Source organism: Muscardinus avellanarius, assembly GCF_963383645.1.
Source record: "Muscardinus avellanarius genome assembly, chromosome: 2".
NCBI lineage: Eukaryota > Metazoa > Chordata > Mammalia > Rodentia > Gliridae > Muscardinus > Muscardinus avellanarius.
The window spans coordinates 30,297,199-30,368,936 of record NC_137787.1 but is presented as its reverse complement, the minus strand read 5'-3'; the positions used below and the strand labels follow the sequence as shown (position 1 = coordinate 30,368,936).

Sequence of the window (71,738 nt, the reverse complement as noted above, 5' to 3'; positions counted from 1 at the left end):
TGACTTGGTTTGGGAAGTCTGGAGTGATTCTAATTGGTTTGCCTCTGAATGTCACTTGGCCCTTTGTTTTTGTTGCCTTTAAGATTCTCTGCTTGGCTTCCACATTGGTCATTTTGACAATTGTGTGGCGTGGGGATCCTCTTCTCTGATCCTGTCTAAAGGGAGTTCTATAAGTTTCCTGGACCTGTGTATCGACCTCTTGCTCTATGTTTGGAAAATTTTCTGCTATTACTTCCTTGAAGAGATTGTTGATCCCTTTGGTTTCACCTTCTTTTCCCTCCTCTATTCCAATTATTCTTAGATTAGCTCTCTTAAAATGGGCCCATATTTCTTCAATGTCAGATTCCTGCTGTCGGATTTTTTTTCTAAATTAGAAACTATGTGTTCATTTTTTTGAATGATCATCTTCTAAGAGAGAGATTCTATTCTCCATGTGGTCTAATCGGTTGTTTGTACTTTGAATTGAGGCCGTTACTTCATTAATTGCATCCTCTATCTCTTTTTGGCTCTTTCTGAATTCTTTTTGAAACACCTCTATTATTTCTAGTTATTTTTCTGATTTGATCTTCTAGAAATCTCTGAATTTCTGTTTTATCAGGTTCTGATGTTGTGGGGTTGTGGGCATTCATCGCTCCATTGTTATTCCTCTTTCCCATGTTTTAGGAAGTTTGTGCCTTCTCTGGGTTCTTCCCTTGGGTCACTACGACTTCACTTAAGGTGCTCTGGATCTCGAGTCTGTGGTATCTCGGTCCCCACTACTCCTTTACTGGGTTGTATCGCAGAGTCTCAGACCCAGGGAGTCAATCGAGGCTGCTTTAGACCATGGGGAGGTGCCAGGTTGGGTGTTCTCCTATGGTGTGATATCTCTGCCACCGCCACTCCCCCACTGGGTCAAGTCCCTGGTAGTACAGTACTGGGATTTCTCCTCTCGGGGCCACAATTTGACTCACTGTTGTTGAGTGCGCCGATAGAGCTGTAGTGGACTTGGTGAATTCGCTGCTGCTGCTGCTGCTGCTGTTGGTGGCAATATGGTGCCGCTGTCATGCCCTCGGCCGTGAGGCTGGCATATTTCTTCTCTGTTTTTAAGCTCCACTCTGAGTTCTTGCAGGGTATGCTGAGCCCAGCCCCTGGGAGCTTTAGATGCTCCCTGCGCCGTGAAATCTGCCGAATTCCTCCCGGCTGATCCACAGCGGCTCACCTCGGCTTGCTGCCCCCCACTCCTCTCTGGAGCCTGGTGGGCTGTTTAGTGCATTGGTCTGGTGCCGTCCAGTGAATTTGCTGCTGCCACCGGCAGTAAGGTGCTGCTGCCGCGTCCTCGGGCGTGAGGCCGGCGTATCTCCTCTGTGGTTCTGAGCTCTGTTCTGAGTCCCCCTCCTCTCTGGGGCCTGGTGCTACAAGGAAAGATCATTTTTTTTTTAAAAACAGGTCTTACTAAACTGCTAACGGTGTGATAAATTGTTGGGGCTGGCCTTGAGCCTGCGATCCTCCCATCTCAGCCCCCAAATATTGGGATTATAAACATGTACCACCACACCTGGCTGAGGCCACTTCCTTTTTAAGAGTGGATCTGGGCAGAGGTCAAATTATACCTGAGTTTTTGTTATCCCTAATATCTGATTCTCATAGCCCTAATTTGAAAAGTGTGGCAGTTGGGCCTGGTGTGGTGGTATATACCATAATCCCAGTACTTGAGAGTCTGAGACAGGAGGATTGCAGGTTGGAGGCCAGCTTCAGCAATTTAGAGAGACCCTAAGCAACCTAGTGAGACCCTGTTTCAAAATAAAATATAAAATAGAGCTGAAAATGTAGCTCAGTGGTAGGATGGCCCTAGGTTTAATTCCCAGTTCCACAGGAAAGAAAGAAAACTAATTAGTTGACACTATTCCCACTGAGAAATGGAACCTATGCCTTCTCCCATTGAGTCTCACTGTGTTGAACAGTTTGGAAGTGATGCTAGGCGTGTTTTAGGCTTGGTTTTTGTTTGTTTTTGTTTTACTGTACCATGCATTGAACCCAGGGCATTCTAACTCTGATCTGCACCCCCAGCCCTACTTTATTTGAAGCAGGGTCTCACTAAATTGAGGAGGTCCTAAGTTGCTGACAGTGGTATCAAACCTGAGATCCTCCTGTCTCAGCCTTCCAAATACCGTTTGAAGAGACTGGTAGCTTCCATTTGCTGTTGCCTGGGGCACGGACTAGAGCACTGAGCTTCCGTGAATGAAGTCTGATATCAAGAGGCTGCCATTAAATAAGGAAGCTAAGCTAGCTACATGAAGAAACTAGAACGAGAGAAAGAGAGAGGGAGAGAGAGCGAGAGAGAAAGAGCGAGAGAGCGAGAGAGCGAGAGAGAGCGAGAGAGAGCGAGAGAGAGCGAGAGAGAGAGAGAGAGAGAGAAAGAGCGAGAGAGCGAGAGAGAGAGCGAGAGAGAGCGAGAGAGAGCGAGAGAGAGCGAGAGAGAGCGAGAGAGAGCGAGAGAGAGCGAGAGAGAGCGAGAGAGAGCGAGAGAGAGAGAGCGAGAGAGAGCGAGAGAGAGAGAGACTCCTAGTTGTTTTAGCATCCCAGAAATTTCAGAGCAGAAATTAGCTGTCCCTTATCCTGCTCCATCAGAGTAATAATAAAGCATTGTTTCAGGCTCTTAAATTATTATACAGAAATAGAAACTCAAACAGGAATCGGTACATGGGAGTAGGGTAGGGTGCTGCCATAACAAATGCTTAACCATGTGGCATCGGTTTGGGGACAGGAAGAAACAAAACTAGCCATGAAAAGCCTGCTGGTGAGGGTGGGAAAAAAATGGTGAAAGTATTTTTGGAGGCTGAGAAACAGGACCCATTTTATGCAGTAGCAGAAAGTATGGCGGGCAGCAGGGTGGAAATAGAAAAGGCACTTAATGACTGTGGGGCAGGCTGGGGAGATGTCCAAGCAGGACGTAGAAAGTACCACTGGCTTTTTCTAGTAGCCTACGGTAAAACATGAGACCAGAGAGATGCTTGAAAGAAGAAATTGTTGAAGATTTTGATAGAATTGGAAAGACACACAAAGAAGCCAGAATTTGCTGGGTTCTAAAATAAAACTTTTGCTCATCCCCAGTGTCTCCCATTAAGAGACAAGAAGTGGCTTCAGGGCTGAGGCACTGGCTGTGAGATGCTTTGTCAGAAAAATGTAAGTGCAGGCCTAGTAATACTTGTGATCTTAAGGATAGATCCCATGGACCAGCTCAGTAAACAATAGAAATTTCTAGAAGCTTAATAGTATTGTCCCATATCAACCTCAACGAAGCTCGGGTGTTTCCAGTATGTAAAGTGGGCAGTTATGGCTACTTCACAGAAATGCCATGAGTATCAAGTATAATAACACCTGCCCATTCTAACTTTACATGGAGCATCTATTCCACACCAGGTGTTTGCAATTCCTGATAGATATTACTTTGCAGGATTCTAGAACCAGAAACCAGCATTCTTATGGGGAGTTCTCAAAATTTTAAGTTACTCTGTATTTCCCCCATAACACCTTCCTTATGTTTTAAATCAACAACAACTGGCCAGTATCGTCAACCTTAAGCAAAAAAAAAGGTACTGGGGATTAAATACAGGGGTGTTCTACCTCTGAATTACACTACCAGTCCTCTAATTTTTTTTTCTTTTGTAATAAGGTCTCTTTAGGTTGCTAAGGGTCTCACTAAATTGCTGAGGCTGGCCTCTAACCTGCAATCCTCCTGCCTCAGCATCCTCAGTAGTGGGGTTACAATTATGTACCATTATATCTGGCTTTCAGTGAGTCATTTTTCTGTGATGGGACTACACTAAAAGTTTCTGAGGTTTTCTGAATAGCAAAAAACCAAACAAGCAAAAACAAAAATAGTGACAAAAATACATAAGTAAGGTAGATTATCATCATTATTATTGGCATATATATTTGAACATGATTATAACATTTTAATGATGTGTAAAATGATTTATACCTGATATAGGCATTTGAAAATAGAAAATATTAAAGGAAAGGAGCATAAATACCAAATAAAATAATTTAGGTAATTAAAAGGTGATAGCACAAGATTTTTTTCTGTGTGTGTGTGTGTGTGTGTGTGTGTGTGTGTGTGTGTGAGATATGCCCTGGCCCTATTTTTTATTGTTTATTTAATAAATATTCTTTATTTTTTAAACAGGGTCTCACTAAATTGCAAAGGCCTCACTAAGTAGCTGAGGCTGGCCACAAACCTGCAATCCTCCTGTCTCAGCCTCCCAAGTACTGGGATTACAAGCTTGTGCCACCACACCTGGCTAGCACAAACATTTAAAATTTAAATCTGTCTTAAAATGAAATTTAAAGAAACAGCTGCACTCCCATTCTCTTTGTAGCATTATTCACTATAGCCAAGAAATGAAAGCAGCCTAGCCGGGCGTGGTGGTGCAGGCCTGTAATCCCATGACTTGGGAGGTTGAGACAAGAAGATCACAGGTTTGAGACCAGCCTCAGCAACTTAGTGAGACTTTCAGCAACCTAATGAGATACTGCTTCAAAGCAAAAAATATAAATGAATGGGGATATAGCTCAGAGGTAGAATGTCCCTGGGTTCAATCCCCGGTACCACAAGAAATAAATAAATAAATAAATAAATAATAAACCTAAGTTTTCATCAACTGGTGGATGGATAAAGAGAATGTGATACATATACACAATGGGATACTATTCAGACAAGCTGTCATTTGTGACAACATGGGTAGAACTGGAGGTCATGTTAAATGAAATAAAGCAGGCACAGAAATACAGGTACCACATGATCTGACTCCTCTGTGAGATCTAAAAAGCTTGGTTCCATAGAACATAGAGTAGAACCACATGGCTACCAGCGTCTGGGGAAGAAGGGAGTAGAATGGTTGATTCGTGGGCACTAAGTAGCAGTTAGGTAGGAACAAGAAGTCATGGTGTCCTATTGGACAGCAAGGCAACTAGAGATAGCAGCAATTTTCTCTATGTTTTAAAAGGCTAGAAGAAAATATTTTGAAATATATAACATAAAGAAATGAAAAATGTTTTAAAAATTGTATATGTTTAACCTGATTTAAAAATCACACCATGTAAGCCAGGTGTGGTGGCGCACGCTTGTAATCCCAGCATTCAGGAGGCTGAGACCGGAGGATCACGGTTTGCCGACAGCCTCAGCTACTTAGTGGGGCCCACCACAACTTAGTGACACCCTGTTTCAAAATAAAGAATAAAAAACAGGGCAGGGGGTAGAGCTTGGAGGTAGAATGCCCGTGGGTTCCATCCCCAGACCTGCAAAAATAAAATAGAATAAAAGCAAAAAAAATAAAAATTTCACAATGTATTCATGCATGGAAACAGCATCTTACTTCATTAATATGTATAACTTATGTTTTTATGTAGATTTAAATTTAATTCTTTTGCGTGGTACTGGGGATAAAACACAGAGGCATTCTACCTTTGAGCTACACCCCCAGCCTGATTTTGTTTCTTATTTCGAAACATGGTCTTGCTAGATTGATTTTGGTGTCACTACTTGCTGAGGCTTTCCTTAAACCTGCACTCCTCCTGTCTCAGCCTCCCAAGTACAGGTGTTATAGAAGAGTGCTACCATGCCTGGCTAAATTCAAATTTTTTTTTTTTTTTTTTTGCAGTATGGGGGATTGAACCCAGGGACATTCTACCTCTGAGGTACACCCTCAGCCCTAATTTATCTATCTATCAATCACCTTTCTTTCTTTCTTTCTTTCTTTCTTTGTTTGTTTGTTTGTTTCTTTCTTTCTTTGTTTCTTCATTTTTTGTGGTACTGGGGTGGAACCCAGAGGCTTTTTTACCTCCAGGCTATACTCCAGACCTATTTTATACTTTATTTGGAAACAGGGTCTCACTAAATTGTTGAGAACCTCACTAAGTAGCTGAGGCTGGCTTTGAACCCGTGTGATCTTCCTATCTCAGCCTCCCCAGGGCTGAGATTACAAGTATATGCCACCACGCCCGGCCATTATTCCTTATTTTGAAACAGGGTCTCACTAAGTTGTGGAGGACCTCACTAAGTGGCTGAGGCTGGCTGCATACCTGCAATCCTACTGTTTCAGCCTCCCAACTACTGGGATTACAAGTGTGTGCCAACACACTCGGCTCCTAAATTTAATTTTTTTCAGTACCAGGCATTCTACCTCTGAGCTACACTCCCAGCCCTATTTTTTATTTTTTATTTATTTGTTTATTTATTTTGAAACAGGGTCACTAAGTTGCAGAGGGCCTCACTAGGTAGCTGAAGCTGGTGGTGAACCTGCGATCCTCCTGTCTCAGCCTCCCAAGCGTGCACCACACACTGGCTCTAAATTTAACTTTTTAAAAATGAGATTTCTCAGATCTTCACAATGGGGTCAATTTGTCAATGAATAATATTCTAATCTTTCTCATTTAATTAAAAAATAAGACTTCATCTTCTTTCCCAAAAAATTTAAGAACACATAAAGCATGAATTTGTATGGATTGTCTTGATCTTTGTTTTATGAAAAATATTTCAGATGTGAGATGTTTCTTTAATTTTGTCCTGATGTTGGCTGAATTATTAAGGGTATGTCTAGAAGCATCTTCAAGTTGGGTGTTAGGACACATAATACTTATTATAAATTCATCTCCTTTTAGCAATGATGAAATGTTATCTTCTGACTCTGACTTTGATTTTTCCTTTTTAAAGGCAAATTATCTTTGCTATTTCATATTTTAGATTAGTTTCTGACTTGTTAATAAAATAGTCCCCAGTAACCAATTCTCCTTTTCTCTTTCTTTTTTCTGCAGCACTGGGGATTGAACCTAGGACCTTGATCATGCTAAGCATGCATTCTACCACTGAGCCAAATCCCCAACCGCTGTATTTCTTCTGATAATGCATATTTTCCATCACAAATGTCTTTCCATTAATGATTTTGCTAATTGAGCTATTTCATTTTTGTTTGCCAAAGCAAAAATGTTGTCCACCTCATATAAACTACTAGCATTGCTTAAATATTTAATGAGAGATGCTACATTTTTATGCATTAAGCAATTAGATTGTAATTTCTTTTAAAAGCACACTGCTCAAAGCAGAATTCTGTTTTCAATGACTAGATTTGCATTATGATTACTTAATGCTGCAGCTACTAAACAGGCTTTAAGCAATTTAACGGCTGTAGCAATTTCATAATATTCCTTTTTCCATCAGAACTAGCTTTGGTGGTTATAAAATAAAATTTTTTTTTTTTTTTTTGGTGGTGGTACTGGGGTTCCTGGAAGCCCTTCTACCTCCGGGCTATGCTCCCAGACCTATTTTATACTTTTTATTAATTTGGAAACAGGGTCTCTTAAGCCAGCGCGGCTGGCTTTGAACCTGCGCGATCCTCCTGTCTCCGCCTCCCAAGCGCGGGGATTACAAGCGTGCACCACCACGCCCGGCTCAAAATAATTTTACAATAACTTAAGACATTTAAATTATTTTCTGTCATTTAATATGTGTGTGTCAGAGTGTTTTACAATTGAGATGACAAGCCATTTCTTTTTTTCTCATTTTGATTGCAAAAGGGAGTATCTCAGAGAAAATGTAAACAGTTTTACCATTTTTCTTATTTTGAAAATTGTCAGAAAAACAAAACAAAACATGATCTTATAGGTCACACTGAGGGGCTCCAGCTCTGTCATCTGGGTCTAGGGAATCGCTTTCATCCGTCTCATATCTAAAACCTGCTGTCTATTTGCCTCCTCTGCCAGTTGTTTCTGATGCTTCACCTTGCAGTAAAATAGCTTTGCTACCACAGGTGACAGAGTAGACCTGCCTTTTGTTTGTCTTTAGGCAGCATATACAATGACTAAGAAACAGGTGCCATCGTATAGCAGATCCACAGAACGTGGGTGCAGCAGATGTGACGGGCTTGTGTGCAGTTGGGGCACCAATAAATACAAAACAGCCGCACTGCATCAGCTCCTGGGAGGTGTGTAGAAGCCAAGAAGTGGACTTTTGTTTAGATAGATTTGCTTGATTAATGATGCCTTATTAACTTTTTAATCTTTTTCCTTTGAAGGTCATTAGACATTTGGTAGGGATCTGCATTATCTTGTTCGGCAGGGCCACGCAGCATCACTTATGTTTGTAAATTGTCACTTGAATTCTGAGGTTCTGCTGTGCTCTTCTAACAGTACCAAGGAAAGATGAAGCGAACTTTCAGCCTCCAGTTTCTTGACCCTGTTAGGAATCTCCACAAGTGCCTGTCTGTGATCGCCCTCTAGTGGAATAGACAAGCTCTGCCTTTAAAAGCTACCTGACTATCATTGCTATAATACATTCTTGTGCCAGAACCTACTCAATTCACCCTGTAGCCTCAGGCTTCTGGCGTCCTTTCCCTACCTCTTCAGCACCTCTGGTATACTGACTTGTGTGGCTATTTGACTGACATCTGTCTCCTCTCTCTTTACATGAGGAACTGCATGCGGCAGGGCTCTGTTTGTCTTCTAGTTGCCTGAAACCCTTCTTCCATAAATGTGTTAAGGGGCTGGATTCCAAGAGCCTTTTATACTACTTCACAGCAGCAGACTACAGTGGGTAGGAGAAACTATAGAAAATATAAGTTGAATATAAGTTGAAGAATGTGCTCTAAATTTTCTTAAAGCAATATATGCTACTCAATTTTTTTTTTTTGGGGGGGTACTGGGGATGGAACCCAGGGGCATTCTACCTCCAAGCTACACCCCCAGCCCTATTTTTTGTTCTTTATTTTTGAAACAGGGTCTCACTAAGTTGTGGAGGGTCTCACTAAGTAGCTCAGAATGGCTGGGAACCTGTGATTCTCCTGCCTCAGCCTCCCAAGTACTGGGATTACAAGCGTGGGCCACCATGCCCGGCTTGCTACTCAATTTTTTAAACTTCATTTTTTATTACAGTATTACAGATATACAGAAAAGTGTACACATTTTAGTGTATATACAGCTCAATTAATTTTCAAAAACTGATCAGATCCATGTAACCTGCACATAGATCAAGAAATAGAATGTCCCAGAAACCCAAATCACACTGTGCCAATTCTGTTCACTACCTTATCCCATTGAAACCACTATTGTGACTCCAGCAGTATTGATTCTTTTTGCGCGTTTTTATATCTTATAAAAACAGAATTATATAGCATATGCCCTTTGCATCTGTTTCTTGCCCAATCTTGCATGTGTGAGTCCCATTTGTGTTGTTGCATGTGTTACTTCTTGAAAGCCAATTCCAAAGGCCCCCAATTACATTTGTGCAAATATTACAAAAGGCTGCTTATATTATTTGAAATAATAATTAGCAGTGTCTCTTAAACTGAACACAATCTCGAATACACTTGATCAGCCAAAGAAGTGGGCTCAGGAAAGGAGAGTGAGGCTTTCTCAGGACCGCCCGGCTCCTCTCTTCAATTTCTTCTGTTCCAACCTACTTGGCAATTTGTCTTCTATTATTCCACATGCTTGGTATTCTCCCCGAATGTCCACTCCCACCTCTGGATGTCTTCTTCCTACTTTCCTTCCTGTCTTTTGACTTCCATGTGATTTCTTTATGAGAGGTTTCCTATTTCCTGCTTGGGGCTGGGGTTGGGAACGTGAAGTTGAGTGCGTTGAGGTCTGGGGGAAGGAGTTGAACAGTGATAAAAATGGAGAAAAGCACGGAAGCTGGGCATTCTTTTGCAATCTATTTCCTCCTTCACAAAAGCGAAACGTACAACAACACATTTCAATGTATTGGTGTTGATGACGATGTGCAGAAAAAGGTAATGATGCTCTTTGGTGAACCCTCAAGGTTATGCAACAGTAGAACAGGTGACTACTATGACAAAGATGAGGTCCACTCCACATATACCCAGTATGAGGCGGGTAGAAGCTTCCTTTTCTTTGGAGATATAGTTGTATTGGGGTAAGGAGAGCACTAGATTTATGGTTAGAGGAACTAGGACTGAGTGTTTACTTAGCTATTTGCCATTTCTGTGCTTTTAGGCAAATCAGCCACCTTCTGAGTTTCATCTGTTAAAATGAGGATGTAGTGCCCATGTTGTAGAAACATGTACCCATGTTTCTAGCAGCACAAGTCACAACAGCCAAACGATGGAAACAACCCAAGTGTCCATCAAAAGACAATAGATGAGTAGATAATGAAACTGCGGTACATACTCACAAAATAGAATTTTGGTTAGCCACGAAGAACAACAAAATTATGTCACCTACGGAAAAATGGAACAATTCAAATAAGGTTACATCCATACAAAAAAGGTTTCACTACTAATCTCACTAACGTGTGGGTGGGAGGAAGAAGAAGGAAGGACGAAGTGCTGGTACATGGAGAGAAACACACCAAGTGTGCATGTATGTTTGTATCACTTTGAATATTCCTATGATGTGTAATTACATTGCAATAAAAATATTAAAAAGTGAAAAAATGAGGAGGCAATATTTATCCCAAAGAGTTGTATAGAGGAGGATAAAACACAATTTTCCCTTTACCCTTACTGAGTTCTTAGCTCAGAAAATGAGTTTTGAGCTAGGATCTCCAGGATCAAAAGATAGATTAATAATAAAATAGCATATAAATTTATTTAATGTAAGTTTTACATGACACAAGAACTTTCAGAGGGAAATAATGACCAGGCTGGGTATGGTGGCTCATGCCTGTAATGCCAGCTATCTGGAAGGCTGAGGCAGGAGGATCACAGGTTCAAGACCAGCCAGGGAAACTTAGTGAGACACTATCTAAAAATAAAATATATATATAGCTGGGTGTGGTGGTGCATACTTGTAATCCCAGTACTTGGGAGGCTGAGATAGGAGAATTGCAGGTTCACAGGCAGCCTTAGCAACTTAGCAAGGTACTGTGTCTTATTGAAACCCTGTTTCAAAATAAAAACCAAAATAAGGCTGGGGGTATAGCTCAGAGGTAGAATGCCTCTGGGTTCTACTCCTAGTACTGCAAATAAATAAATACCCAAAGAAACAAACCGGAGTATTTTTAAATAGGAGTTTTGATGAAGAATGGAAAGTGCTGGAGAAATGATGGGTCAAAAAGAAGATGAGCTAGTGTCGTAAACTGGGGAAGCTTAGCTGTTTGTTCAGATTCTTCTCCATGACCTTTCATCTTTAGATAAGATGTTCCTTTCCTCTGGATAGAGGGAGACAGAGTATCTCTCACAAGACTTGCTTCAGGGGAAGGTCAGAAAACGCTGGCTAGTTTTCTGAACTGCTCCAGGGGAGAAGGTCATGGTGACCTTCCTGCTTTCGTCATTTTCTCAAAACATTCTTTCAGCTTAAAATGTTCAATATGCCAAGGTGCCATATTTGGGGGTAGTGTGTCTGATTCTCGTCAGTTGCCATGGGGACTGAGCTGGAGGCTGTGACCGTTATCCCAATGAATAGTGTTGGGCTCTCCATCCTGCTCTGAGCACTGCCATTTTCTAACTGGTCTGTGGTAATACCTTCCTAATGCTATTATTGCCTCTGCTCCCTCTGGTAGTGGATTTAAAGTTGTTGTTTTTTTTTATTGGTGCATTGTAATCATATATCACATTAGAACACAAGACTTGAGAGGATATACAAGCACACATCATCCAATTAGCCCTCATCCAGCCCCCTTCCCATTCCCTCCCCCTCCCTCGATCCCATGCTTGTTTGGTGATTAACTTTGATACATTTGTTTATGTACCTCCTGCGTTTTAAAGAGGCTCCATCCTCCCCTATTCCATACCCTCTGATTGGTCACCTTAGTTGCTTCACTATAGGGCCCTTTCTATAGCTCGACCTCTTCCTGTTGCCCCTTTCCTCCTAGTTATTGCTGATTAGGGGAAGCATAAGGTTTTTATTTTCTGCGGTATTTCTCTGTGCATGCCGCATTGCAAGTACCGATCCCACTCTTGACGGCCCCAGTAGTGGCCTGGCTACCCAGTGGACTGATCCAGACCTCGCTGGCTCAAGCAGCGGCCTTGCCTCATGGGAGGAGATTTAAAGTTTTGAAAAGAGTCTGGACTAGACATTTACAGGTGGGCTTCAACCCATGGAACTGTGGGATGCCACTGAATCTTGTATTTAGTTCTCCTGTAACACTTGTTATGTTGCTCTGAACTGATGAATTTGTCCCTATTTCTCTGGCTTCTGCCATCACCTGGACACATGCTATCGTTTGCATCTGGGATGTGTCCCATAGGACCCTGTGTTGAAAGCTTGGTCCTCAGCTTGGCATGATGGGGAGATGGTAGAAACTTTAAGAGGTGGGACCCAGTGAAAGGTCTTCAGGTCATTGAGGAATGCCCTTGAAGGGGACATTAGGACCTTGGCCCTTTTTTCTCTCTTTCTCTTTCTCCCCATTTCCTGGCCAGGAGATGAGTGGCTCTGCTACATCAGATACTTCTACCACAATGGCCTGCCTCTCCCCAACCAGAAGTTTTGTAAAGTCAATGGTTGAGCTCAATCACAGATTAGAACCTCCAAATCTATGACCCCCAGATATACCCCCCTTTTTTTTTTTTACTGAGTTGATTGTCTTAGGTACTTGTTATAGTGATGGAAAGCTGACTAACACACCATAGTTATTCCAAAATTGGGACCACACTATGAATATGGTTGTGATACTTAATTTATGTGTCGACCTGATTGGGTTAGGGGATACCCTGATAGCTGGTAAACCATCTCTGGATGTGGTTGTGGGGGTGATTCTGGAAGAAATTATCATTTTGACAAGTAGACTCAGTAAATAAATTGGCCCTTATCAATATGGGCAGGAGTTGGGTGTGGTGGCGCTTGCTTATAATCCCAGCATTTGGGAGGCTGAGACAGGAGAATAGCGGGTTGCAGCTCAGCAGCTTAGTGAGGCCCTTTGCAACTTAGTGAAAGACTTAACCATTCAGAAGAAAGGAATTTTCGTAGATTACTCTTGAGTTCAGCAAGTTTTTTTGGTCCTATTTTCTAGATCATTTATAGTAGAACAATCTTTTTCCTTTACACAGGAGTTCCATTCCAGGACTTCTCATCCTTACCATGGGAAATTCATTACCTGCCCCTAAATCCTTCTGGCATCTTTTTAAAAGAAGCATTCTAATTTGCAAAGAAGTCATGTTATGCTCATAAATACAATTGATGGGGCCCTGAATGAGAAATGAGAGGAGCTTTCAGTGGACCCCCCCCCAAGCATGTGTTCTTGGTGAACAGGAAGTCAGTAAATAGTTTGCCCACTTATTAGCAGGGGTGTTTGCCACATTGTGTGGTGTGAAACAAATTACCAAATTTTTCTGGACCTTATGATGGGCATCAGCAGGTGGTAGGCATCCTTCTTGGAATCCATTCTACCTTTTTCTTTTTTCCTTTAAGGAAGACCTCTTTATCATTTTTGTTCCACGTGACTTAGGTCTCACTGACTCTGTCCCCCAACTCCAGGGCTTACTCAGGCTTCATCTTTAGCCATTTGTAGTATCCTAATCTACTGACCGTGGTGACTGGCTCTGGAAATGGACATTAACTTTTAAGCTAGGACAGAGGTTCAATGACAAGACTTTGTGAGGACTCTCCATTGGGATTCTGAGATGCAGGATGCTGTAAGCCTGGAACTGTGGAGGACCACTAGATTAGTCAGAACTCTCCAGAAAAACAAACCAATAGACAGATAGATAAAGAGGGAATTTACCATGGCAATTGGCTCACATAGTCATGGAGATTGAGGAGTCCTGTGACAGGCTATCTGAAAACTACAGAACCAGAAAGTCTAGAAGCAGGATTTGCCCCAAGTCCAAAGGTGTAAGAATCAGGGATAGTGGTGGTGGTGCTGATAGTGTAAGTCCTGGAGGCTGAAGAACCCATAGTTCTGATGTCCCAGGACAGTCTCTGTGATTTGGATGGTGCCTGTGCACATTGTGTGAGGGAAAAATCTTACTGAGTTCACAGATCCAAGTGTCCATTCCTTCTGGAAGCACCCTCACAGGCATGTCCAGAAATCAGGTTTTACCAGCTCTCTGTGTATCCCTTAACTACCCACAATGAACCATCACAACCACTGTGTGAGAAGCAGTTGCTTGAGTGCAAAGGCAACACAGAGGAGAGCCCTGGGGAGGAAGGCAGAGGGCTACCGACACCAGCTACTCACTATCCCACAGCAGCCCTGCATCCAGCCATGCCTGGAGTGTTGAGATGATGGCGCAGCAACACATTCTCCCTCTGTTCAAGATTCTGTTGTGTAGGCCGGGAGTGGTGGCGCACGCTTGTAATCCGCACGCTTGGGAGGCAGAGACAGGAGGATTGCGCAGTTTCGAAGCCAGCCACTTGCTCTGGCTTAAGAGACCCTGTTTCCAAATAAAAATATAAAAATAGGTCTGGGAGTGTAGCCCGGAAGTAGAAGGGCTTCCAGGAACTCCAGTACCGCCAAAAAATAAAAAGAGAGTCTGTTGTGTAAACTAGTGTTTTGTTAAGATTTGGAGGTCTTTTTGTGTCACCCAGGCTGGTCTCAAACTCTGAAGCTCAAAGGATACTTCTGCTTCAGCCTCCCGAATACCTGGGAATACTGGTCTGTGCCACGGCACCAGGATTAAGGCAGTTTTAGTCACTTAAAACTGAAAAAGAGTCCTGTCCAATTCATTATAACGATGATCTCAGTTCCGAGACATCTGTATTCTGACCCCATGCAGGGTAATCTTATCTTTCCTTTATTGCTAAAAGCCAGAACTAGAAGCCAGGTACAGTTCAAGCATAAGAGCTGTTGCTAATTTTCTATTAAATGCCTTCTAAACAATGTGTTTGGGGGTATTAGGTGTAAAGCATCCAACACATCTCTTTAGCTAGGGAGATATCTGTTTATTTAGGCTTCTTCTTTAGCCTGTCAGCTTGCTTGCTTGCTTGCTTGCTTGCTTTTTCTTTCCTTCTTTCTTTCTTTTGCGGTACTAGGGATGGAACCCCGGGGCATACTACCTCCGAGTTACACCCCCAGCCCTATATTTTATTCTTTATTTTGAAACAGGGTCTCACTGATTACAAAGGGCCTCACCAAGTAACTGAGGATGGCTGTGAACCAGGATCCTCCTGTCTCAGCCTCCCAAAAGCTGGGATTACAAGTGTGCACCACCACACCTAGTTAGTTTCTCTCTTTCTTTCTTTCTTTCTTTCTTTCTTTCTTTCTTTCTTTCTTTCTTCCTTCCTTTCATGGCACTGGGCTTGTTATTTATTTATTTATTTATTTATTTATTTATTTATTTATTGGCACTGGAGATTGCCCCTGGGGACATTCTACCTCCAAGCTACACCCCAGCCCTGATTTACTTTTTGTTCTGAAATAGGTCTCATTAAGTTTCTGGGAGTCTCAGATCTGTGATTCTTCTCTCTCAGCATCCCACATACTGTGATTACAAGTGTGTGCCACCATGCCTGGCTCAGGATTATTTTTGATTATACATTTAGGTTAGGCTATTGAACATGTCTACAAAAATCCATTATTGAAAAAATAATCTGGAAAACAAATTTAAATGAAAAATTTATTGAACAACACTTCAAAGCAAGTGAGAGACAGGATATAGCTCATTTAAAATTGCAATTAGAGCCGGGCGTGGTGGCGCACGCTTGTAATCCCCGCGCTTGGGAGGCTGAGACAGGAGGATCGCACAGGTTCGAAGCCAGCCTCAGCTACTTAGTGAGGCTCTCAGCAACTTAGTGAGACCCTGTTTCCAAATAAAAATATAAAATAGGTCTGAGGGGACAGCCTGGAGGTAGAGAGCCTCTGGGTTCCACCCCCCAGTACCACCAAAAATAAATAAATAAATAAATAAATAAATAAATAAATAAATAAATAAATAAAATTGCAATTAGTGCTTGTTCTTGGGAGAAGGACCTGCTAAATTTGGCTCTATATTTTCTGGTTTGTTTCTGAAAAGGAGGATAGATAATGCCAGTTAAGTTTTTTTCCTTTCTTATTACAATGGGTATGAAAAGTATAGAGAAATAATGATTTTTAAAAAGTTGTAGTGATTATTTGTGGTGCTTTGAATCTAAATAAAAATTCAATTCTAATTTATGAAATAGAGAATAACACATTGGCTAGACAAAAATATGACACGCACTACACATTACAATGTGATATATAACGACAATAACAACAGAAGCTTCTGTATATTGCACACTTATTATATGCAAGTCCTATATTAAATGCTTGAAAGCATTATTTAATTTATATGTCATAGGAAACATGCCAACATCTTGTATAGTGCAAATCAAGAGGCTGTCTAACTTGCCTAGGGCCTTCTGGTTGGCTAGTGGAAAATCAGAACTCAAGCCCTGATCAAATTAACTTCAGAGATCAGTTACCAAACTACACTGTCTGTATTATAAATTCTTTTATTCCTAATTGTGCAGGAATTTAACTTAGTGATTTCTGCTTGACACATTTGTTGATTTAAAAAACAGTTAAACAACATTAAAAACCAGAGTGAGGGTGGGGAATTAGCATCTGAATGTAGTTTTAGATTTTCATAAAAAAAATGTGAAGGTCTAGCTGGGTGTGGTGGTGCACACCTGCAATCCCAGTACGTGGGAGGCTGCGTCAGGGGGACCACAGGTTTGAGGGCATCTCAGCAATGCAGTGAGAAGATCTGGCCACGTTGGCTCAGCATCTCCCCAGGATGAGAGGCAGGAGTTAGGTCCAACTTGCACTTTTGCTGGGCAAGTCCACCTGGAGTTGGTCCAGTTCTCTGTACACACTTCTGAAGGCTCTCTGTTTTCAGCATCTGTCAGTTCTTTGTCTTTATGGAAAGCCTGATCTACTTGCATCCAGCCTGATCAAAGCTTCCCATGGCCCCCTCTTACCTGAAACTATTTTGTGCCCTGTACCAACACACCTTTCTGTGCATAATTTAAAAGCCATCTCAGTGCCAACCCCTCAGGAGAGAGAAAACCCTTCTCTGGGATTCTCCTTACCTACCTAGGTAAGTAGGCATTTCCTCTTCTGTGACTCGTAACACTCATGTCCCTGGCTTCTGTGCAGTTAATTGCATTTTACCTTGCTGAGTTAATTGTGGATTTGGCTCCTCTGGCAGGCTCTGAGCTCCCCAAGAGGAAAGGCATTATTATTATTATTATTATTATTATTATTATTATTACTTTAGTGGTACTGGGTGTGTAACCCAGGGGCTTTTCTACCTCCAGGCTGTACTCCCAGACCTATTTTTATATGTTATTTGGAAACAGGGTCTCACTAAGTAGCTGAGGCTGGCTCTGAACCTGCGTGATCCTCCTGTCTCAGCCGCCCAAGCACTGGGATTACAAGTGTGCATGTGCAACCACCCCCAGCCAGGCCTTATCCTCTTTGCATTCCCAGAACCTGACATCATGATTGGCACAGAGTAAGCACTCAATTAAGTGTAGTTCCTCCCCCCTTCTCCTTAGTGGCAGTGACTTTGGCTTACCATAAATGTCTCTGTTAACTCAGCAGTGTTCAGACCCGAATGTGAGGACAATCATAGCATCTCTTCACCTGGGTCTCACCCACTATTGGGCCTGGCTGTCCTAATATGCTTAGTCCCTTCTGACTCAAGTCAACCATCTGCCAGTCATTCCTGTTTCCTGCAGATCCTGCTCTTCTAGTCATCAAAGTGATGAGAAGTCCAGGAGTAAAAATTCTAGGAATCTTGACTACTCAGGTGAGGGGGATTGTTATTGCCAACATATGGTATGCTCTGTGTATAATACTCTATGTATAATACTCTAGTACTCAAAGCATTAGAGGTAAACACTACCTCAAGTTGTCCTTTTGATGTTAAGACGCTTCTGCCCACCAGCCTGCCTGTCCCCGTAATGGGAATGGTATTTTGCTTCACTGGCTTCAACTTCTTGCCTGAATTCCCTCCTTGGACAGAGGCCCACTTTCCAGCAGCAGCGCACTTGGCATGAGTTCCTGGCACCTGGACAAGTTCCTGGTGTCAGTCTTCATTGCTCCTGCTATCCCTTTTATCAACTTGGTGTTAGGCTCACGACTAAAGTTTTGCTGCCATGTTTTGTTAGTCAGCTTTCCACTATTATAACAAAATACCTGAGATAATCACCTTATAAATAGGAAAGGTTTATTTTGGCTTCTAGTCTGGGAAATTTTAGTCTGTGGTGAGGCAGACCCATTGCCTTTGTGGCTGTAAACAGCACATGGGGTGGGGAGCCTATGAGCAGGGAGAGAAAGAGAGAAGGAGAGGGAGAGGGAGAGGGAGAGGGAGAGGGAGAGGGAGAGGGAGAGGGAGAGGGAGAGAGAGAGGGAGGGAGGGAGGGAGGGAGAGAGAGAGAGAGAGAGAGAGAGAGAGAGATCCTTAAAGGCAGGTCCCCAAAGACCAGACTTTCTTCCATGAAGTTCATCCTCTTAAAGGTCCCGCCACCTGCCAACAGCACCATGACTGGAGACCAAGCCTCAAACTGATGGGCTTTTGGGGACATTGACCCAAACCATAGCACACGCCTTACCCTGTCTTCTTCAACATGATGAGAACTAAGAACTTGCTGGCATTTGTGTTGTTCTCTGGGACTTAGCAATTAACATTGAAAATCTTTCTTGAGGAGAAAGGACTTCTCTGCTCCTCAATGACTCCATCAGCTAGCCCTGCCTTTCCTACCGGGAGCCCCCAGTGGGTCGCCAGAGTTGAGTTAGTTCTTTCCCTGGGCTCTTCGTAGTTTCTGCTTCTGGCTTTGATCTTTCCCCTTTCTTTACTTGTCATCTGTCTTACAGCTTCTGAGCATTACTGCGAGAAAGGCCATGTCCAGGAAATAATCTACACACCTCTCTGTGACTGGCCTCCTACTCTCTCTTCCTCCGTCCAAGGGTCTCCTAATCCATGCAATGTGCCACTGAAGTCAAAGTCTAGCTTCAAATTCTGGTTCTGCTCCTTCTATTTGTTTGTGCTGAATTACTCCTTTAACTTTTGAACTTAAATCTTTGTTAAATGCAGAAATGAGCTGGGCCTGGTGGCACTTACCTGTAATCCTAATACTTAGGAGGCTGAGATTGGAGGACCACAAGTTTGAGGCCAGCTGCAGCGACTTAGCAAGGCTCTCTGCAACTTAATAAGATCCTCTTTCTCTTTTTCTCCTCTTTCTCCTCCTCCTCCTCTTCCTCCTTCTCCTTCTTCTTCTTTTGTGTTTCTAAATAAAAACTAAAATAGAGCTGGGGATGTAACTTGGAGGTAGAATGCCCCTGGGTTCAGTTCCAAACAACACACACACACACACACACACACACACACACACACACACACACCACTAGTACCTAACTCTATGGCTGTTATGAAAAAATCAACAACTAAATGGATAGAAAGGGATTGGCACAATGCCTGGCACACTGGAAGCGGTTTGTAAATGTTGTCAATTATTATTATGAGCTGCAGAAAGCAGCGCAGTGGGAGCGGCAAGGCAGCCTCCCAGGGCCACCGTCCCTTCAGCAGCTCCTCGGCCCTCGCTCACGAGGCGTCGGTTCAATCACATGGTGCCAATACGCAGCTTTGCACATCCGGAAATAGATTCCAGATGCTTAAAGCATTTTAGTATTTTTCTGTGTAATGAAACCTCAGTGGAGAAACCATCTGAATAGTGTCTGTTAGGTTTTATCTCTAAAATGATCCTGATGTGTATTATGCCTCATGGGGAATTTTTTATTTTATTTTATTTTTTTAGCTAATAGATGTATTAACATTGCTAGCTCCGGCGAGGAGGTAGTATGGAAGAGGCTCCTTCCCTCTAATGTTACTGTGTTGTAAAGCTCCTTGTAGGGTCAATTCTTACATCATTTAGAGCACCGTTAAGTGAGCTCTTGTGTTGCTTCCCCTTCACCTATTTCTTTTCAAAAAATATTTCTGGTTCGTTATAAGTATGCATACCAGTGAGGATCACTGCGACACATTTACACATGCACACAACATAATTTAGCCAGTTTCATTCCGCAGTCTCTCTCCCCTTTCCCGCCCCCAGCCCTCACCCAGCCGTCTTCCTTACTCAGGCCCCTTCTATTTTCATGAGCTGTCCGCCAGCCCCCTCTTTTTCTTTCTAGCTTTCACATATGAGAGAAAACATAAGACCTTTGACTTCCTGAGTCTGGCTTATTTCACTTAATATAACGCTCTCAAGTTCCATCCATTTTCCTGCAAATGACACTTTTTCAGAACCATTTTCTTACTTTCTGGCACCATAGATGTCCCAGACTCATCTTGTATTTTTTTCTGCCAGCTCTGAAATGAAGCACTTCTCTGAGGAACCTTGCTTCCTTTCATTGGAGAATATTATTGAGAGATCAAGGGCTGGGTGCTTGGTGTATTCTTATTTTCTTGAATATTAATTGTGTTTGGACTCTCTCCGCAGAGCTCAAAATATATGTGTGTCTAATACCCATAGACACACGCTAACGGCTGTCTATCTGTCGGTGTGAACCATGGGTTTGGATTAAAACCTTGTATTTCAGCCCAACAACACTGTGTTCATTTGGCCCTTCTTTTTCTTATTTATTTGTTTAATGTTAATTTGTTTAATGTTAATTTATTTCTTTAACAATTTGTTTTCTTATTTATTTGTCTAATGTTTCTAATTTATTTGTTTAACTATTTGTTTTTTTCTTATTTATCTGTTTAATGTTTAATTTGTAGATTCAGAATTGGTAGCACGCACCCTCGTGAGAAACGTTTTTGTTACCTGGATAGCAGCATTTATGTGCAGTTCTTTTTGTCTTTAGCTGTACAGCATACAGGATGCTCCTTGCCGTCATTCTTTAGTTCTTTTCTTCCCCATTTCTTTCAGTGTTCCGTTACTCACTTGTAATCCACTTAGGTTCACCTGTCAGTCTTTGTGTTCCCATGTGTGTTCCTCCCTACAGCCTGGTTAATTTCAATGTCGCCTTATTTTCGAGTATGTGAAACATTGCTATGCTATGCTGCTAAAGGTCAGAGTTATATAAAAAGATACATGCAGCCAGGCACCGTGGTGGGCGCCCGTAATCCCAGCACTTGGGAGGCTGAGCCAGGAGAATTTCCAGATCAGGCTTGATCTCAGCAACTTAGTGAGACTCTGTTTCAAAATGGAAAACAAAATGGAGCTGGGGTATAGCTGGGTGGTAGGATGGAAACCCAAGTCTGGGCGCCATCTCTTAGCTGTCTGGTGAGGGCCTCTTGTGATGTGCGGTGTCACAGTGGAGGGAGCTTGTGCAGAGGAGGACACATGGCAGAACAGGAAACCAACGAGATTCAGGGGCCAGGCTCGCTCTTATAATGACTTACTCTGGAGGAGCTAGCCGGGTTGACGTAATGTAAGGGAACTATGTACATGTTTGGGATACTGGGGATTGAACCGCCACCTCTGAGACCTATTTTATTTTTTAAATTTTGAAACAGGGTCTTGCTAAATTGCTATGGTTTCACTAAGCTGAGACTGGCCTTGAACCTGCAGTGCTCTTGTGTCAGCCTCCAAATACCGGGTTTAGAGGTGGGTGCCACCACTCTTGGCTAGGAGGGGGGAGGGAACTTCATTAGTCCCTTCTGTGGTTGATGTTTCTATTGAGCTGGTCACCTTCCACTAGGCCCCATTTCTTTAAGTTCCCACCACCAGGGACCAAGTTTTCACAAATTCAAACCACATTCGAACCGTAGCAACAGATAACCAAAAATTTGGCTGTTATATTTAATAATCTCACAACTTAGAGAAAAGCACAATTGCTGGGCATGGTGGTGCACACTTGTCATCACAGTACTTGAGAGGCTGAGACAGGAGGATCGTGTTTAGTGGCCAGCCTCCACTACTTAGTGAGGTCCTGTTTCAAAGTAACAAAAAATAGGGCTGGGGTTGTAGCTCAGAGGTGGAATGCCCCTGGATTCCATCTCCAGTCACACACACACACACACACACACACACACACACACACACAAAGAGGAAGAGAGAGAAAAAGGAGAAATAGGATTATATTTTTATTTTATTATTATTTTTTTTTTGGTGGTACTGGGGTTCCTGGAAGCCCTTCTACCTCCGGGCTACACTCCCAGATCTATTTTTACATTTTTATTTGGAAACAGGGTCTCCTAAGCCAGCGCGCACGGCTGGCTTCGAACCTGCGCAATCCTCCTGTCTCTGCCTCCCAAGTGCGGGGATTACAAGCGTGCGCCACCACGCCCGGCAGAATAGGATTATATTTTACATGTTCGTCAAGCATTATTTTACTTTAAATATCAAGAAAATAGCCGGGCGTGGTGGCGCACGCTTGTAATCCCTGCACTTGGGAGGCAGAGACAGGAGGATCGCGCAGGTTCAAAGCCAGCCGTGCTGGCTTAAGAGACCCTGTTTCCAAATAAAAAAAATATAAAATAGATCTGGGAGTGTAGCCTGGAGGTAGAAGGGTTTCCAAGAACCCCAGAACCACCAAAAATAAATACATAAATAAATAAAATAAAGAAAAGAAGATAGGGCTGGGGGTGTAGCTCAGAGGTAGAGTGCTCCTGGCTTCCATCCCCAGTAACACACACACACACACACACACACACACACACACACACACGAAATAAATGAATTGAAATTTAGGTATTTACTGATAGTATAAGTAGTTAGCACTGTGAAGGAGAGTTCTTTGTACACAAAACCTTCCTACTTAAAAGGCCTTTAAAAAACTTTCAGAACACTAAATATATTATTTAAGAAACAAAGTATCCTACAAGGAGGTGTAGCCAATCTCTAGGTTCCATGTAAATTAACCTTTCCATTTGTAGTCCATTTGCATCAGATGGAACCTAACTGGTTCCTACTTCCCAAAGGTTGTTATTCCTAGAAAGGAATTATTTGTCTAGATTACTTTGATAATTATAACCATCTGTCCTGTCCTTATAAAACTCTACTAGGAGAAAACAATGGATCTATGAAATAAAATGTATATGGAATGGAAGATAATTATCTTTATTTACAGACATCAACAGCTTACCAAAGAAATGCCTGTGTCTGGGGCACCCAGATAATTTGGAGGCAGAGTTGTTCCCATCTTCCTAATTCAGGATTCTTCTCGTAAGAGTTACCAGTTACTTTGGGCCACCCCACTTCTCTCTATAACAGCGCCACCCCCACAGCCGTGCTCACAACCTCAAGGTCCCACCTCTCCAACACAGGGGCAGGCATGTGGCCAAGCCGTAGTCCTCAAGGGCGTTCTCGTGGCTCAGAAGTGGCATCCCACCTTAGCCAGGCCAACAGGAGTCTTTCTGAGAGAGCTGGACCAGATACTCGGGGAGAGAGAAACATAATCCTGGTGTTCCTGGGGACTATGGTGCAACTTGTTCCGGGATGAAGTCCACAGAGAGGAAAGCACATCGCTCAGAATCCTCGAGTGTATGTCACACTTGAGTAAATGCCTGTCACTCCAATCCTTGAGAGGACAGCAGCTGTGACTTTCTAGTTCTGTGAGTCAGTTCATCCTGCTCCAGTTTATACTCTTGAGTCAAGGATATGTCCCCTGCAACCACACCTAATACACCTCCCTAAAATCATAAAAATAAACTCCCACAAATAAGAAGAGCCCCCAGAGTTAAGCTCAATTTCTATCCACACCCAGACCCTCTCTATCATTGGTGAACATCTGGGCACCTCATTGAACACTTTTAACTCGAGTGGTTAAGTAGCTTCCTGATGTTTCACGAGGTCATGGTGGTTAGGGTCGGTGTTAGCTTTGTGTTTCTGTCACCAAACTACCTGACATAAACATCTTAACGGAGGAAAAGTTTTGATCATGGTTTCAGAGGTCTCTGTCCCTGGTTGACCGGCTCCTTCCTTCTGGTAAGCACCAGGTGGCGCTCTTATCCAGACTAAATAAAACCTTCAAGAAAGGGTAGCTAGCTACTTCAAAGAATTGGCACTAAGGAAATTTTTAGTCATTTAGTCTGTGTGGCTCAACAGGGTTCTGACTTTTCACTGGGGGCAAAAAATTAAAAAGGCAAAGAACAAGGAGGATAAAAAAGAAAAGAAGAAACGATAAAAGATAGGAGAGCTATAGAAATCAATAAAGCTGTAAGAATTTAATAAATTCATGATATATGAATGGAAACTGGCTTATTAACAATAAACTCCACTGATAGTGAATTTAAGCATACCTGGGTTCTGAATACTTCTTCATATTGTAAAAATCTTGTTCCTGTCTAGATAAATATTTCCTTGGTCCTCTGATTGCTCAGCTTGAGATGGGTCATGGCCCCTGTCACTAGCTCCCTTCTTGGCCATCTGCTGTGCCTGGATCTGCTACCAGGCCAGGCCCTGCCTTGGGGAAGGGCACCTTCCTGTGGATGACTGCTTTGCCATTTGTAAAGAAGCGGGGAGCCAGGCACAGTGGCCCACACCTATAATCACAGTACTTGGAAAGCTGAAATAGGGGGGTTGCAGGTTCGAGGCCAGCCTTAGCAACTGAGAAAGATCTTGGTTCAAAATTTTTTAAAAAAAAGGCCTGGGGTGTAGCTTGGAGGTAGAATTCCCAGTCCCATCCCCCAAAATCATAATCATAATCATAATAAGTAGGGAGTCCCATCTTGGCCCTGGAACCACATCTTGTTTTCCCCAATCTTTATCATTATTGTTTGGATATTTGGATACCTTAAAATATACATATCAGCCGGGCATGGTGGTGCACGCCTGTAATCCCAGAGCTTGAGAGGCTGAGACAGGAGGAGTGCACAGGTTCAAAGCCAGCCTCAGCTGCTGAGTGAGGCTCTCAGCAACTTAGTGAAACCCTGTTTCCAAATAAAGTATAAAATAGGTCTGGGAGTATAGCCCAGACCTATTGGCTCAGAATTAATATCCTTTTGGGACCTGTGCACCAGCATTTTGAAAAACTTTATGAGTGATTCTACTGTCCAGCTTGACTTGAGAAAATGATCTGGATTTGGGAGCTCCTAGCACTCTTTAGCTGAGGGCTTTTCAGCCTTGTCTGTACCCAAGGACCAGTCACCCGAGGAGCTTGCTGAAACGCAGACCGTTTCGGCCAGTTAGGGGTGCATCCTCAGACTCCGCGTTGTTAGCCAGCTTCCGGGCCACGTGCTGTGCGGCTGGTGGGCTGCCCTAACTTGACGGAGGGAGGTGGCTGTGTGTTTGTTTGTTGTTGCTGTGCTATTAAAGCATCAAAGTCTGAATCTCGCTCTTAGTAATTCTAAAGATGAGTGCATAGGTATGGTGGTATTTTTCATTATGGTTTTTAAAACTTCTTTAATGAATCAGTAGGTAGTATATTTTGATATAATGGGTAAAAAGTAAGTTAAAAGTGAGGTAAAACAGGAATTTTGTTCCATTTATCTAATTATATCAGCAGAGTCTTTTAAGAAGTCTTTAGCCGGGCATGGTGATGCACGCTTGTAATCCCAGCATTCGGGAGGCTGAGACCGGAGGATCGTGGTTGGAGGACAGCCTCAGCTACTTAGTGAGGCCCTCTGCAACACAGTGAGACCGTTTCAAAGTAAAGAATAAAAAATTGGGCAGGGGGTATAGCTCGGAGGTCAAATGCCTCAGGGTTCCATCCTCAGACCTGCAAAAAAGAAAAAAGTATATTTTTTAAGAATTAATTTTACTTTTTTTGTGTGTGTGAGGGGGGTACTGGGGATGGAACCCAGGGGCATTCTACCTCTGAACTACACCCCCAGCCTTATTTTATTCTTTTATAGGTTTCAAAGCAGGGTCTCAATAAGCTGTGGGGTGCCTAAGTTGCTGAGGCTGGCTGCAAACCTGTGATCCTCCTGTCTCAGCCTCTCTAGTACTGGGATTATAAGCATGAGCCACCACGCCCAGCTTAATTTTACTTTTTAAAAAAAGAATAAAAGATAAGTTTTTTATTTTGTTTAACCACTGATCTCTTGGTAATATGTGCTATTGCAGTTGGCCCGCCCTGACCCATACATTCTTCTTTGCCTTTTCATAAAGCCAGGGTGTCCCAGGGCCCTCTCCACCTCTCCACACTCCCTAGGGTGAACTATCCAAACAGGACTTTAAATGTCATCTCATTTGTTTTGTTTTTGTGGTAGTGGGGATTGAACCCAGCAGCATTCTACTGAAATGGGGTTTCTTGAGAAGAAACATGACGTTTCCTTAAGATGAAACGGGGTTTCTTGAGAAGAAACACGCGTTTCCTTACCAGATTCTTGTCTGCGTCGAGCGAAGAATGACACCCACAGACGACAGGAAGGGGAGCAAGAAGTTTATGTATGGGAAGCAGCAGGGAATAGGGAAAAGTAGCAGAACACCCCTAAGGGCTGTCGGGACTCTGGTGCCCAGCAGCTGCCTTCAGGACAATACTTTAGGGTAGCCCAAGCCAAATGCTTTCAGTTGCAAGCTGAAGTGCAGGTCACCCCTAGAGGACCTGGTCGGCCTTGATGTCCAGTGGAGGTCTTCAGGTCACTACCCGAGTGTAGCCCGGGCCAAGTGACTTCAATAGCACCCCACCTTCTCTCAAAGCCAACGCAACCTGCTAAAGAGAAAAGCTACTGGAATCACAGGTGTGGACCATCATGCCTGGCTAAATACCATCTCTTGCACATCTGTAACCCCAATACTTGGGAGGCTCTGACAGGAGAATCACAGGTTCTAGGCCAGCCTCAGCAACTTAGTGAGACCCTCAGCAACCTAACTAGACCCTTATTTTAAATTTTTTTTAAAGTTTGGGGTATAGCTTGGAGGTAGAATGCCCCTACACACACACACACACACACACACACACACACACACACACACACACACCTTGGTGGAGTGTGGGTATGGGAAGATGCCTGGGGGCGACATCAGTCTGGTGATTAAAAGATGGATCCTGGCTGATATGATCTCCATTATCTGATCAGTAGATAATGCTGGAAAGTCTACTTACTGAATTATAGATTTCTTAAAATATCATGCTTCTCTTTGCATAATCTACTTATTGTATAGGATAACCGTGCAGAAGGTAATCATTACATGTAAGTAAATTTATGGTAACTCTGAGATTTAAAGATTTACCAGAAATGGGAGAATCTGGCCTGATTGAGTGGCAGGCCTGGGAAAACATGTGGAACTTTAAATAGAAATTATACTTCCTTAGCCGGGCGTGGTGGCACACGCTTGTAATCCCTGAGCTTGGGAGGCTGAGACAGGAGGATCACACGAGTTCAAAGCCAGTCTCAGCTACTTAGTGAGGCTTTCAGCAACTTAATGAGACCCTGTTTCTAAATTATATATATATATATATATATATATATATATATATATATATATATGTGTGTGTGTGTGTGTGTGTGTGTGTGTGTGTGTGTATACTCCCAGGATATATATATATATATATATATATATATATATATATATATATGGCCTGGGAGTATAGCCTGGAGGTAGAAAGCCTCTGGGTTCCACCCCCAGTACCACCAAAAAAAAAAAAAAATTATACTTCCTTGTTCTTCTGTCTCCTTTCTACCCCCCCCCTTTGGTGGTACTGGGGTTCCTAGAAACCCTTCTACCTCCGGGCTATACTCCCAGACCTATTTTATATATATTTTTTTAAATTTGGAAACAGGGTCTCTTAAGCCAGAGATATGGTAGGATATGGTAGCTCTGTCATCTCTTAAGCCACACTTAAGTCTCTAAGCGTGGCTGGCTTCGAACCAACGTGATCCTCCTGTTTCTGCCTCCCAAGCGCGGGGATTACAAGTGTGCGCCACCACGCCCAGCATCCTTTCTACCTATTTTTAATGTCCTCTATACCACCTCCATTTGGCCTTAAGCATCTGACTACCTTCTCTCTTACTTCTCCCCTCTGCTCCCCTAAGACCCCAGGGGCTCAGTGTTTCCCCTGTGTGCCAGGTTTTCTTCCTTATGGAACGAAATTAGTCACATTTCCATCCCCTGTTGCTCATTTCCCCCAGTCCCCCTAACAGCAGTAATAGCAGACACCTGGTAAGCACCTGCTCCGCCAGACCCGGAGTGGATATGGTAGCTCTGTCATTTTGCCTCAAACCATATAAGGCAGCCCTCTCATCGCCCCTCCTACGCCACAGGTGTGCTCTGTGCAGAGCCCATAGGTCCTCAGCCCCGAGTGCTCAGGCCCCAACACCTACCAACACCTAAGGGCTCTGCTGAGATCCTCCATAATCCTGGATCCTCTGCCTGTGCCTCCTGCAGACTGCCCCTCCCAGTCAGGATGCTGAAGGGCTTGAGAGCTCTCCTTGGTGTGGCCAGATACAGGAGACTGGCGTGGGAGACAAAGGGTCCTCCCCTCAACGGGAGGGCTAACTGATGTGTGCTCCAGGGCTCTCCAGGAGGAGACTTCTTCTTGCTAACCCCCAGTCCCAGTACTTGGGAGGCAGAGACAGGAGGTTAAGGGCTGAGGACCCTTTCTGCTGGAGAGAGAGAAAAGAGAAGTGCTGGGGGTGAAGGGCCAGGGGTGAAGGGTGAAGGGAGAGAGTGTGTGAGTGTGAGAGTGTGTGAAAGTGTGTGAGTGTGTGAGTGTGTGAGTGTGTGTGAGTGTGTGTGTGTGTGTGTGTGTGTGTGTGTGTGTGTATAAGGGAGATATCCTTTTCTGCTTATTGTCACTTTCCAGTGCAAAGCTCAGTCTCTAAACAGAAGTGTTCATGCGTTGGGATGTGACTCCACATTACAAAAGTGTAGATTAAGAATTGTGGTTCTAAACAGGAAAAAAAAAAAAAAAGCCGTGGTTCTCAGAATTCATTGGAGTAACAACTAGGGGGTGGGGCCTGGGGTCTGCATCTTAAACAGTGTCCCAGGGGTTTCCAATGCAGGTGACCTTCAGTCCATTTGAAAAATATCTATTTAAAAGATCCCAGTAATAATAATAGGCAAGGAACACTAATGTTACAAATCTTTATTATACAGCAACTACTTTCTTTTTGGCACTATTTTAGAAGAATTAATATTATTAACTTATTTAATCCACATTTAAAAATGTAATTCATGTGGTGAAAAGCCTATGACCCTGCATTTTTACAAGTTAGGAAACTGAGGCGCAGAAATGCTAAGTGAGCTGCCCCACCCTCTCTAGCTGGTACGTGGATGGAGACCCAGGCCCCAGGGTTTGCGCTCTCCCTGCCACCCCATACCCCCTGTCCACCGGCACCTGTAAGAAAATCCACAGTATTTCTGGCTGTAGTTTTGCTGAGCCCGCCCAAGGAGCCCAAAAGAAACACAGGAGCCCATCATTGCATGGAACACACAGGAAATATTTTATTAGCTTCCAAATGAAGAAAAGGGTAGAATAAAAATATTTCAGTAGAAATCCATGACTCTGCGCAGGGAGCCCACTCTGGCGCTCATGGCGCCCCAATCGTGGTAGCGCCTGTACTCCCCCGGCCGCAGCAGGTACTGCCGCCCGCGGTAGTTGGGCATCTCATAGAGGACCCAGTAGCCCTCCATCACGTGGAAGGAGTGGAAGTCGCTGAAGTGGAAGCGGTCCTGGAGAGAGGAGCAGTCCTCGGAGAACTCCACCATCTGGCCGCGGTAGTCCTCCCGCTCGTAGATCCGGATCCTGTGGGAGCTGGACTGTGGGTCCAGAGAGCGACGTCAGAAACCCTCAGCTGGCTTTAGCCACCAGTCACGCCCCGGGGCATGGGCATGTCTGCACCTTTTCTAGACCGCAGGTGGCCCAAGTAAGGGAGCTGCCCTACCAGATCCGCGGTGCACGGGTGGGCGGGCTGCCCAAGGCGAACTCAAGAGGGCGCCACCCGCCGGCCCTTTGATGGGAAAGCTGCGCCCTGAGCTTCCCGGCACGCGACCTACCTGAGCTGCGCGGCTGGCCCTGCCAGGGCCTGTTTTAAGTGACTGTTTCTATGGTTTTTTTCTTTTGTTCTCTCTTTCACAGAGTTGTGGTGATCTGAGGCCCTCCTTGGATGGCATACAAAATAATTACATATTACAGTTTAAAAAAATGTCCCTGGCAAAGGGCGTCACTTGAGGAAGCTGGAGGGTGGGGAGTGGGGCTGCTTTTCCTGCCTGGGACGCGGGTGGCAGCGATTCGGGAAGAAAGCTCAGCCCAGGCAGCTCCCCTGCCCTTCCCCGGGGCCTCAGGCCCTGCTGCTCCCCACGCTGGAAAGCCAGAGCTCCTTAAGGATTGGGGTCCCCTCCCGGTCGACCTCATCTCCTGCCGCTCCAGCTCCTGAGCGAGGCCTGCGCAGCGTCCAGGGCAACACCTGCCGAGAGCGAGGCGGCCGGCGTCCTGCGCGGGTCCTCCGGCCCTGAGCGCCGCTCTGCTGTCCAGCTTCTGCTCGCCCTGCCCCGCGGGCACCTGTGCCTCAGCGTCCTCGGCACCGCAGCCTCAAACAGCTGGGTTTGCGGGGTGAGCAGCCGCCAGTGGGTACCTCCCGGGGGTCAGTGTGTGGTGGCTTGCGAAGGACTCGCGTGTGCAGAGTCCACCTACACTACAGCCTGGTACACACAGAACAGCACTGCAAGCCGTTCCTTCTGGTGTGACAGAACTAACGCCCAGAGCTTATGGCCTGTACTTAGAACAGTCAGGACTGGGAGCGAACCGGGTTTCTAGGCCTAAGCTGCATCCTGGGGTCTATCAGGTATTAAGCCCTGAGGGGTTTCAAACCTCAAAAGAGTGGCACACTTCCCAGATTAGAGAATACACTATGGCATTCCCAGTGCTGGGGGCTTCATTTGGATCACCGGGGCTCTGCAGGGGATCCTGGGATCTCCGTGGGTTCCTGGTTTTGCCTTGGGTAAGGCCAGAGGCTTTCCCTGCGCATAATAGTGAGTGCTCTGGGAGGGGCCGCAGGTGCTGGGGACCCACCTCCTTTCTCTCTCACCTCAGCTCTAAGCTGCTGCTCTGACCAGCCCCATTTCCAGGTGAAAGAGCAGAAGCCGCCTTTGGCAAGCAGCCACCGGGGCCCATTCACCCCCGGGGCGAAGATGCTCTGAACTCAGCCACGCACTGCTTATTCCCAGCAGCGGTGAATTTGACTTAGCTGAGTAAATCCAAACGTCCAGTCAAAAGCTTTGCGTCCTATACTTTGTCAGTGGAAGAAAACTTTGGAGCTGTTAATTCCCGAAGAGAGAATAGCGGTCAGACCCAGGGAGAAGGCGGCGGCCCTCTCCCCCGTACCCCGTGGCGCGGACCGCAGGCCGGGCCACCCCGCGACGCGGGCAGGAGGGACGCGAACCCGACTCACGTGCGGGATGAGGCGGCAGGAGCGCACCGCGTCGCTGAAGCCCATCCACTGCTGGTAGTCGGGGTAGTCCCCGCGCCGCAGGAAGTACTGGCAGCCCGCGTAGTTGGGCTGCTCGTAGAGCATCCAGCAGCCGCTGTCCACGCGCACCGAGTTGCAGCGGCTGAAGTAGGGCTGCAGGTTGGAGTGGTCGCTGCTGCACTCGTAGTGGCGGCCCTGGAAGCCGCGGTCCTCGTAGAAGATGATCTGCAAGGCAGGGGGGGGGGGCGCGGGCTGAGCGGCCAGGGCTTCCCGGGCCCCGGCGCCCCCCGCGCCCCTCCCCGGGCCTGGGCGCCGCGGGGCTCACCTTGCCCATGGCTGTGGAGGCGCCTGGCGCGGTGCAGTCGGTGTGTGGGGCGGCGCGCGGCGGGCCTATATAGCGGGAGGGCTGCTGTGTTGGCAGGAACCGCACAAAAGGGGCCCGCGGGAGCAGGGGCGCTGGCTGTCTCTTTTCTATGTAATGACCGTGGGGTGGGGAGAGGGGTCATTGTATGTGTTCTCTTAGACTCTCCAGAGCTTTCGAATTGATGACCTGGTGGTTCGCAGGGTCACTTGACGCCGCACGGGCGGTTAAATGAGGCCCATTTGCGAATTTGAAATTGAGCAAAGATGCTTAACGAGTTAACCATTGCAACGAAATGCCTGATTCCTGTTTAACTTTTCAAAATAATATCTTTTCGAGCAGCAAGGCAGCGTAGTGGGAGGTCAGAATGGGCTACAGCAGGAGCGTTAGAATTTTCTTCATATGAAAACGTGAAAGTGGGGAAGCCTACCTTCTCCTTAGGGCATTTATTTATTTATGTATTTATCTAATATTATTTTATTGGTGCATTGTAGTCAAACATCTTAATGGAATAAAAAATGTGTGGAGATATACATGCACACATCAGCCAATTAGCCTTACTCCAATCCCCTTCCCATTCCCTCCCCCTCCCTCATTCCCATGCTTGGTTTAGTGATTGATATGTTTAAGTACATCATGTGCTTTAAAGAGTTTCCCTCCCCCCCATCCCTTCAGATAGGTCACCTTAACTGCTCCTCTCTCAGGTCCCTTCTTCAACTAGAGTTCCTCCTATTGCCTATTTCTCCCTAGTTTTCGCATATTAGAGAAAGCATCTGATTTCTTATTTTTGTGATAGTTCCCTGTAAATGCCATAATTTTGTTCTCCTTTATGGCTGGGTAAAATTCCATTGTGTACATATCCCGTAGTTTTGTAATCCACTCATCTGTTGATGGACATCTTGGCTGGTTCCATAGTTTGGGAATGATGAATTGTGCATCTATGAACATAGATACTTATGCATTGGTTTGGTAGTTTGGTTTTCATTTTGGGGGTAGATACCCATAGGTGGTATTGCTGGGTCATATGGTAAGTTCGTTTTCACTCTTCTGAGGATATTCCATGCTGTTTTTCAAAGTGGTTGCATTGATTTGCAATCCCACTGAGGGGAATCCATCCACTTTAAATGCCCTAAGGAATTCCTTACTTAAGATGGATTCCCCTCAGAGAGAGCCTCCCTATGCACTTATGAGCAGGGAGATGAGGTAACTAATGCAAGGTAGGTGACCCAGGATGGAGGTTGGACCCAAGAAAACTCAGATTTCAGCCCTGACCTCCCCTCTGCCCTGGAGTCCTGTTTGGAACCAGAGGCATCTTTCCTGGCCTCAGCACAGGCAATGAAATCTCAGTTTCAGAATTTATGAGGTGACCCACTGGTGATTATTACACTGGTAATTTTATTCAACTAGTATTTTTGCTTATTAAGGACACATCTTACTTGGTTCTAGCAGCTGACAACTGCAAGTTAACTCCCAAATGTAACGCATTTCCCAGTACTTGGGAGGCTGAGACAGGAGGATCATAGGTTTGAAACCAGCAACTTAGTGAGATCCTGGTTTGAAACAAAAAAATTATAAAAGTCTGGGGGATGTAGGTCAGAGGTAGCATGCCCTCTGGTTCAATTCCCAGTACCTCCCCTGCAACATACTCTTAACACATTTCAAATTCCACGAGGCAAATGTCTCATGGCTCTCTAGTGAAGACTCTGCCTCTCGGGTCTGGAGTCTACCTTCCTATCCCCAAAGCCCCAGCAGCTCTGGATGTTCCACTCTCTTTAAAGCAGGTTTTTCTTAACCTTGGCACTGCTTTACCATGTGGGGCTGAACAATTCTGCGCGGTGGAGGGCTGTCCTGTGCATTGCAGGACATTTGGCGATGTCTTGACCTCTACCAGCTGGGCACCAATAATACCACTCTTGCAGTATTGATTACCCCAAATATCTCTAGACATTGTCAAATGTCCTTTGCAAAACAAAATCCCCTGGCCCTTGACCTTGAGAACCTGTGGTTTAGAAGAAGTGGTCCTCAGCTATATAGAACTTTATCTCACATTTCTTTTTTTTTTCTTTTTTTTTTTTTTTGGTGGTACTGGGGTTCCTGGAAGCCCTTCTACCTCTGGGCTACACTCCCAGACCTATTTTCTGTATTTTTGAAACAGGGTCTCTTAAACCAGCGCGGCTAGCCTCGATCCTCCTGCCTCTGCCTCCCAAGCGCAGGAATTACAAGCGTGCGCCACCACGCCCGGCTCACATTTCTTATGAGGGCCTCTTGCTACCTAAGAGTAATACTTAAAGAGTTTTCCCTGAACAAATTTCATTTGGTTCACCAAAGCTTAATAAGTCTAGTCACACCTTTTTCTTTTTTATATGCTTTTATTGGTACATTAGAGTCTGGCACCATAATGTAAATCATGTTGACATTGATGTACATGTACACAGCACTTGGTAGCCCCCCCTACCTCCCCATCTCTTCCCTTCCCCAAACGGAGAACTGAGATTGACATTGGTATTTTCACATTTGTACACATAGCTGATGGTAGTAATTCCATTAACGAACCTCACCATTCACTCCCCTCTTCTCTTAGACTGTCTCCCTGGCTCCACTGAGGTTTTGCCTCTATTATCTGGAGTTCCTCTGGCATCCCAAATTCTCCCTTGCTTGCGCACATTAGATAAAACACATGACCCTTCACTTTCTTCGGTTGCTAATCTCACTTAAATAATGTTCTCCAGGTCCTTCTATTTTCTTCCAAAGGACATACTACTTTTGTTCTTCTTTATTGCTGAGAAGAATTTCATTGTGTATATATTCCATAGTTTTGTAATCTATTCATTTGTTGATGGACACCTAAGTTGGATTCATATTGGCTATTGTGAATTGTGCTGCTATGAACATGTGTATTCATATATTACTGTAGCTCTCTGATTTCATTCCCTTTGGAAAGATACCCAGGTTGGTATAGCCAGGTCATATGGTAAATACAGTCCCAGTTGTCTGGGTGATGTAGGTCAGAGGTAGAATGCCCTCTGGTTCAATTCCCAGTACCTCCTCCCCACCACATACTCTTAACACATTTCAAATTCCAGGAGGCAAAAGCCTGGTTGCTCTCTAGTGAAGGCTCGGGCTCCCAGGTCTGGAGTCTTCCTTCCTATCCCCAAAGCCCCAGCGGCTCTGGATGTTCCTCTCTCTTTAAAGTTGGTTTTTCCAAATGGGGCTTTTCCATTTGGAAAACTGAAATTCCCAGGAATCTCCACACTGATTTCCATAGTGGTTGCACTAATTTGCAATCCCACCAACAGTGCAGAAGAGTTCCAATATACCCACATTCTCAGCCACATTTATTGCTTTTTGACTTCTTGATGATTACCATTCTTATTGGGGTTGCATCTCCCTGATTGCTGACGATGTTGAACTTTTTTTATGTATTTATTGGCCATTCATATTTCTTCTTTTGTGAAGTATCTATTCAATTCAATTGCCCATTTCTTGATTGGGTTATTTGGGTGTTTTTAAATACGTATGAAGTCTTTTAAGTTCTTTGTATATTCTAGATATTAATCCTCTATCAGAGGGGATTTTTTTTAAAAGAAATGTACCTTTAAGCTGAGCATGGTGGCTCATGCCTGTAATCCCTGTACTTGGGAGCTGAGAAAGGAGGATTGCAGGTTTGAGGACAGCCTTAGCAAGTAGTGTAAGACTGAAACCAACCTAGTGAGATTCTGTTTCCAAATAAGAAATAAAATGGGGGTATAGCTTGAAGGTAAAATGCCTCTGGGTTCAATTCCCTATACCATCCATATCTATCTATCTAACTATCTATACATACATACATACATATGTGTATATATATATATATATATATATATATATTTAATAAAATTCAGAAACTACAAAAAAGTTGAAAGTAAAAACATTTTAAATCTAGTCATATAGAAAAACAAGCACTGCTATTATATATTTAAAAAACTAGTTCTGGGAAGATAGCGACCGAGAAAAGCAGGGCTTAAGAGCCCCGCTAACAACCAATCTCCATTACCACAAAATCAGCGCCTTTCATAGCCAGAAAACACCATCACCAGAGAAACAAAAAAATCACCAGGCTCCAGAGAGAAAGTGGACTGAGAGCAGAGCTCAGAGCCACAGAGGAGATACACCGACCTCATGCCCGAGGACGCAGCAGCAGCGCCATACTGCCAGAGGCAGCGGCGAGTTCATCGGACGGCCACAGCAAGCCGAGGTGAGCCGCTGCGGAATAGCCAGGCGGGATCTTTCGGCGCAGGGAGCATCTAAAGCTCCCAGTGGCTGAGCTCAGCACACGCTGCAGGGACTCAGAGTGGAACTCAAAACCAGAGAAGAAAAAATACGCCAGCCTCATGGCCGAGGGTGTGGCAGCGGTGCCATATTGCCACCGGCGGCAGCAGCAGTGAATTCACCGAGTCCAGTACAGCTACATCTGCGTACTCAAGAACAGTGAGTCAAATTGCGGGCCACAGAGGAGAAATCCCAGTACTGTACTCCCTGGGACTTGACCCAGTGGGGGAGTGGCGGTGGCAGAGATATCACACCATAGGAGAACACCCAACCTGGCACCCCCCATAGTCTAAAGCAGCCTCTATCGACTCCCTGGGTCGGAGACTCTGTGATACAACCCAGTAAAGGAGTAGTGGGGTCAGAGATACTACAGACTCGAGATCCAGAGCACCTTAAGCAAAGTCATAGTGACCCAAGGGAAGAACCCAGAGAAGACACAAACTTCCAAAATCATGGGAAAGAGGAATAACACTGGAGCAATGAATGCCCACAACCCCACAACATCAGAACCCGATAAAACAGAAAATCAGAGATTTCTAGAAGATCAAATCAGGAAAATAACTGTAGAAATAATAGAGGTGCTTCGAAAAGAATTCAGAGAGAGCCAAAAAGAGATAAAGGATGCAATTAATGAAGTAAAGGCCTCAATTCAAAGCATGAACAACCGATTAGACCACATGGAGAACAGAATCTCGCTCTTAGAAGATGATCATTCCAAAAATGAACGCATAGTTTCTAATCTAGAAAAAAATATCCGACAGCAGGAATCTGACATTGAAGAAATATGGGCCCATTTTAAGAGAGCTAACCTAAGAATAATTGGAATAGAGGAGGGAAAAGAAAGTGAAACCAAAGGGATCAACAATCTCTTCAAGGAAGTAATAGCAGAAAATTTTCCAAACATAGAGCAAAAGGTTGATACACAGGTTCAGGAAACTTATAGAACTCCCTTTAGACAGGATCAGAGAAGAGGGTCCCCACGCCACACAATTGTCAAAATGACCAATGTGGAAGCCAAGCAGAGAATCTTAATGGCAACAAAAACAAAGGGCCAACTGACATTCAGAGGCAAACCAATTAGAATCACTCCAGACTTCCCAAACCAAGTCATGAGAGCCAGAAGGGCTTGGAGTAACATATTCCAAACTCTGAAAGAAAACAACTTCCAGCCAAAAATTTCCTACCCAGCAAAACTTTCTATCAAACTAGATGGAAAAATAAGAAGCTTCCATGACAAACAGAAACTGAAGGAATTTATGTCTTCAAAACCAGCGTTAGAGAAAATACTCAAAGAGATTAACTACAAAGAAGAAATAGGTAACACACACCAGAACCAGAGAAACAAGATTTTCCATCCAACAGACAACTAAGATTGGTTATCTGTGGAGATTCATTATTTATGTTAGTCTTTTACCTATCTCTAAATTGTATTGTTTGCCTTTATTGTTGCTAATTTTTAGGATTTCTAGTTGGAATAGTAATATACCTTCAGATATAGCATTTGAAAATATTTTATCCAATTCTATCAGTAACTTTTAACTCTGTTTACATTGTCTTTGGATATACAATATTTTTTTTATTTTTTAGGGAGTTTGTATACTCTTCTGTTGCCTGTGCCATTGAAATCATATCCAAGAAATCACTGCCAATTTCAATGTTGTGAGGTTTTATGACCCAGATTTTCTTCTAAAAGTTTATAGTCTTTAGATTTATATTTAGGTCTTTTATCTATTTTGAGTTAATACTTGTATATGGGATTAGGTAAGGGTCCAATTTTATTCTTTTCTATGTAAGTATTATTTTTCAACAATATTTAGTTAAAAGATTATTATTTCCACCACCAAATGTTCGTGGAAACCTTGTCAAAAATAACTTGACAATATAGGGAAGAAGTTAGCTCTAGGCTTTTATTTAACTCCAATGGTTTATATATCTGCCTTTAGAACAGTACTACACTGTTTCAATTATTGTAGCTTTATATGGTTTGAAATCAGAAAATATATATCTTCTAGCTTTGTTCTTTTTCAAGATCATTTTGGGTATCTAGAGACTATATTCCATATTAGGATAGATTTTTTTTCTGAAAAATAAATATATAAATATATGATAGTTTCACCTAAAAAAAATAGAAAAAAAATATGCTCTAGTAAGAAAGAAAGCAAAAAGAAATATTGAAATGTTTTCATGTAATTTTAATTTTTCAACATTATTTAGTTAAAAGATTATTATTTCCTCCACCAAATGTTCGTGGAAACCTTGTCAAATATAACTTGACAATATATGGAAGAATTTAGCTCTAGGCTTTTATTTAGCTCCAATAGTTTATATATCTGCCTTTAGAACAGTACTACACTGTTTCAATTATTGTAGCTTTATTTGGTTTGAAATCAGAAAATATACATCTCCTAACTTTGTTCTTTTTCGAGATCGTTTTGGGTATCTAGAATCCATATTCCATATTAGGATAGATTTTTTTCTGAAAAATAAATATATAAATATATGATAGTTTCACCTAAAAAAAAAGAAAAAAAGTATTCTCTGGTAAGAAAGAAAGCAAAAAGATATATTGAAATGTTATCTTTATGTTATCAAAAGCTTGGTATCAGACAAATGAAACTGTTATGTGAGATTATCATTTTTAATTTTGGATAAATTTCTATAATACTAGATGTCAACCACTAAGCCAAGCATGGGAAGGAGGGATGGGGAGGAAATGGGGTGGGGATCGGGTGGGGGTTGACTGGCGATGTGTGCATGTATGTCTACAAAAGTTTTCTTTGTATCCCACTATGATGTATGAATACAGTGCACCAATAAAAAATTAAAAAAAACTAATTTTCATTCCTTTGTTCTAATATTCTTGTCTCCAGGAATTTGTCAAAGACAAATAATTAAAGGAGCATATAAAGATTATACACAGTGGTATTTAATCAGAATATTGTTTATAGTAGAGAGAACTATGTACAAATAAAATGTCCATGATAGGGCATTAAATAAACAAAGTATGGAATAGAACATCTATTGGAAGGGATATTCTGCAACTACCAAAAATGATGTTCTCCAAAAATTTATTTAAGGATATGGAAAATATACATCATATGTTAAATTTTTAATATTTTTATTGATTCATTGTAATTATACATCATAGTGAGATTCAAAGTGACACACTGATACATGCACACATCACTCGGTTGCTTGGTGTATTTACCATATGTTAAGTTTTTTGAAAAAGGAAGTACTTAATACACTGAAAATTACAAAAGATTGCTGAAATAAAGACAATAAATAAAGAGAAGTCTGTGCCCATGGACTGGAACATTTAATATTGTTAAGATGTTAGAACTACCGAAAACAAGGTACAGAGTCAATGAAATCTCTATCAAAGTGCCAATGATATTTTATGTAGAAATAGGAAAATCCATCCTAAGATTCATATGGAATTTCAAGGGGCCCAAATAGCCAAAATATTTTTGAAAAAGAACAAATCTGGAGAACTCACTCTTCCTAATTTTAAAAGTTACCACAAAGGTGTGGTAATCAAAACAGTATGGTACTGGCATAAACCCAGGCATATAGACCAGTGGAATCGAGTAAGTCTTGCATGTGTTGCCAAGTGATTTTTTAACAAGAATGTCAAGATCACTGAGTGAGGAAAAGATGTTTATGCTTAGTGAAACAAGTCAGATAAAGGACAAATATGGTATGATACCATTTATTTAAGGTACCAGTATTGTCTGATGCTGAGAAACAGAAAGTATAGTGGCAGTTACCATGGGCTAGGGGATGGTGGTGATGGGGAGTTATTGTTTGATAGGTACAGAGTTCCAGTTTGGGATGAAGAAGTATTTCCAGAGATGGATAGTGGCGATGTCACATTTTAAATATCATGAACTAGTTAAAAAAATATATATATATACAACTAAAATTATATGAACCACAATGTTGACTGTGCTTATACTATGGTTATTTATATAGAGAGTGAGGTTAGGAACAATTTTTTATTGTTTTGATAATTTTTCTTTATATCTCAACATTGTTGAGGACAAAAATATTTTCCCTCAAAGTCAGAACAAAGAGCAATAGATGCATTGCTTTTAAACTACTGTTCAATTCTGTTGTATTTCAGTAAAATGTGTAGCCCCCAGGATGGAAAATGTACAAAAAATATAATTTTGATAAAATTACATTTATAAATTACTTTATAAAAAATTCACACCAAAGTAATCATTGAGCATAAGTGTCCGTAGTTTATTATTCCTGTACTATTTGATAAGTGATAATGTGTTTTATTATTATAACTATTATTTGAATGAATAGTTTGTATGCATCATTTTTTTCCATGTTTAAGATTTGTTTCTAGCTGGGCATGGTGGAGCATGCTTGTAATACCGGTACTTGGGAGGCTGAGACAGAAGGACAGCAGTTTCATGGCCAGCCTCAGTTACTTAGTGAGGCCTGCTGCAACTTAGTGAAATCCTGCTTCAAAACAAAAAATAAAAATTGGGCTGGGGATGTAGCTCTGAGGTAGAATGCCCCTGGGTTCAATTCCCAGTAGTGCAAAAAAAAAAAAAAAAAAAAAAAAAAAAAAAAGATTTAAAGATTTGTTTCTTAGGTCAGATTCCCAGAAATGGACATACTAGGTCAAAAGTTAGTTCAACTTGGTGTGGTGGCACACCCCTGTAATCCCAGGACTTGGGAGGCTGAGACAAGAGGATCATAGGTTTGCGGAGAGTTTTAGCAAGTAGTTAGATTCTCATCAACCTAATGAGATCCTGTTTCAAAATAAAAATGGGGTAGGGCTGGGGATACAGCTTGGAGGTAGAATGCTCCTGAGTTCAATTTCTAATACCAATAATTAATTAATTAATTAATCCACTCTTCTTCCTTTGCTGCTTTTGAGTCATTATTTATTACAGAGGACTAAAATGGTACAAAGGTTTGTAAGAGTAAGTACAATTTAAGTTGCCCTCACCATGGAGCGAATTCCAGGAATTATAAGAGAATTAAAAAGTGCCTAAAACAGTTTATATTCAATTTCTTATAGCCGCCTTACTTTATAATGTCAAATGACATAATAATATAGTTAATATCTTAGTTTTTCCCATTAGTATATTTTCTCCCTTAGGTTTCTTCTCTTTATTTCCCTTTATTCACTCCATTTCTTTATACCACTAAAGATTATACTCAAGTACCTGTTAACATTTAATAGTGAATTCTGGGAGTGTGTTCTCTGAGCATAATTGCGCTACAGGCTAGGATTGCTCTTGGAGTTTTTCAGCATCAGTGTTTCTTACAACCTCAGTTTCTTACAACTTCAGTTGTAGCTCATAGCTATGCCAGGGTACCAGGGATACCAGCTTCAGTATGATGCAGATGTTGTCTTGTCTGAGAGACAGATAAGACCTGGGGTCTTAATATTGTTGGGAGGCTGAAGGAACCATCTCTAAATCCTATGCTATCCTAGGATTTCCTGTCACCTGAGCTAATAGATTTATATATTGGTCATCTATTTGTCATGGAGTTGCTTTCAGTCTGACTCAGATCCTTTCTTTTTTTCTCCCCTCAGTACTGGGATTGAACCCAGGAACATTTTACCTTCGAGCTACACCCCCAGCCCTATTTTTTATTCTTTAATTTGAAACAGGGTCTCACTGAGTTGCGGAGGGCCTCACTAAGTAGCTGAGGCTGGCCACGAACCGTGATCCTCCTGTCTCAGCCTCCCAAGTGCTGGGATTACAAGTGTGCACCACCACACCCAGCTGACTCAGATCTTTTTTCACTGTGAGGTTAAAGGTACAGTTTAACTTGGCTTTGGAAGATGAGCAGCTTACCAGGAAACAGAGAGAGAGAGTAATTCAGGTAAAGGAAAGGTGTGAGTGAGGGCAAGGAGACGTTGGAGGCATTTGATGTGTGTGGCAGGCTGGAAGAAAAGGACTCCCAGGGTCAGATAACATGAGATAAGTGGGCAGGTTGGGGACAGATTCTTGAAGTCATTAAAATTTTTTCCCTCTTAGTAGTGGAGACACATCAGAGGTTTTTAATCAGGGAAATGACATGATAAGATCAGTTTCTGGGCATTTACATAGTCAGTCCTCCTTTCTAAAATCCTAACAATGAGAGCACAAGTTAAGACAGAACAGGACTGGAGATGTAGCTCAGTGGTAGACTGCTTGTCTAGCACACACGAGGCCCTGGGTTTGATCCCCAGCACCACAACTGGTGATGGGGATAAACTTACTTATAAGTAAGTAGGTAAAATGATCAAAAAGTAGGAGAAACCAAATGTAGAGAAAGAGTAAATGTAAGTGGATTCAGTACCCTACCTCCCCTCTCCTAACACATACATATTGTATATGTACAAGGATATATAAATATATGTAACTGCATATATGTGAATGTGTGCATGTATTTACAAAGAGAAAATGCCTTTGGGGATTATCCAATATTTCTAATTGAATTCCCAATTGGGTATTTGCAGTGAACTCACAGTAAGAATCTGTAAGATAGGGCTATCATTATTTTGACAAGAGCCTTCCTGATTCCATAGTGGAAAATCAGTGATTTTCTGAGCTGTGATTCTGGATTCTGATGCTACCTTTTTTTACTATGTGAAAACAGAATTGGACTTTAATTTATCATGCATAAAGTGAATTTTCTCAGTTAACTGATCCTGGGATCTAAGTTATGTTAAAATTGTATCAGGTTTTGACGACCTTGTTCTATAATTGCTACCTTTTCTCTCTCCTCTTCTTGCTCTCTTCCAATTTTTTTTTTTTTTAATTTTACAAATAGGGATCTCTTTGAGATTCTGAAAAGAGTTTTAAACAATCTTCAGGAAAGTTTACCTATTCTCTATTTTAGCTAGAAATATGTATTGAGCTGCAGATAACAGAGCATCCAGTTACGGCATCTCAAGATAAAAGTTGCTGCTGTTGGTTCAGAACCTCAGCCATACCAGGTCCGGCATCTCTGAAATTCTCCCGCCGTTTCTGTCACACGTGTCATCTCTTGGGTGTAAGATGACTGAGAGAAGAGACAATGGTGGCAACTCCCTTTTTTGGAGAAGATAGATGTGTTTCCAGAATCTCCTCTTCCTATCAGCATCCCTGATTCAGTGGCCAGATGAGTGTCACGGGGCCTCCTCAGCAGTAAGGGGAAGTCGAATAGATTTGTGAGTTCAGCTTTTGCTCCCAAATTTAGGACATTCAGGAATCTTCTGAAACCCTTTATGGTACTCAGGTTTAGAAACCTTGCTCTCAGACGTGAACTTTGGCTTGCAGAGCCTCACTCTTCAGAGAAAACGGAAAATTTCTAATAATCTGGATCGAAGTAACAAGTCGTCCAAGGGGCAAAGATGCAATGAAATTATGGAAGTATTTTCTAACCTGTAAAGTTCTCTTAATATGAAGGTGTATTTGTATTGTGAAAATTTCCTTTGTTACATGTGTATCACATATGTTGATTGCCACTAGATGTGTGTGTGTGTAAAATATAAGAGAGGTAAGAGAAAAAGAAAAAATGAAAAAAAAACACAGCATATTAGTGCCAGGAACACACAGAAAATATTTTATTAGTTTCCAGATTGAGAAATGTTGGAGAACATACTTCAATAGAAATCCATGACTCTGTGCAGGGAGCCCACTCTGGCGCTCATGGCGCCCCAGTCGTGGTAGCGCCTGTACTCCCCGGGCCGCAGCAGGTACTGCCGCCCGCGGTAGTTGGGCATCTCGTAGAGGACCCAGCAGCCCTCCATCACATTGAGGGAGTAGATCTCATTGAAGTGGAAGCGGTCCTGAAGCAAGGGGCAGTCCTCAGTGAACTCTACCATCTGGCCTCGGTAGTCTTCCCTCTCGTAGAGTCTGATCCTGTGAGAGCCAGCCTGGCAAGCCAGAAATGGAAAGAGAAGAGACCATGAAGTGACTGACACCTTAGTGCAGACCAGTGCCCTGAGGACAGGTTCCAGCCATTTTGAAATAGATGGCGTGGTGGCGTACGCTTGTAATCCCAGCGCTTGGGAGGCTGAGAGAGGAGGATCACACAGGTTCGAAGCCAGCCTCAGCTACTTAGTGAGGCTCTCAGCAACTTAGTGAGACCCTGTTTCCAAATAAATTATAAAAAATAGGTCTAGGAGTATAGTCTGGAGGTAGAAAAGCCCCTGGTTTCTACCCCCAGTACCACACACACACACACACACACACACACACACACACACACACACAGAAATAAAGGATAAAACAACAAATTAATTCTGAAATGTCTCATTACTGAGGGCAGAGATTTAGTACAGTTTTTAGGACAATGAACCAAGAAGAAAATCTTGCTCGTTAATATATGCTGATGTTACCCAGGATGAACCACTGTACTTAGAGAAAGGCAAACTTTTAACAGGTTATTATTATTCTTGGCCATTCTGAGGGAATGCTTATATATTAAAACAGAAAGAAATATATTTTAAATTTCAACATTTTAAATACATGAAAATATGAAGTGTCAAAAATCCTAGGTCTCAATAATTAATGCTCAGTGAATAATTTAATAATTGAGGAAAAATGGGGAAAGAAAAACCAGTATGTCCAAGGACTAATTTTTTCATACACTCTAGTGTTTTAAAACACACACTGAAATATATATGGCACATGTATAAAATAGCACTGCATTGCTTTCTGTTGAGAGAAAACACTTTTGTTTGTGTGGATAGAGGAGAACCGAAATGGGCATTTGGGGCACAGAAAGGGGGAAAGAGTGTTTTAAAAGAATTATTCCATATGTTTAGCAATTACTATATTACCAGGCACATAACTATTCTCCCATTCCATATTAGTGGTTTTTCTACAACTCAATTTTATTTATTTATTTATTTTTGCGGGTATAGAGATGGAACCCAGGGGCATTCGACCTCCGAGCTACACCCCCTGCCCTAGTTTTATTCTTTATTTTGAAACAGGGTCTCACTGAGTTGCAGAGGGCCTCACTAAGTACCTGAGGCTGTCCACGAACCACGATCCATCCTCCTGTCTCAGCCTCCTAAATGCTGGGATTACAAGGGTGCGCCACCACGCCCGGCTTCACTATAGCTTTAGTGGATCTTTCTAATTATTTTTCAAACGGTCTAAGTTATTCTGAATGATCATTCCTCCTTCGGATGTTTGTTTGACTTTCGTGGGAACTATCCAGTGAGTGTCTCGGGGCCTCGCGACTCACGTGCGGGATGAGGCGGCAGGAGCGCACCGCGTCGCTGAAGCCCATCCACTGCTGGTAGTCGGGGTAGTCCCCGCGCCGCAGGAAGTACTGGCAGCCCGCGTAGTTGGGCTGCTCGTAGAGCATCCAGCAGCCGCTGTCCACGCGCACCGAGTTGCAGCGGCTGAAGTAGGGCTGCAGGTTGGAGTGGTCGCTGCTGCACTCGTAGTGGCGGCCCTGGAAGCCGCGGTCCTCGTAGAAGATGATCTGCAAGGCAGGGGGGGGGGGGGCGCGGGCTGAGCGGCCAGGGCTTCCCGGGCCCCGGCGCCCCCCGCGCCCCTCCCCGGGCCTGGGCGCCGCGGGGCTCACCTTGCCCATGGCTGTGGAGGCGCCTGGCGCGGTGCAGTCGGTGTGTGGGGCGGCGCGCGGCGGGCCTATATAGCGGGAGGGCTGCTGTGTTGGCAGGAACCGCACAAAAGGGGCCCGCGGGAGCAGGGGCGCTTTCTCGTGCGCTCTTTTTTCTCTCTTCTGTCGTAGTCCACGAGGCTCATTGTGGGTGCTGGTCCCATTCGCTCTGGAGTATTCGTATTGCGATCACTGGCTGATGCTGTTGACATTTGTTGTTGTGTTTTTTTAAGACGGTAATTTGCTACATTGTCTAATAATAGAAGTAAAGCCTCAGCCACTTCATAGATAGTCTACACTTTTTATAGGTTGGGGAAAACAAAAAGGTGTTCCAAGTTGGGGGGCAAGAGATACTCTTAATATGAAGAATATAAATTAATCTGTAAGAACTGCCATGATATTAATGTGCGTCAGTCTTGAATATTGACAGATAACAGAAAGGAAATAGATTTCATTTGAAGTTGAAAATGTCAAGTTAGTTGTCTGGGAGTACTTTGGGATTAAAGAATATAAGAACGTGGATTGTTTTCCCAAGGGAGTCAACAGAATTTCAAACTTTTGGTAATAGTAAAGTGCCCCCCCCACCCCAAACAGGGATCTTCAATGTTAGTCTGATTTTGTTGTAGTTGTTTCTGAAAATAGACTGACCAGTAGACCTCTTATTTTAGGTAATTGTGGTTCTGTGATTCAAAAGGGAAAATGGTTTTAGAACTAGAAGGAAATATCTGTTTAAAGAAATTAAAACGAATATATCTAACATACAAAACAGAAAACCTCTTAGCTGATTATAAAATAAACAAATTCCTAAGAAACACTTTCTGTAGGGTCTAGGATAGTCCTGTGTTCTCTGGTGAACAAGAGAGTAAACAGAGCCTTTGACTCAGAGAAAATTAATTGTCTGAGCACAAAGAGGGGCTCTGGTTGGAATGGTACAGGGAGAGGAAGGAGTAAATGTCTAGAAGAGGGTCTCTAGGAAGACCATAGAAAGCATTTAGTGGCCTGGAAAACAGTTTGATGGACTGGAAAGCGCACTGGCGTGGAAGGCGACCTATGTATCCCTCCTTTTTCATGTTCAAAGAATTAATCACAGCCCTGTGTCGACCCGGGAAAGTACTTTGTCTTGTTTTTGAGTCACAAATCTTTTTAAGTTGTTATTTATGAATTAAACCCCAACTATGTACAATACGGTGATTTTGATCCTTGTTTCCTGATTTCTTGTTATCCACTCTATACAAGCATATATTGAAAGTTACTTGTGTTTAGGGACTGGAAAATAAGTAGCCAGAATACAACACATAAAAATCATCTTTATAATTAAAGATTTTGAATAAGCTGGACATTGTGGTATGTGCCTATAATCCCAGTACTTGGGAGACTAGACAAGAGGATTGGGGGTTCAAGGCCAGCCTCAGCAACCTAGCAAAGCTCTGTTTCAAAATAAAAGAAATCAATGGGGCTGAGAATGTAGCTAAGAGGTAGAATGCCCCTGGGTTCAAATTCCAGTTGCGTAAATAAATAAATATTTAAAACAACATTAATTTTTCAGAGTTGTATCTATAGGGTGTGTGTTGGGGGGATGAGAACAACAAAATATGAGAAAGAACTAGAATTCAGAGTTTCAGAAAGTCTGGGCAGGATGACTCAGGGGAAACCTCAAAGGCCACATTGGGGACCCCTGTGGGGACCATTGCCTCTACTGATATAGATTATAACAAAACTTAGGGTGCATGCAGAGGACCCAACAAGGGATTTGGGCTTTTTTTTTTTTCATTGACCAAGAAGAGAGAAGGCTTTATTTCAGCTGAGATTGAAGAAGCAAGGATATCCCCTCCCCCCAACTTTTCATAGAGCTGAAAAACTAAAGGCTTGGGCAAAACTGTGGCTTGATTTACATGCTCTACATAAAGCTCTGGGAGTGACAAATGTGTAGGATTTTTATTTTATTTTATTTTATTTTTGTGGTACTAGGGATACAACCCAAGGGCATTCTACCTCGGAGCTGTACTTCCAACCCCATTTTTTAGTCTTTATTTTGAAACAGGGTCTCACCAAGTTGCAAAGGGCCTCAATAAGTAGCTGAGGCTGTCCGTGAACCCGAATCCTCTTGTCTCAGCCTCCTAAATGTTGGGATTACAAGTGTGCGCCACCATGCCCAGCTTCAAACATGTAGGATTTAAACCCTAAGATGTATCTACTGTGCTAGGTGGACACAAGTAGGCTCTGAGAGTTCTTACAAAAGTTGCAGAGAACTCCACACATGTTGTCTAGAATGGCGTATGAGGTCTGTGATTGGAGGGGCAACGAATGATGACAAACAGGCCCTGAGCCCTAGTCCAGGACTAGCCCTTTGCCACCCTGAAAATATTTAGGTAGTTTCAAACTAGAGTCAATAATTTGTGTGGTTTGTGAAAATGCCAGTGTACAAAGCAGAGTAGAGAGAATGCCACTTTTCTCATTTTTTTAGGGATCAAGTTATTTTATGAATCTAAGTCTCATCCCACAGGAATGGAGAGAAAGCTTATTAGTCATTGGCAGGGTTTCCTTCTCACTTCCTCAGGCTCCATCTCGAGGTTGTAGGTGTATGTGAAACTGAAGCATTTTGTGGGGGAGAGAGGGAGTGCAGAGAATTTCTGCCCAGGGCTGGCAGCTCTTCCCAGCTTTCACAACAGCTTGGAAATGAGCACTGGCCGCCCTGAGGGCTGTGGGTCTGGAGATGTGTTTTGTTTGGTTGCTGTAGTGTGAGGCCAGTTTTTGTGATGCTTTGGATTGTCTCACAGTGGACCATAATCCCCATCCCTCCTGCTGTCTCAGTGCCAGCTCTTTCACTTGTTTGCATCATCTCCCTGGCACCTGAAGGTGTTGACTTGCAACTCTGAACAAGAGTTTTTGTGTTCTGCTGAGTTTTGACAGGTTTTTATCAACTGAGAAAACCATACCTTCAAGTGGAAGTTTCCAAATATTCTTTCTTGGCCTGAGCATACTTTTTCAGGAATTTTCACCCTTTTGGAAATGTCTTTTCTTTCATCAAATGACATAAGAATAGATGCTTTTAGTTTTTAAAAAATTTAAAATTTGTTTTTAGGTTTTAAAAGTCTTTACTTGGTGAAATAAAAATTAACCATTTGATAAACAGAATGTGAAACATACAGTGATCCCTTGGATGGGGGGTCTGCTTGGTATAATCCTTCCGAATTTTTTCTTTCTGAGTGTTTTATTTTATTTTTAATTTTTATATGTTTATTGATGCATTGTATTCTCATATCATAACGTAGCTCATAGTGATAGAGACGTGTATGCACACACATGCCCCTTGATGATCTTTCCCCCGGCTCTCTCCCTTTTCCCCCATTCCCCATACAAGATATGGAGATTGGCATCCATATTCTCACATATGTACATAATGTCAATTGAAGTGGTTCCTTCATTAATTCTCCCTCTCCTCCCCACTCCCCACCTCCCCTTGACCACCTCCCTGGCCATTATTTGAAGTCCTTTTGGTACTGATTACTCCATAGCTTCTGGTCATGAGAGAAAATATATGACCTTTCACTCTCTGTGACTGGCTAATCCCACTTAACATAATGTTCTCCAGGTCTATCCATTTTCCTGCAAATGGCATAATTTTGTTCTCTATTGCTGAGTAGGATTCCATTGTGTGCCTATCCCATGTTTTTGTAATCCATTTATCTGTTGATGGACACCTAGGTTGATTTCATAATTTGGTTATTATAAATTGTGCTGCTAGCCGGGCGTGATGGTGCATGTTTGTTATCCCAGTAATTGGGAGGTTGAGACAGGAGGATTGTAAGTTACTTAGTCAGGCTCTCCACAACTTAGTGAGACCCTGTTTCAAAATAAAGAATAAAAAATAGTGCTGGCTGAACATTCACATAAAGGAGACATTTAGAACTCCAATAAAGCTAGATCAAAGAAGAACTACTCCATATCACATAACAGTCAAAATAATTAACATAGAGGTCAAAGACAGAATCTTAAATGCATCAAGAGCAAAAGGACAGGAGACATTTAAATGCAAACACTAAGAATTACTCCAGACTTCTCACCACAGGTTATGAGAGTCAGGTGGGCCTGGTATGATATACTCCAAATCCTGAAAGGAAACAATTTCCAACCAAGAATAGCAAATATTTCTTTTGAAATTGATGGAGAAATGAAAACTTTCCAAGATAAACAGACACTAAAAGAATTTATGACTAACAAACCAGCACTAAAGAAAATACTTAAAGAAACTGAACACAAAAAGGAAACTATTTGTAATATTAAGTCACAGACTACAGCACAATAATTCTGGTAGACTGCAATAAACTTCTCATGCTACTAGATCCTCTAAAATTTGGGAAATTCTCTAAAATTATTTCTCTGAAGAGGTTTTCAATCCCCTTTGTTTCTGTTTCTTGACCTTCTTCAATGTCTATGATCCTTAGATTTGGTCTTTTTATGTAATTCCAGAGTTCTTGAATATTCCGGTTTTGTTGTTATATTGACTTTTCTATACTGTTAACTCTTGGGTAAACCTTAAATAAGCTGTCTTCTAAGAGTGAGATTCTATTTTCCATGTTGTCTAGTTTGCCAGTTTGTTTTCTATTGACTTTATTTCATCTACTGTTTCTTTTATTTTGCTCAGGGCCTCTTTTTGATTATTGTTTAGGGATTCAACCTCGTTATTAATATGTTCTTTTATATTCTGCACACTTTGTCTAATTTTATTTCCAAAGTCTTTGATCATACCAATAAATAAAGTTTTGAATTCTTCTGGTGTTTCATGAACCTCCGCAAAACAAACAAACAAACAAAAACAAAAACAAAAAAAAAACAGGGCTGGCTGAGGCTGTAGCTTAGAGGTAGAATGCTCTTGGGCTCAATCCCCAGTACTGAAAAATAAATAAATAAACAAACAAACAAATAAATAGTGCTGCTATAAATGTGGATATGTATATATTACTATAATATCCTGATTTCAGTTCCTTTTTAAAGAAACCCAGGAGTGGTATAGCTGGATCATATGTTGGATCCATTCCCAGTTTTTTGATGAATCCCCACACTGATCTCCATAGTGGCTAAACTAATTTGCAATCCCACCAACAGTGTAGAAGAGTTCCTATTTCCCTGCATCCTCGCCAGCATTTATTGTTGTTCTACCTTTTTTTTTAAATTGTCATTCTGATTGGGGTTATATGGAATCTCAATGTAGTTTTAATTTGCATCTCCCTGATTACTAATGATATTGAATATTTTTTCATATATTTATTTGCCATATGTATTTCTTTTTGTGTGAAGTGTCTATGTAGTCCAATTGCCCATTTCTTGATTGAGTTATTTTTAGTGTAAAGTCTTTTAAGTTCTTTGTATATTCTAGGTATTAGTCCTCTATCAGAGTAGCCAACAAAGATTTTCTCCCATTCTGTAGGCTCTTTGTTTAAACTCTTGATGGTTTCCTTTGATGAATAGAAACTGTTTATATTAATGCCATCCCATTTATTAATTCTTGTTTTAATTTCCTGAGGTTTGGGGAAGTCTTATTGAGGAAGTATCTACCTGTGCCTATATGTTGGAGTGTTGGATCTATGCCCTCGTCTAATGCTTCCAAATTCTATTCTAGAATTATTTCAGAAATTATTCCTCATTGAACTCTCCAAGTTAGGACCAATGTAGAGTTAAGGACATTAGACAAACTTTAGCTGGGTTCTGTTCTTACATTTGACTAGTTGTGAGAACCTGGTATGTTATTTAGTCTAAGGAAATAGCTTTTGTTTTTTTCTTAAGTATTATAACTCATAGGCTTATTTGTCCAAGATAGAAGCTGCCTATATGATTGAGCTAAATTTTTTATCTTCAAGATAATATTCTTCACTAACACATCTTCTACTATAAAATTGTTATCCTTTTCTTTGTCACATGGGATTTCACTTCAAATAAAGCAGTATTATCCAAGCATCTTTATCCTTGTCTGTCATCATTATTGTTAACTATCCTTAATCTTCACTTCTCTCAGAACCCTTCACTAAAGATGTGTAATTCATCAAAAAAGGCACAAACTAACTAAAAAGGATGGGAACCTGGTTCCCCACCATGTATTGTTTGGAATTCTAAAGAAGAAAAATGTGGAAAATGTTTAGATTATTTTAGGTTTTGTTGTAGTTGTTCCTTAAAAGATTTATATGAGTCTTATATGACATTAACATAAGAAGCAGGCAGTTTTGGATTATCATTAAAATGCAGCCCCAAAGAATGGGGGCACAGTGGGAGACTCAATTTGCCTGGATCCCAAGACCAGTGGGCTAGAAAAGGGAATCAGGTCAGTAAGGTAGGAGATTAAGATGTGGCTGGAGGAGGGGAAAAAAGGTAGGAGGGTCAATTGGAGGTGGTAGTGGGAGAAACCCTGTGAATAGCTCCCTCTTGGCCTCCTGCTCCCCAAATACAGGGCTCAAGGCAAGAAATCCCTGCTCCTGCACCACACCCTTTCCACTGTCACCTGACTGTCACTGGGACTCTATTCACTGGGGATGCTGTTCCAAAGAAGAAGGAGGAGGAGAAGGAGGAGGAGGAGGAGGAGGAGGAGGAAGAGGAGGAGGAAGAGGAGGAGCAGGAGGAGAAACAGTATTGTAGAAAGATAATGAATATAAGGAAGTGTTAAACATCTATGTATGTCAGGCCAAGAAGACACTACCCCTCCCAAAATGTTAAGGAATAAAATCACAAAACAGGAGAAATATGCAAATAAGTTATTTATTTTCCCAACAAGTTTGTCATGAGATTATTTTAAACTGCTTGAAGTATTCAATAAATTAAAATTATTATTAGTATTATTTAGTACTTGGTGAGTATGTGAATTAAAAAGTGATTAGATCCTACTAGTTAATATTTAATGTTATTTCTATTTGGGGACAATGCCCTTTGTTTGTTTATTTTGGTGGGTTTTTATTTGTATGTGTGTGTGGTACTGGGAATGGAACCCAGGGGCATTCTACCTCAGGGGTTATACTCTGGGGCATTCTACCTCAAGGGCTATGCCCTCAGACCTATTTTATATTGTATTGGAAAAGGGTCTTACCAAGTTGCTGAGAGCCTCACTAAGCTGCTAAGGCTGGCTTTAAACCTCTGATTCTCCAGTCTCTGCCTCCCAAGTACTAGGATTACAAGTGTGTGCCACCATGCCCAGCAGTTTTGGTGGGTTTTCATTCCCAGTGGTACATATACCAAGCCCATAGTAAGTGCTCGATAAAAAGATCCTATCTCAGAGAAGTTAGGATCCCTCATAGCTAATAATTGATAGTTTATTAATATAAAAATATGTGTACTATGAGCAAGCAATCTCACTTCTAGGTCTCTACTCTTTTGAAATTGTGACATGTGAAGATAAGAGTACATGTCCAATGATATTGTTTGTAGCACTGAATATAAAAGCAACATTGGAAAAGCCCAGTCATCAAGGGAGATAAGGTGCAATAATGTAGGGGCCTCTAAACAATGGGTGTCACTTGTCTGTGAAGCAGAATGAGGTTCTGACCTAGTAGATGTCCAATATATATATATATATTTTTTTTCTTCTTTTTTTGTGGTGATGATACTGGGGATGGAACTCATGGGCCTTCTACCTCCAGGCTACACTTCCAGACCTATTTTATATTTTATTTGGAAACAGTGTCTCTTAAGCCTGCTGAAGCTAGCTTCAAATCTGCGTGATCCTCTTGTCTCAGCCTCCCAAGTGCAGGGATTACAAGCATGCGCCACCACACCCGGCCACATTATATTTTATTTTATTTGCAGGTCTGGGAATGGAACCCAGGGGCATTCGACCTCTGAGCTACACCCTTTGCCCTATTCTTTATTCTTTGTTTACTTATTTTTATTTATTTATGTTTTGGTGGTACTGGGGTTCCTGGAAGCCCTTCTACCTATGGGCTACACTCCCAGACACCTATTTTATACTTTTTTATTTGGAAACAGGGTCTCTTAAGCCAGCATGGCTGGCTTTGAACCTGCACGATCCTCCTGTCTCTGCCTCCCAAGCAAGGAGATTACAAGCGTGCGTCACCATGCCTGGTTTTATTCTTTATTTTGAAACAGGGCCTCACTAAGTTGCGGAGAGCCTCACTAAGTAGCTGCAGCTTTCCTTGAGCTGCGATCCTCCGGTCTCAGCCTCCTGAATGTTGGGATTACAAGTGTGTGCTACCATGCCTGGGTTATATTGTATTTTTAAAGTAAGTTGCAAGCCAGGCGTGGTGGCGCATGCTTGTAATTCCAGTACTACATGGGAGGCTGAGACAGGAGGATAGGATTGCAGGTTTGAGGCCAGCCTCAGCAATGTATCAAGACTCTCAGCAATCTAGGGAATCCCTGTTTCAAAATAAAAAAATAAGGTGGGCTGGGGATGTGGCTTGGAGGTAGAATACCCCTGGGTTCAATCCCCAGTAAAACATACACACACACACACACACACACACACACACACACACACACATACACACACACACACACATACACACACACACACACACACACACAGAATTGCAGACTAATTATGTACAGCACAATCCCTTTTTTGAGAATTTAACCCAGGGGTGCTTTATTACTGAGCTATATCTCCAGCCCTTTTTATTTTTTATTTTGAAACAGGGTCTTGTTAAATTGACAAGACTGGCCTCAAATACTGGGATTCCAGGCATGCACCACTGTGCCCCACTTTTATTTTTTATTTTGAGACAGATCTCATTGAATTGCCTAGGCCGACTTTGAACTTTCGATCCTCCAGCCTCAGCCTCATCAGTGGCTAGAATTTTAGGTGTAGGACACTGTGCCTGGCCTGATTCCGCTGTTGTAAAGAAAGAAGTGTGTTTCATGAAGTAGGTATATAAACAAGGGAGGAATTCCAGAAAGGTGTTCACCAAGTATAAACAGAATCCTTCTGCTTCTTTCTTTTTAGAATCTTTAAAATAGAAAGCTTACAGGCAGCTTTTACTTTGGAGGGAAAATTTCAAGTTAAGAACAAGTTAATTCTGTCCTGATAGATTTTTTTAAATTGCTTGTGTCTTCTTTTTTCTTTCTTTGGAAAACTTTGTGGAGTTTTGCTTGTAACAACCAGATAGTAGTTTAATTAAAGGGCTCTAGAAAGTATGGCTTTCTTCATTGTGCCTTAAATTTGAGGCTATTTTTGGAATTAAAGGGCTCTTATGTTTGTTGTATATCATATCAAGCAAGGCTATTTAAAATATTTATGTGTATCTCTCATGCATCCTCACTAGCTGGGTACCAGATAGAGCCACGTGTTTCTACATGTCTGGGCTGCAGTACTAGCTACCACTCACACCCACCATGGAAGCTGTTTGAGAGAAAGGTGGAGGCCTTTCTGCACAGGCATGCCAGTGATTGGTGGCAGCCCCCGGACTTAGTTTTATAATACAGTGTTTGGAAGTAAACAAAATGATAGTTCCTTATATAGTCGAGTAGGCTCTTTGCCAAGTAAGACTTGCCCTCACTACTCATCTGATTTTGCCATTTGTGTCCTTCAATGGCTTTTGGGGTCAGAAGGAAACTTCTAGAATACTGTTCTTCAAGGCCTCAGCCGAATGCTTCCCTTCCCAGTGACCCCACCTCTCCTGTGTCTCTGGCTTTGACTGTCCTTTTCTTTCTCAGACAGGCTCATCTTCCTTCTGTTCCAACTTCTGAGACTTGTTCAAACTCACTTTACCTTAAAGTATAGACCCCTTCCTTCCTCCCTTCACTTTTCTTTCTTTCTTTTTCATTTTTCATTCCTGAAGATTGAACTCAAGGACATTCTGCCACTGAACTGCATCCCCACACTTTTTTTATTTTATTCTGAGACAAGTTTCTGATAAATTTCCCTGGCTGGCCTTCAATTTACAATCTTCCTTCTTCAGCCTTTCGAGTAGCTGGGATGACAGGCACTGGACCCCTTTCATCTCTTAACCTTTATGGAAAACATTTACCCATGGATTAACTTGCACACAAAGAAAGAAACACAGAAGTCAGCAGTTGCCAACAATACAGACTAAATACTTTATTAGGTTCCAAAATGAGAAAATGGTAGTGTTAACCTATTTTAGTATAAATCCACCACCCTCCTCAAAGAGCCTGCCTTGGCATCCACGGCCCCCCAGTCGTTGTACCGCCTGTATTCTTGGGGCCTCAGCAGATACTGGCGTCCCTGGTAGTTGGGCATCTCATAGAGGACCCAGCTGCCCTCGAGCACGTGGAAGGAGCGGATCTCACTGAGGTGGAAGCGGTCCTGGATGCAGGAGCAGTCCTCGCTCAGCTCCATCATGAGGCCCTTGTGGTCTTCTCTCTCGTACAGCCGCATCCTATGGGAGCCTGTCTGCTCCGTCCACAAAAAGGAAGATGGGGAAAAGCAAGTGAGCCCCTTCCAGAATCCATCTCATCAAACAACAGGTGAACTTGGGAGGCTGGAGCATGAGATCATTAAAGTAAAATCGGAGACTCAGAGATTGCTGCTGCAAGCGCTGTGCATGGACCTGTCTTCTGCTAACATTTAACAAATACTTGTATGCCCATTTCCTATGTTCTACTACAACATAGAATTTTAAAAAGGCCCAAACATCAAGGACTCAAATATCTTGATTCCTAATTCTCTGTGTTAACTCAAGCCTATATTTTAGGGAAAAATGTAAACTAGTTTGACTAGTATTCTTTTGTTTGTTTTTATGTGCTTTTTATTATTGGTGTATTATAGTTTCACGTCATAATGTGGTTCAGACTGATAGGGCCATAGTATTCTTTTTTTTTTTTTTTTGAAGTACTGGGGATGGAACCCAGGGGCATTATACCTCTGAGCTACACCCCAACCCTATTTTTTATTTTTTATTCTGAAACAGGGTCTCAGTAATTTGCAAAGCGTCTCACTAAGTAGCTGAGGCTGTCCATGAACCGTGATCCTCTTGTCTCAGCCTCCCAAATGCTAGGATTACAAGTGTGTACCACCACGCCCGGCTCATAGTATTCTTTTAATAAGAGTATTATCTCCCAAATTTATATGTATATAAATTTACCAATAAAGTAAGATTTAAAATATCTTGTCACTTGGAACCAGATTGCAGCTGATTTTCCAAATTAAGAAAAGTCACCTGTTCCAAAGTTCCATACTACCTTTGAGCAGCCTGCATTAACAGTTTAGTTTACATTGTTTCCTGGTACAGAGTGGAGACTATTTGACTCAGTCATTAGGAATTTCTTTAGTATAACTGATAATAAGCTTGTTGGAAACACTACCTTCTCATGCCCAACCAGCTCTCCATTTGAAACTCTTACTTCTTTATCCCATTATGGTATTACATTTGTTACAGCAACTCTTGTGTGTGTGTGTGTGTGTGTGTGTGTGTGTGTGGTACTGGGGATGGAACCCAGGGGCCTTCTACCTCCGAGTTACACCTCCAGACCTATTTTATATTTTATTTGGAAACAGGGTCTCACTAAGTTGCTGAGAGCCTCACAAACTGCTGAGGCTGGCTTTGAACCTGTGGGATCCTCCTGTACTCCCAAGTACTGGGATTACAAATGTGTGCCACCACGCCCGGCTTTACAAGCAACTTCGGATGGACCGAAAGATAGCAAAAATTAAAACAACAACAACTGACACTTCTTCTAAGTGGGTTCTTTCAGAGAATCTGCTGTTTTCATGCCTGTATCTATCTGGGCAAATCTATCTAAAGCCCATTTAACTGGTAGGTACTTTTAAAAGAAAAACAAACCTCCTTCGCTCACACCCACATCCAGTGAGGGCCTTTGGGCAGCAGGATCTGGAATCAAGAGCTCACCTGGGGGATGAGGCGGCAGGAGCGGATGGAGTCACTAAAGCCCAACCACTGCTGGTAGTCGGGGTAGTCCCCGCGCCGCAGGAAGTACTGGTAGCCCTGGTAGTTGGGGCGCTCATACAGCATCCAGCAGCCGCTGTCCACGCGCACGGAGTTGCAGCGGCTGAAGTAAGTCTGCAGGTTGGGGCAGTCGCTGCTGCACTCGTAGCAGCGGCCCTGGAAGCCGCGGTCCTCGTAGAAGGTGATCTGCAGAGGAAGAAGAATTCTCAGTGAAACCACCTGCTCCCACAGGCCTCACCGGTTCCCCCTTTCTGTCTAACTCGCGTCCTGCTCACCTTCCCCATGGCTGGTTGTCACGGACGGTGCTGTTCAGTGTGATGCGGCCGGCCGGCGGCAGCGGGTCTATATAGCAGGAGGGCTGCTGCGTTGGCAAGAACTACACAAAAGGGGCCCAGGAGGGTGAGCAGGGGATTTTATGGCTCGCTTTTACGTGCTGCATTCAGTGGCAGTGATTGCACAGTTGTCCCCGTTCTCTGGTATATTCTAACGCTGTTCTGTATGTGTTGCTTTGTGTTGATTTTCTTTGGGTTCTAAGTGTTTTCTAAATTTATCGGCATGTCAGTCTGAACTTTTGACCTGAAATTCATGTCTCCACACTATGATTCCCTTATACCTCATGAATCTATGAGTCTCTTGGGATAAAAAGCCGTGCCCTTACAGAGTGTCTCCAGACTTCTAGGAGGCCTTGATTCTGAGAACGAATACTACAAACACCGACTCATTTCTCTGTATTATAGATAAAAGTCTATATATTTTTTTTTGGGGGGGGGGAGTACTAGGGATTAAACTCAGGGGCATTCTGCCTCCAGGCTACATTTCCAGGCCTTTCTTTTTTTTTTTTTAACAAGGTTAACAAGGTCTCACTAAATTGCTGAGAGCCTCACTAAGCTGCAGAGGCTGACTTTGAACCTGTCTCGGCCTCCCAAGTAGCTGGATTATAGGCATTATAGGCATGTGCCACCGTGCCTGGGAGGACAGGTCTATCTCAGTTCTTTTTTTTTAATTTTAATTTTTCTTTCTTTTTATGATTTTCCAGTCGAGGGCAGGACACAAATCTAGATCTGATCTTGTCTAGTTATGAACTGATTCTATGCTTTAAGACATAACTATTAACGTCCCCTTTGGGGGGTGTACTGTATGCAACCTGAAATCAGCCTCTGGTAGTGAACCTGTGATAAGAACCCGGGCAAATTGTGTCAGTGGTCACAAGGCCCAAGGCTAAGAAGTGCTTTAGTTTGTGGGTCGCTTCCTTTTTTCCAAGGGTGGGGGAGGCCGTACTACCTCCTGGGCAAGAGTGTGCACTTTAGACTCAGGCTCTCTGAATCCAGGCCCACTGAGCAGGACTGGGCAAATCACAGGCCTCTCAGAGCAGGAGTTACCTAGTGGGAGATGGCATGATGCCAAGCAAGGAAGAGAGGAAGCAAAAGAGAGGGGGCAGCCTCTGACATTCAGAAGCAGGCCTGGCTCTCCCAGAGAGGAGGTGTATTCCCCTGTTAGGTATAAACAATCTCGTGAAATACAAACTTCAGACAAGGTTACTCTGAGTCCATGATAAAATGAGACAAAACAAGGCCACTTCACTGTTTTGGGTAAGCACAGTCAAAAACAGTCAGCATGCCGCCCACAAAATGTGACTCCTCCTCCCCTGTCAAAATAATTCACTGTTCCTCCTTTATCAGTGATGGCTTTATCCTCTCTCTAACCTCCTTCTCCTATGAGTAAGATCTAATGAGATAAACAATCATAAAAACCAAACCTGCTTTCTGACGACATCTTAAAGACTGAACCCTCACTTCTTAGACCCTTCCTCAAACCACACAACCCAAGTCTAAATCTTAGACTAGGTTCTTTCAAACGTCCTTCAACGGAAAACATTCCAGGCTTTCCTGTAGCATGTACTCTCCCTGTATATAAGTTATAAACCCAATGTGTGTAAAGACAGGCATGTTCCCAGTGGTTTTAGCTGAAGGACATTGGCATGAAAAAATAGGACCGTGTATGTCATGGGTTTGGCACATACTTGGCACAAATGAGCCCAAGTAATACTAATGACATTGAAACTAGTAATAGAGCGATGTCTTTTAAGGACGACTTCAGCCCGTTTCTTTCTCAAAGATATTTAAATCTTCCCAAAGACTCCTGAGAAACTCCTTCCTTCCTTCCTTCCTTCCTTCCTTCTTTCCTTCCTTCCTTTCTCCTTCCTTCCTTCCTTTCCCTCCCTCCCTCCCTCTCCTTCCTTCCCCTCCCTTCCTTCTTTCCTTCCTTCCTTCCTTCTTCTTTTATTTTGTGGTACTGGGGGTGAAACCCAGGGGCTTTTCTACCTCCAGGCTACACTCCCAGACCTAATTTATACTTTATTTGGAAACAGGGTCTCACTAAATTGCTGAGAGCCTCACTAAGTAGCTGCGGCTGGCTTCAAACCTGTGCGATCCGCCTGTCTCAGCCTCCCAAGTGCTGGGATTACAAGCATGTGCCACTATGCCCCAAATAGCTTTCTTACAAAGCTATTTTGTGGTTAAAAGAAAAGTTAGGCTTGGAAGAGACTTTAGAAATCCTCTAGTGAGCCAGGCGTTGTGGCGTACACCTGTAATCCCAGCATTTGGGAGGCTGAAATAGGAGGATCATGATCCAGGGACAGCCTCAGCTAATTAATGAGGTCCTTTGCAACTCAGTGAGACCCTGTTTCAAAAATAAAGAATAAAAAGTAGGGCTGGGGGTGTAGCTCAGAGGTAGAATGACCCTGGGTTCCATCCCCAGTAACAACACACACACACACACACACACACACACACACACACACAAGAAATCCTCTAGTGGTTTTCAACCTCTTGGATACACAAGAATCACCTTTTTTAAAAAAAGAATGCAAATTACCACTCCAACTCTCTCCCAAGGTTTTACATTCTTAGGACAGGAGGACCCCTGGAATCTGTATATATTTTTAACCAGCACCAAATGGTTCTTGGACCAAATTTTGAAAAACACTTTGATTTATTTCTTCTATTTTTCTGCTTAAAAATTGTTTTAAACATCCTTAGGTAAGCTTTATTAGTAACTCTACTAAGATTCTCTTTAAACCTATAGAAAGAAACACTCTCTGCTTTGTAGTAGTCTTCCTTGCTCTATAAAGCTTTGAGAACCAAAGCAGAAACACCAGGCACTAAAATGGCAGCACTGGTAAGACAGGCAAAGTGATAAAGAGGTCAGAAAATGCACATTATGGAATTATAGTCTAATCTCAGAATGGCTTAATCTTGACTTTCCCAGCTCTTTTCAGATCTTTTCCGTGCCTCCCTCTGCTGCCTTACGTAGGGGTCTCATCATATCTCAGTCCCCTTGTCCAGCCGTCCTCCACACTGCCCTCTGCCAGGATGCTGGAGAGGTGAGAACGGAAACACTTCAAGTCCTGTGCTCATCTGCCTGGGACACTCCTCTGACTCCCGCCCCACTGACGACCAGCTGCCGAGGCCTTCGCATGGCAGCCAGGCCCAGCCCTGTCCAGCCACACTGAGCCACGTGTCATTTCCCAAATACATGAGGTTATTTTCACGTTGCTCTTGTTTATCCAACATAATGATCTTTATCACTAAGACACCAATTCTCTATTATTCACCCAGAAAAAAATTTACCCTTTCTTTGAGGCTCAGCTCAAACATCAATTCCACTGTAAAGATTTCTAGAACCTTCCTAATCTTCTGGGTTGAATTTATTATTGTCCTTTTAGAGCCTCAAGCATCATGTTTATACCACTGTAATGGTCACTTATCTAATTATTTTGTTTAGATATCAGTCCCTAAGAATAGATACAGGAAACCCTATGAGAGCAGGGGCTATTCCATCTTTATAATTTGTCTTCTCACTAATTAACAAAACAGATTGGCACCCAGTTTACTCAGTAAGTGCCTGGGGGATGTTATGAATGTTATTCTCTAGTCTGAAATGTATTGTAATAGCCTCTGGGGCCTATTCAGATGCTCAGCACACACAGGCATATACACTCATATCAAAGTTCAGCATTTGTAGCTGTCAATGTGTAGAATGAAACAAACACCCTACGCTTCATCTATTTAATGGGCTTTATAGCAGTAGAGATGAGTAAGCAGATGGGAGAAAGCAGGAATGTTTTGTCGTTCTCTAAACACTTGACTCAGTAGTAATTTTCCCTGTCTAATTTTTATGTCTTCTGAAATGACAGTGTTCCAGTAGCACCAGAAATTTCCACTGCTTGCTGGTGTCTGAGGTCCGGCTAGCAGTTGATTGTATAATCCTCTTGTCTGCTTCTTTAGCAACTAATGTGGCATCTGTATTATATGCATGCGTGGTTACATGGACAAAGGTTGTTTGGTGGTGACCATGTAGATCAAAATTTACCAAACAAGAGACTGGGCAAGAGACCAGACTCTGTTTCTCCTTCTCAACTTATTTTCCTCCGCTGCGGTACTAGGGGTGGAACCCAGGGGCATTCTCTCTCAGAGCTACATCCCTAGCCCTATTTTTTATTCTTTATTTTGAAACAAGGTCTCACTGAGTTGCAAAGGGCCTCACTAAGTAGCTGAGGCTGCCTGCAAATTGTGATCCTCCTGTCTCAGCCTCCCAAATACTGGGATTACAAGCGTGTGCCACCACACTGGCTCTCAACTTATCTTTGACGACCATAAACCAAGTGACAAGAAAATAGGAGTAATCATTGACCTACCTCTGTTTGACTCCCATATTTTTTTGAACACATTGGCAATACATTTCTTCTTGTTTAAGCAATAAGTGGTTATAACTGTCACTTTAACTTCAACAAAGTTCACAAAGAAGAAACTTTGAATTCCCAAGGTCTGGAGGAAAGAGAAAATAACACATACTAATTCCAAGACATAAGCCCTGGTAGCAGGGCAGGAAAATTGGAGAAAGAGCTCATTATAGGAACTCTTTGGGGGCATAACTGAACACAGCAGTTCTTGGTACTCCTTTGTACAATAGATTATACTCCAGTTTCATTGTTCTGTGGGCCTTTAATAGTATTGAATAGGCATGAAAACATTGCAAGTTCAAAGAGAGAAAAAAGAAGAAAAGGAAGAAAAAGATTTAAGTCTGGATGTAGTGTTACAAATAAGGATATACAGAAAATACTAGTGTGTGTAGGGTATCTATAGAGTGTAGAGAATATAAATTGACAGTGAAATTTTGTCAGATTGTTGGTTCATCTTAGTGGTACAGAGGTGAGTGGGATCCTGTGGAGGTCTCTCTTCTCATTCTACTCTCTGAGATCCCAGCATGTGCTAGAGAGAGAGGAAGGAGGGGAGAAAAATAGAATTAAGAGTTAGTTTGGGTGTAATCTTTTCTCATCACTCACCACGGGTGACTTTCTCTTTATATTGGGATTGGGGGGCACTTCTCTCTTTGCCTGGACCCCAGGGATCAAAGCAAATAATTTTAAAGAATAATGACTTGTTCAAAGAAATCCAGGGACTTTAATTTTGTGTATGTATAGCTCAGGCATTTCAAGATAATTTCCATTCCTAAAGTTTGTGATTTTATGTCTTCTGAGCAAAAAGTATGACATTTAATACCCCAAGCTTTTGGTTTTTAAATTCATGTTTGATATATTATTATTGGCAAACAGAGGACTCTGATTAACCTTTTTAGGAAACTAACACTGCTGTTGAGAGTTTAAAGCTTCTTTAGAAAAAAAGTAAGTGTGTGTGTGTATGTGTGTGTGTGTGTGTGTTACAAGGTATAGAATCCAGAGTCTTGCACATGCCAGGCCAGCCCTCTACCACTGAGTTATATTTCCAACCCCAAATTGAATTCATTTCCAGGGAAGGAAACTTCATATGTAATATATATATATATATATATATATATATATATATATATATATATATATATATATATATTAGACTGACCATGTATCTAAGTTTTCCCAGAACAATTCTGGCTTGTGCTTCTTGTCCCAGTGTGATTATTAATAGGACATTCTTTCACTCTCAGCAATGACTTAATCAAGCAACAGATAACATGCTTATAAGCCAATTCATTAGAATCTCAAAGGATCAGATATCTCCAATAAATTTTGATCTGATGCCATCTATTTCCTTAGTGAAGGTCTCAAGAAACAGCCCTAATCACCTTATTTGATTCCTGCAGGGTGTTTCTGAGGAAGTTGTTTACTCAATGCCCACTTTACTAGGACCCACAAGAAAACTGTCTTTTAGGTGTTAGTTTGGGGGATGGTTAGGCTTGTCTTGATCATTAATATATTTGTCTCCTAGACTCTGTGAGTCATAGAACTGGTTTTGTTTCATTCTCTGCCTTGGCTACTGGATCAATATCTGGATACATCTACTCCTAGCATTGCATCTTTTAGCGCTCAACCTGGGTTTGAACTTCACTCTTGGTTCCATCTTATCTCTCTTACTCTTGTTTATCCTCTGACCCAATTTCCTCATTCACTTTTTTTTTTGTATGTGTGTGTGTGTAGCACTGGAGATTTATTCCAGAAGCATTCTGCTTCTGAGCTACATACTTAGCCCTGTTTTATTTATTTTTTATTTTGAAACAGGCTCTCACTAAGTTGCTAAGACTGGCAATAAACCTGAAGTTCTTCTATCTCAGCCTCCCAAGTACAAGGATCATAGGTGTGTGCCACCATGCTCTGTATCCACTTATTTTAAAAACTTATTATATCATAAGTTATACTAGCAGCTTTTATCCATTTTGAAAAGCCAAGGGAAGACAAATATGTAGTCACACAGACTTCTCTAGAAAATTTAGATCGCTTATTTTTCATTTAGGAATATTTTCTGTGTAGAAGTCATGTAGTACATTGCTTCCTATTAAGATGATGTGAGACTTTGTTTCTTCCTAAACATGTGGTTTTGGTAAATGACCTTAAATCGAATTGGAAATCTCATAGAGGAACAAGGGGAAGGTAAGACTGACATGTTTGCTTTTAAAGCTATGGTAACAATCTAGGTGCTAAGAACTGCACCCCTCATCAGCTAAATGGGAGCCATGGGGACATGTACGTGTACACACTCACAGGTTGCACAGAACTTAAGGTGTTTCTATAAGAATTAATTCATCCTTGTAGCTGCAAACTAGCTTTGTGGGACAATCACAGATTTAGCCCAATATTTTAATTTTCTTTAATCCTACATGTTTTAGTCATTAGAAGAGTACTGAAAATAGTGAATTATATGTGTATCATTGTATATCCTTTACATTTTTTTTATAAGAAGTTGCTTCCCTTCTTAAATACATGCCTGTTTGGCCTACTTGATTGTTTAGTAATGTTTAATAGATTGCAAGAAAGACAGGACTCTATTAGTGCCAGAATCATAAGCTACATACTTTATTGAATTCTAAAGAAGAAAAATGAAGAATGAATACTTTTTAGTAAAAATCCATGACTCGTCTGAAAGAACCCACTTTGGCATTTGCAGCCCCCCAGTCAAGATATCTCCTGTACTCCCCTGGCCTCAGCAGATACTGCCGTCCCCTGTAGCTAGGCATCTCGTAGAGGACCCAGCAGCCCTCCAGCACGTTCAGGGAGTGGATTTCACTGAAGTGGAAGCGGTCCTGAAGAGACAGGCAATCATCTGTGATCTCTGACATTTGTCCTCTGAAGTCATCTCTCTCGTAGATCCTCATTCTGTAAGTGCCGGAGTGCTGGGATAGTAGACAGAAAAGGAAAAGTCAATGAATAAATATCAAGAGAAACGAAACCTGCATCTTCCTGGCCACAACCACCCAGAAATTCTCAGAATCCAAGTTTGTTTCCAGAACAACTATGTCGGGGAATCGAGTTGCCTTCCCACTCCCACGGCCTGCTGCTAATCCAGTGATTCATGGGCATAGGGAGGAAGAGAGTTCAGCAGCTCTTCAAAGTCTATCTACCAGGCTCCATCCTTGGGAGTTAAAATTTGTGCAAAATAAAATGTATCACATCATTTTAGTGTCTGCTGTCTCAGCCCTTCTCAAAGGGGAGAAGTGAGAATCATTAGAAACATATCATTTGCTAAATTGCTCTCGTTAAAAAGGTATTACTATTTCCTGGACAAAAAAAAAAAGGTAACATCATTTAGCCAATTTCTATAAGGTTATCAGAATGATTTTCTTATATGCAGTGGAGCAGAGGATCATCAAAGAGATGTGTTCCCTTTATCTCTGTTTTTCAGGACCTCAGTTTCAGTTCAAATGTCAAACCCTCCTGGCCTGTTAGTCTCAGCGTATCCATTTCCCTCAGCATCTGTAATCACGTAATCAGTCAGTCTCTCCCCACGACAGACTGAACCTCAAACTTTAGTTTTGAATTTGGTAATTCCCCCGATTTTTTCCTCTAAGTGAACTAATTTGTACTGACCTCTATATTTGAACAGAAATCAGAAGATAGAGGAAGAATAATCAAGTAGAAAAGTAAGGCCAAAAAAGCCAATTTTTAAAAATCAAAATGTTTTTCATATTGTATTGATGTGTGTGTGTGTGTGTGTGTGTGTGTGTGTGTGTTACACTGAACCCAGGGGCTTTCTCAATTTGAGTGACACCCACAGCCCTTTTATTTTTTATTTGAAACAACTTGCTAGGTTGTTGAAAGTCTCACTAAATTGCTGAAGCTGGTCTTAAGCCTGTGATCTTCCTCTCTTGGCCTCCCAAATACTGAGGTTACAGACATACACTATCATGCCCAGTGTTAAAATTTCATATGCTGGAGATCTGACCTTCTGGATTGGAATGAACACTAAGAAATTATAGCTTTGATAGATCATAAATCTAATTTTACCTATATCCGGCCTTTTCTTGTTTAGTCTTTGGTCTTTTAATTTTTTATTGTATTTAAAATGTAAAATCTTGGAACATGATAAAAAAAAAACCATCTCAGAGTTTCTGCTACACTAGGCTGTATACACTAGATGTCATTTCTAGTTCTTGCCTTCTAGTTGAAACTATTTGGTTGAAGATAATGTTTAAGATAAATGTTCTTTTTGCTTTTGGTCCCAGAAATGGAACTCTGGGCCTCATATACTAAGCATATGTCCTATCACAGAGCTGCACCCCCACCCAAGTTAATAATGCTTTTAAATGGTTTTTATTTTCAGAGACCCATAAAAGACAGAGCCACACTCACCTGGGGGATGAGGCGGCAGGAGCGGATGGAGTCGCTGAAGCCCATCCACTGCTGGTAGTCAGGGTACTCTCCGCGCCGCAGGAAGTACTGGTGGCCCTGGTAGTTGGGGCGCTCATACAGCATCCAGCAGCCGCTGTCCACGCGGATGGAGTTGCAGCGGTTGAAGTAGGACTGCAGGTTCGGGCAGTCGCTGCTGCACTCGTAGCAGCGGCCCTGGAAGCCGCGGTCCTCGTAGAAGGTGATCTGCAAAGGCAGGCCTGCAGCATGAGCGATTTGCCCACACGGAGGGGGATGCTGCCTAAGGACAGAGGTGGAGCCGCAGGTGCCCAGGACTTACCTTTCCCATTCTGGCGAGAGTTAGCCGCAGATGTTCTCTCAGTGCTGTGTGGCTCTGGGGAACGTTGCTGTATATATAGCAACCCTGACTGCTGCCTCCACAGGAAATCACACAAAAGGGCCCATTCCGGTGAGTAAGGGGATTTGCAAGCTCCGCGCTCTCCCTCCCCCTGGTCGCTGGGGTTGGCTGAATGATTGACTCTCATTCTTTCTGGTAGGTTCGGGTTGCTCTGATTCACTAAAGCTGTTGTTGCCACCAAAGTGAAAAGAGTCTTTACTCTTTTAGTTGAGCGAAATGGTGAACGAAATTCTATCCCTATGCTTTTATTTTATAGCTTACTCTGCCTAATTGAGTTCTCAAAGGTAATCAAAATTGTCAATGTGTTCTTCTCAGGGACAGGTGCTATGTGTTTTTGTTGTTGTTTTGTTTTTGTTTTTCTTTTTACTTTGAACTTAAAAATTAAATAAGAAATCTTAAGTTAGAGCGAATCAAGAGAAGTAGTCTGTGAAAGTGCTTTGCAGAGCATAAAGCTAAGTTCACGTGGATGATCCTATGATCAGCATTGTTTTCTGGTTAGTATTGTTACTCAGCTGGGATTGGTAGGCTCCTGGAGGCTGGGGGCCTCTCCTGATCACTTCCGCCCTGAGCCCTGGAGCACACAGAGGGCCCTCAGTACTTGGCTGAGCGGAATGAAAACAGACGGCTGTGGCTTTCCTCCATTTCTCACATCTGCCTGGGGGCCTAAAACCCCTTTTCTGCTGCTGGCTGTCCAGAATCCTGCCTGCCCTTTGCTATCCCTGACCTTCAAATGTCTCAAGGTCTTTCTTCGTCATGTATGTGTTGCCTCCAATCAGGATGAGTCATTGTCCTCTCCCAGGTGGAAGGGGTCCAGGTATTCAGCTCACCGCCAAGTGGTTTCCTCCAGGGATGGAACCATACTGGGACTCACAGTTGTCCTTGCTAGCAGACTGGACATTGTAGCAGCTAGATTTGCCTTGGCATGTAGGAATTAAGGTCTAGCTCTCACCTTTGCTGTGGCGAGGACTCTACTCTGTATTCCTGAGCAGCCTCTCATGTCAGCATTATGAGGCTGGTGGCAGAGGCTGGCTGACATCCAATGGCCAAACCATTCTTTCCACTACACTGTTTAGTGCCCTGACCATGGAGGATGCCCTAATAGGCATTAGTATGGTATACATCATCTTCATACTTTAGGCCCACTCCCATATCTCCATGTGCGTGGTGTCTACCCAAGACCTTCTTGTTTCTAATCTTTTCCCTTCCTGGCCCTGGACCAAGCAGCCAAGCCACCCACCACTGCTCCATGGTGCCATATATGTCCTGACCTCAGGCTACTTTTCTTTCTGCACAAAATGGATGGCCAGATGTGCGTTCTGACTGTTGTCCATCGGAAGGATTTCCCATGCTGCTGTTTTTAGAAACACCCTCAGTGACCTGTCAGCACACAGTGGCTCTCCTTTGTAGGCTTGTTTTCACACACCAACCCTACCACTATGAACCAGACTCACACAGCTTTTCCCTCTTCCGTCACTGGCCATTGGTCCCCTGCACACAGCTGTAAGTGGGAGCCCACGGTGAGAGAGGTGAAGGTGGTGGCCTCAGCCAACGCCCCAGGGAACTCCAGAGTTGTCAGGAGCTGAGGCACGGGGCTGGGGCTTTGTGTCCCTGTGGTGCCCAGTGGTTTGATGTGGGAGGGTATAACCTTGGGCAAGGCAGTTTCCTTCAAAGGAGAATGATTCCTGCAGACAAGCTCAGCTTCCAGCTGTCAGTATCTGGGGGACAAAGGGCCTCAGTCCTACATGGGAGTCTGGGCAGCATACGACAGGCCCCTCTTTCTATAAGAAGAAAGTAAGGCTTAGTGTGAATTCCACCATCTGAAATAGCCACAGTTAGTATTTGGTATTTCTTGCTTCGGCTTTTATGAATGCAAAACCCATATGTGGCCAGGCTTGGTGGTGCACACCTGGAATCCCAGCATTCAGGAGGCGGACACCGGAGGATCGCGGTTCACGGACAGCCTCAGATACTTAGTGAGGCCCTTCGCAACTCAGTGAGACCTTGTTTCAAAAATAAAAGAATAAAAAATAGGGCTCAGAGGCACAATGTATACTCAGTATAGCTCAGAGGCACAATGCCCCTGGGTTCCATCCCCAGTACCACCAAAAACAAAAACCCATATGTGGTTGTATTCTTTATACTGTGTCACATACTCTTGCTATCTTTGAAGTATCTTTTGAGTCAGGTGATTAATGATACTGATTAAGATGATCATGTTTATCCTTCTGATAAAAAGGGGCTTTTGCTTTGTTTTGTTTTTGGTGAAGAAGGATTCTAATGTAAAAATCCTCATTCTGGACTCTCACCCACATCCATGCAGGCCTTCTCAGTTCTCAGGAGAAAACTCCATTCACCTGATGAAATCACTAAAAACTGTAAACAGCATCATTTTCACATGCTGAAAGTTTTTCTAGCCCATAAAGAGACAAAACTCACAACTCTATTTCATATAAAACCGAACGTATTTAGTATCATTCATAGGTGAGTGTTTAACAGCACTGGTGAACTATCAGTGGGTAAAGATTAATCTGACCTATAATGACTCAGATTTTTGTCACATGATATGTAAATTATTTAGGACCCTGGAGAAACACCTGGAGGCACACAGATTCACCCAGAATGTGGTTCTGATGCACAGAGACATTAGTATTCCTATGAAAGAAAGAGAAATGAAGCATCAGGAACACTTGGTCAAACGTGATCAATTTTAGTAGAAGAAATGTGAGCATTAAATGTGTCTCAGCATCGATTGTAACTCTTGGGCATTTATCTTTCCCTACTGATAGATGCTTTTCCTTTAAGCCTTGAGAACTATTGCTTCATGCCCAGATGGGCAACTCATAGAAGATCCAGGGTCTTTTATGGTCCAGGGGTTGGGGGAAGACATCTTCAGAGGAGGTGGCCCTGGATGTTGAAATTGTCTTCAGGGAGTCCCACCATGTAGTCTCTGTTGCTATCCAGCATAGCCATGTCCTCTGAGAGCTGGTAAACTGATAAAAAAAAAAAAAACAGGAAAAGGAAGAAATTATCACATGTGGTAGTTATATGGCTTTATAGGATCTCTTATAACTTATAAAAGTATAACCGAAGATAGTCTTTCTTCAGTGCTTAAATCACACAAATCACAGAGCTCACCTTTGACCTGGCATATTTATGCACATTGTCATTCATTCTTCGGAAAGTCACTTAGCTTCTTAAGCCTCAGTTTTCCCTTTTGTAAGATAAGAATGATAATGAAAATCAAATGAGACAGAGTTGAAAGCACACAGTAAATTGTGAAGTAATACCAATGTCAAAAATTGTATCACCTGTATTGTTAAACAAAAGAACTTGTAGTATTTTAAAAATATTTATTTACGCCGGGCTTGGTGGCGCACGCTTGTAATCCCCACGCTTGGGAGGTGGAAACAGAAGGATCGCGCAGGTTCGGAGCCAGCCTTGCTGGCTTATGAGACCCTGTTTCCAAATAAAAATATAAAATAGGTCTGGGAGTGTAGCCCGGAGGTAGAAGGGCTTCCAGGAACCCCAGTACCACCAAAAATAAATAAATAAATAAACTTATTTATTTATTTATTTATTTATTTGGTACTAGGTTTTGACTGAATGCAAGGACATTCTACCTCTATACCAGTAGCCCTTTTTATTTTGAAATAGGGTCTTGATAGGTTGCTGAATTGTAGCTAAGTTTCTAAGGATGGTCTTGAGTTGGAATCTTCTTATCTCAGCCTCCCAAGTACTGGGATTACAGTCATACACCATCATGCCTAGTTGTGATATTGGTTAAAGGTGATAAGGCTGATTTTGTTCAAAGGGGGTAATGGAGATGGTATAGGGTCCGCTGCAATGGGGTTTTGCAGTGGGTTAGGGAGACTGGGTTCAATTCTACTTCCAACAAGGACAGTGGAGATTTGTAATCACAGAGCATGGTATAAGTCAGTGAATGGAAAACTACTAAAAAGAAATATCAAGGATAAGGATACTTAGAAATAAAATTTTGGTTCAAGAGTTTGGTGAGAGAGTTAGCCTCACTTGGTAAATCCAATGTTATGAGACAGTTGGGTTCCTGGCTAAATTGACTTGGTAGTGTTATTGTTGAAGGCAGGCCAGGTGGTCAGTTACCAAGAGTAAGAGATGCTCACTAAACTGATTCACCATAATTCTTGCTCTAATTGGATTCTACAGGGACCAGAGAGGGAAACCCACGTTTAGACATAGTCAATCAAAGACTCAGAGGAACCTGCCTCAAATGTTGGTCAAACGGAGTCTTTGTCAATATTTTAATAAATGCTAAAGATTATAATATTAATATCTCATACTATATCAATTTATAGTATGTCTGTGTTTCTGGGCTTTGATGTTACAGTGTCTACACTTTTGTTTATGGTGTGGAGGCTATTTATAATCAATAAATAATTTTACATACAGCATTGGAAAACTTGGGTTTAATCTAATAAAGAATTTTTATTTGGTAATTTTGATATCCCAGTCAAATACTGATTATGTGTTTATGTGTGATCTTGAGCAAGGTATGCTATGGAAGAGTAATGTATGTGAAAACTGTATATTGGAAGAAGATGCGGTCATTGAAGTCCACCTGCTTCTGATGGTCTGTGTACCTGCCTCATCCCAGAGCATCCAGCTTCAGCTGTTCACCTGTGTGTACCAAGGTGCTACAGATGAAGCAGGGCTGGAGGTCATCTGTAATGGACCATGCCAACAGTCAAGGAAAATGTGACTGGCTCTTGTAACCCCATTTTACTGTGGCTGGTAGACTATGGTGTAGAAGCCATTTTTATGCATTCATCAGCTGTAACAGAAGTGTAGGGTGTGTGTGTGTGTGTGTGTGTGTGTGTGTGTGTGTGTGTGTGTGTGTTTATATCAGTTTTCTCAGGTAGCTTTGGCCTGATTTGGCTAGCAACTAAATTTCTCCCTTTTCCTCATTTCTATACCAACA

The 71,738-nt window shown here is 42.5% G+C and overlaps 4 protein-coding genes across 6 annotated transcripts; all 4 read right to left on the bottom strand.

The window, feature by feature from the left end:
* Nucleotides 1-29,211: 29,211 nt before the first annotated feature.
* Nucleotides 29,212-31,238, bottom strand: LOC308258491 (gamma-crystallin E; the record flags this gene model as incomplete). The annotated part of the gene is made up of 2 exons (XM_080689117.1): nucleotides 29,212-29,484; nucleotides 31,116-31,238. 2 exons carry the CDS (start codon nucleotides 31,236-31,238, stop codon nucleotides 29,212-29,214), a joined length of 396 nt encoding a protein of 131 aa, XP_080545243.1.
* A 12,170-nt stretch (nucleotides 31,239-43,408) lies between these two features.
* LOC308259248 (gamma-crystallin D) lies at nucleotides 43,409-45,126 on the bottom strand (the record flags this gene model as incomplete). Its single annotated transcript, XM_080690133.1, has 2 exons — nucleotides 43,409-43,681; nucleotides 45,004-45,126. 2 exons carry the CDS (start codon nucleotides 45,124-45,126, stop codon nucleotides 43,409-43,411), a joined length of 396 nt encoding a protein of 131 aa, XP_080546259.1.
* Nucleotides 45,127-55,465: 10,339 nt separating this feature from the next.
* Nucleotides 55,466-57,535, bottom strand: LOC308259246 (gamma-crystallin C; the record flags this gene model as incomplete). 2 transcript variants are annotated; one of them, XM_080690130.1, is made up of 3 exons in its annotated part: nucleotides 55,466-55,741; nucleotides 57,195-57,437; nucleotides 57,527-57,535. In XM_080690130.1, the coding sequence occupies 3 exons, from the start codon at nucleotides 57,533-57,535 to the stop codon at nucleotides 55,466-55,468; spliced, it is 528 nt and encodes a 175-aa protein (XP_080546256.1). The 2 variants fall into 2 exon arrangements, with proteins under 2 accessions (XP_080546256.1, XP_080546257.1); XM_080690131.1 differs by lacking the exon at nucleotides 57,527-57,535 and having other exon boundaries at nucleotides 55,466-55,738; nucleotides 57,195-57,317.
* Nucleotides 57,536-64,637: 7,102 nt separating this feature from the next.
* Nucleotides 64,638-66,715, bottom strand: LOC308258995 (gamma-crystallin B; the record flags this gene model as incomplete). 2 transcript variants are annotated; one of them, XM_080689659.1, is made up of 3 exons in its annotated part: nucleotides 64,638-64,910; nucleotides 66,370-66,612; nucleotides 66,707-66,715. In XM_080689659.1, the coding sequence occupies 3 exons, from the start codon at nucleotides 66,713-66,715 to the stop codon at nucleotides 64,638-64,640; spliced, it is 525 nt and encodes a 174-aa protein (XP_080545785.1). The 2 variants fall into 2 exon arrangements, with proteins under 2 accessions (XP_080545785.1, XP_080545786.1); XM_080689660.1 differs by lacking the exon at nucleotides 66,707-66,715 and having other exon boundaries at nucleotides 64,638-64,913; nucleotides 66,373-66,492.
* Nucleotides 66,716-71,738: the final 5,023 nt, after the last annotated feature.